Consider the following 72,089-nt stretch of genomic DNA (forward strand, 5'->3'; position numbering starts at 1 on the left):
ATCTCCACCCCACACTACCGTCTAGTGTACCCCCCCCCCACACTACCGTCTAGTGTACCCCCCCCCCACACTACCGTCTAGTGTACCCCCCCACACTACCGTCTAGTGTACCCCCCCACACTACCGTCTAGTGTACCCCCCACACTACCGTCTAGTGTACTCCCCCACACTACCGTCTAGTGTACCTCCCCCACACTACCGTACTCCCCCACACTACCGTAATACCCCACACTACCGTCTCTCTAAGCTCCAGTGTAATATCCACACACTACATACACCTTAACCAAATACATTGAAACTCTCCACAATTCCTGACATTTAATCCTAGTAAAACAATTCCCAAAACAAATAATTTTGCACGCCCAATTTTTCAGTTTTTGATTTGTTAAAAAAGTTTGAAATATCCAATAAATGTCGTTCCACTTCATGATTGTGTCCCACTTGTCGTTGATTCTTCACAAAAAAAATACAGTTTTATATCTTTATGTTTGAAGCCTGAAATGTGGCAAAAGGTCGCAAAGTTCAAGGGGGCCGAATACTTTCGCAAGGCACTGTAACGATGGTAATTTTTGTTTCATCAGACCAGAGGACATTTCTCCAAAAAGTACGATCTTTGTCCCCATGTGCAGTTTGTCCCCGCTTGTGCAGTTGCAAACCGTAGTCTGGCTTTTTTTATGGAGGTTTTGGAGCAGTGGATTCATCCTTGCTGAGCGGCCTTTCAGATTATGTCGATATAGTATTAGTTTTACTGTGGATATCGATACTTTTGCACCGGTTTCCTCCAGCATCTTCACAAGGACCTTTGCTGTTGTTCTGGGATTGATTTGCACTTTTCGCACCAACGTACGTTCATCTCTAGGAGACAGAACGCGTCTCCTTCCTGAGTGGTATGACGGCTGCGTGGTTCCATGGTGTTTATACTTCTGTACTATTGTTTGTACAGATGAACGTGGTACCTTCAGGCGTTTGGAAATTGCTCCCAAGGATGAACCAGACTTGTGGGGGTCTACAATTGTGTTTCTGAAGTCTTGGCTGATTTCTTTTGATTTTCCCATGATGTCAAGCAGAGGCACTGAGTTTGAAGGTAGGCCATCGTTTTAAAAGACCTGTTAACTAATATCATCACTTCTATTTAGTTGGAGAAATGTCTCTGCCTTCTACACTGTGCCTTGAAATCCCGTTACCAAAAACCCACATTCCTTTAAAGACAGACAACATCTCTTTCCATGACAGACTGACCAGGTGAAGGCTGTGATCCGTTAGACGTCTCTTGTTAAATCCACTTCAAAATCAGTGTAGATGAAGAGGAAGAGACCGGTTAAAATCAGTGTATATGAAGAGGAAGAGACCGGTTAAAATCAGTGTAGATGAAGGGGAAGAGACCGGTTAAAGAAGGATTTATAAGCCTTGATACATTTGGATTGTGTATGTGTACCATTCAGAGGGAGACTGTGGAATCACCCTACAGTCCTTTACTGTGGAATCATCCTACAGTCCTTTACTGTGGAATCACCCTACAGTCCTTTACTGTGGAATCACCCTACAGTCTTTTACTGTGGAATCACCCTACAGTCTTTTACTGTGGAATCACCCTACAGTCTTTTACTGTGGAATCACCCTACAGTCCTTTACTGTGGAATTACGCTACAGTCCTTTACTGTGGAATCACCCTACAGTCCTTTACTGTGGAATTACCCTACAGTCCTTTACTGTGGAATTACCCTACAGTCCTTTACTGTGGAATTACCATACAGTCCTCTACAGAACAGCCTTCTGACAAGAGCAGCCCTCAGCTCTTCCTCCAGGATATTACTTCCTAACCCACTTCAAAAAGACCATGGTGCACTTCCTCCTTTAGGGGCTGCTCGGAAGCCTAACTACTACGGCGAAATAGCACAAGAGGATTCTCTTAAAACGAGGAGTGAGAAGGACAGCGCTTGCCAAAAGGAGGGAGAATAGAGGATATTGCATTTCAGTCAGAATATCCTGACAGCTGTACTGGTTGGTACGTGTTCTTCAGCAGGAGCAGATGTAGAGTTGTACTGTGTTATTCTGATGGGGGTTTGGGACAGGTCAACTAGCTAGCCCGTCTCCAGACAGGGTTTCAGAAGCCTCGCAGAATCAAACACTCAGCTCATCTGGACAAGAACGGAAGTCAGCAGAGAGGAGTTTATTCAAACTCCTCACACAGCTTTATTAAGACGATAAACTAGAACCAGCTGGGCACGGGCCTGAGAAAAGGTGCCTGAGAGAGTTGAGGGAGAGAGAGGTCCAACCCATACTGCTCCAGTCTTCTCCCTCAGCTCTAGTCCAACCCAGTCTTCTCCCTCAGCTCTAGTTCTGTGGTCCAACCCATTCTGCTCTCTGCTCTCAGCTCTAGCCCTGTGGTCCAACCCAGTCTGCTCTCAGTTCTAGTCCTGTGGTCCAACCCATTCTGCTCTCAGCTCTAGTCCTGTGGTCCAACCCATTCTGCTCTCAGCTCTAGTCCTGTGGTCCAACCCATTCTGCTCTCAGCTCTAGTCCTGTGGTCCAACCCAGTCTGCTCTCAGCTCTAGTCCTGTGGTCCAACCCAGTCTGCTCTCAACTGTAGTCCTGTGGTCCAACCCAGTCTGCTCTCAACTCTAGTCCAACCCAGTCTGCTCTCAGCTCTAGTCCTGTGGTCCAACCCAGTCTTCTCTCTCAGATCTAGTCCTGTGGTCCAACCCATTCTGCTCTCTCAGCTCTAGTTCTGTGGTCCAACCCATTCTGCTCTCTCAGCTCTAGTTCTGTGGTCCAACCCATTCTGCTCTCAGCTCTAGTTCTGTGGTCCAACCCATTCTGCTCTCAGCTCTAGTTCTGTGGTCCAACCCATTCTGCTCTCTAAGCTCTAGTTCTGTGGTCCAACCCATTCTGCTCTCAGCTCTAGCCCTGTGGTCCAACCCATTCTGCTCTCAGCTCTAGATAACACAGCCACAAGGAGGAACCAGAGCGTGCTGTGTTAAAGGGTTCCCACTAGATAACACAGCCACAAGGAGGAACCAGAGCCTGCTGTGTTAAAGGGTTCCCACTAGATAACACAGCCACAAGGAGGAACCAGAGCCTGCTGTGTTAAAGGGGTTCCCACTAGATAACACAGCCACAAGGAGGAACCAGAGCGTGCTGTGTTAAAGGGTTCCCACTAGATAACACAGCCACAAGGAGGAACCAGAGCCTGCTGTGTTAAAGGGGTTCCCACTAGATAACACAGCCACAAGGAGGAACCAGAGCCTGCTGTGTTAAAGGGGTTCCCACTAGATAACACAGCCACAAGGAGGAACCAGAGCCTGCTGTGTTAAAGGGTTCCCACTAGATAACACAGCCACAAGGAGGAACCAGAGCCTGCTGTGTTAAAGGGGTTCCCACTAGATAACACAGCCACAAGGAGGAACCAGAGCCTGCTGTGTTAAAGGGTTCCCACTAGATAACACAGCCACAAGGAGGAACCAGAGCCTGCTGTGTTAAAGGGGTTCCCACTAGATAACACAGCCACAAGGAGGAACCAGAGCCTGCTGTGTTAAAGGGGTTCCCACTAGATAACACAGCCACAAGGTCGACCCTGCTGCCTACCTGTTCCTGGTTTCCACACACTTCCTGTGAATGGTAGAACTGTCGCTCACCACCGCCAACACTTGGTCTGGAATGCAAATAGTTAGCCAGCGTGAGCTAGCTACCGAGCTAGCATACGAACTCTGTAGCACAGACTAGATCCTCCATATGAAAAAAAAGTGCATTGTGGGTAGTTTAGAAAACTTCCGGATATAAGTTCATGTAATAACCCGAAAACACAACTACGTTTGTACTTCTAGGTAACCAGATGGTGACTACAACTAAGTTACTAAGTCTCACCGGTGAGGAACAACTCCTGCTTCCTGCCGTTACTCTCCAGACGGCTCTGCTGCTGTGTGTTCCTGGAATCCAGTCTTAATCTGCCGCTTAAATAAACACAGGAAAATATGTTCTTCAAAACACGGACGCGTGACGCAGGAACAGCAACTAATAATGAAGCCCAGCGCGCCTCGGGAGAATGATTAGCATACTACTGCAGGACGATAAGATCTAGCATCAACAGCCAAGCGGAGAGCTCATCCCATCCACCTCCCCCCCCAGACCTCCCGTCCATCTCCCCCCCAGACCTCCCGTCCACCTCCTCCCCCAGACCTCCCGTCCACCTCCCCCCCAGACCTCCCGTCCACCTCCCCCCCCAGACCTATCGTCCACCTCCCCCCCCAGACCTATCGTCCACCTCCCCCCCCAGACCTATCGTCCACCTCCCCCCCAGACCTCCCGTCCACCTCCCCCCCCAGACCTCCCGTCCACCTCCCCCCCCAGACCTCCAATCCACCTCCCCCCCCCCAGACCTCCCCCCCAGACCTATCGTCCACCTCCCCCCCAGACCTCCCGTCCACCTCCCGTCCACCTCCTCCCCCAGACCTCCCCCCAGGCCTATCGTCCACCTCCCCCCAGACCTCCCGTCCACCTCCTCCCCCAGACCTCCCCCCAGACCTATCGTCCACCTCCCTTGATTTCTCTCCATAGAGCTCCATAAACACTTGAGAAGTCAAAAGAGCCTTCCCTGTGAAATAATGATGTGAGGGACTGGAGTCCTGACAGAGAGAACATGTCGTTCTGAGTAGGAAGTGAATTTGTTGACAGTGGCCCAAAGACATTGACTCACATTCAAAACCACACAGTGGATTACTGGACATTTAGAACGCCCAGAGAGACATTTCCCAAACCTGTTACCGCTGGTTAAATATTTACTGACCGACCGACCCTCAGATACAACAGGGAGGGTTGTCTCCTGACCGACTGACCCTCAGATACAACAGGGAGGGTTGTCTCCTGACCGACTGACCCTCAGATACAACAGGGAGGGTTGTCTCCTGACCGACTGACCCTCAGATACAACAGGGAGGGTTGTCTTCTGACCGACTGACCCTCAGATACAACAGGGAGGGTTGTCTCCTGACCGACTGATCCTCAGATACAACAGAGAGGGTTGTCTCCTGACCGACTGACCCTCAGATACAACAGGGAGGGTTGTCTCCTGACCGACTGACCCTCAGATACAACAGGGAGGGTTGTCTCCTGACCGACTGACCCTCAGATACAACAGGGAGGGTTGTCTCCTGACCGACTGACCCTCAGATACAACAGGGAGGGTTGTCTCCTGACTGACTGACCCTCAGATACAACAGGGAGGGTTGTCTCCTGACCGACCCTCAGATACAAGGAGGGTTGTCTCCTGACCGACCCTCAGATACAACAAGGAGGGTTGTCTCCTGACTGACCGACCCTCAGATACAACAGGGAGGGTTGTCTCCTGACTGACCCTCAGACACAACAGGGAGGGTTGTCTCCTGACTGACCCTCAGATACAACAGGGAGGGTTGTCTCCTGACTGACCCTCAGATACCACAGGGAGGGTTGTCTCCTGACTGACCCTCAGATACAACAGGGAGGGTTGTCTCCTGACTGACCCTCAGACACAACAGGGAGGGTTGCCTCCTGACCGACCCTCAGATACAACAAGGAGGGTTGTCTCCTGACCGACCGACCCTCAGATACAACAGGGAGGGTTGTCTTCTGACCGACTGACCCTCAGATACAACAGGGAGGGTTGTCTTCTGACCGACTGACCCTCAGATACAACAGGGAGGGTTGTCTCCTGACCGACCCTCAGACACAACAGGGAGGGTTGTCTCCTGACTGACCCTCAGATACAACAGGGAGGGTTGCCCCCTCTCTGGCGGAGGTTAGAGAGCACCTTTGCTCAGTTACCAGACAGGGCAGAGACGGAGCAGTCAGTGGTACTACTCTGTGGGTCTACATCTAGAGCCACCCCAGTGGGCTTCAACTAGACCCACAGACAGGCCCATATGTAGGGTGGTGAGAGAACCCACCACCCACAGCCAGAATGGCATGCCTTCAGCTCAGAGGCCAGTCTCTCTCAATGACATCTCAGCAAATCAAATCAAATGTATTTATATAGCCCTTCGTACATCAGCTGATGTCTCAAAGTGCTGTACAGAAACCCAGCCTAAAACCACAAACAGCAAACAATGCAGGTGTAGAAGCACTAAGATGACCATTTAGTCATCTTCTATGGTTTCTGGCAGCGTGAGACGAGGTCCAGGCTTTGACGAACACAGACCACCTCCACCTTCAGATAAATCCCTTCTAAATGAGGAGCAGGGACACTCCAGCAGCCAGATACATCGATGGACAACATAGTTGGGCCCACTAGCTCCAAACGAGTCACCAAGCTTAGACACTGAAACCAGACTGACAGGCCCACTAGCTCCAAACGAGCCATCAAGCTTAGACACTGAAACTAGACTGACAGGCCCAGTCCAGAACCACAACGATACGGCCAGGGAGACATAATGAAACCAGACTGACAGGCCCAGTCCAGAACCACAACGATACGGCCGGGGAGACATAATGAAACCAGACTGACAGACCCAGTCCAGAACCACAACGATACGGCCAGGGAGACATAATGAAACCAGACTGACAGGCCCAGTCCAGAACCACAACGACGGTGTCATAATGAAACCAGACTGACAGGCCCAGTCCAGAACCACAACGATACGGCCGGGGAGACATAATGAAACCAGACTGACAGGCCCAGTCCAGAAACACAACAACGGTGTCATAATGAAAGCACCAACATAGCCGTATCAAACAGGAGAGATTCCAGTGTAAATTGATGTCGTGTCTGTCACGATAGTCCAGGGTTATGGACCAGCAGCCCCAGCCAGGCTCAGCAACACTAAATCCTCAGAACAAACAGCAGATCACAGTCGTAACCTAACTGGAGAGAGCAAAGTGGCCACATTCTTATCATGCTCTGGTCAATTCAGCCCTTCTGCACATTCCTGTGCTGCTGTGGGGAAAGGAGTGGCACGTGGCCAGGGTATTAGTGGGAAGTGGGGACAGACAGGACAGGCAGGCCAGGGTATTAGGGTTTTAGTGGGGACAGCCAGGCCTGGGCATTAGGGTTTTAGTGGGGACAGACAGGCCATGGCATTAGGGTTTTAGTGGGGACAGACAGGCCATGGCATTAGGGTTTTAGTGGGGACAGACAGGCCATGGCATTTGGGTTTTACTGGGGACAGACATGCCATGGCATTTGGGTTTTAGTGGAGACAGACAGGACAGCCAGGCCTGGGCATTAGGGCTTTAGTGGGGACAGACAGGCCATGGTACCCCCTGTATATAGCCTCCACATTGACTCTGTACCGGTACCCCCTGTATATAGCCTCCACATTGACTCTGTACCGGTACCCCCTGTATATAGCCTCCCCATTGACTCTGTACCGGTACCCCCTGTATATAGCCTCCACATTGACTCTGTACCGTAATACCCTGTATATAGCCTCCACATTGACTCTGTACCGTAATACCCTTTATATATGATGCTTCACCGTAGGGATGGTACCAGGTTTCCTCCAGACTGTAGGAGGCATTCAGGCCAAAGAGTTCAATCTTGGTTTCATCAGACCAGAGAATCTTGTTTCTCATTTTCTCAGAGTCCTTTTGGCAAACTCCAAACAGGCATGCTGTCATGTGCCTTTTACTGAAAAGTGGCTTCCGTCTGGCCTCTCTAACATAAAGGCCTGATTGGTGGAGTGCTGCAGAGATGGTTGTCCTTCTGGAAGGTTCTCCCATCTCCACAGTGGAACTCTGGAGCTCTTCTCCCTCTATTGCTTAGTTTGGCCAGGCGACCAGCTCTAGGAAGAGTCTTGGTGGTTCCAAACACAGAGGCCACTGTGTTCTTGGGGACCTTCAATGCTGCAGAAATATTTTGGTACCCTTCCCCAGATCTCCGAGACAGGATTGTGTCGAGGCACAGCTCTACGGACACTTCCTTCGACCTCATAGCTTGGTTTTTACTCTGACATGCACTGTCAACTGTGGGACCTTATATAGACAGGTGTGTGCCTTTCCAAATCATGTCCAATCGATTGAATTTACCACAGGTGGACTCCAATCAAGTTGTAGAAACATCTCAAGGATGATCAATGGAAAACAGGACGCACCGGAGCTCAATTGAGTCTCATAGCAAAGGGTCTGAAAACGTATCTAAATAAGGTACTTCGGTTTATGTTTTATACGTTAGCAAAAATGTCTTAACCTGTTTTTGCTTTGTCATCATGGGGTATTGTGATGTCATCATGGGGTATTGTGATGTCATCATGGGGTATTGTGATGTAATCATGGGGTATTGTGATGTCATCATGGGGTATTGTGATGTCATCATGGGGTATTGTGTGTAAATTGACTTTTATTTTTATTTTATTTAATCCATTTTAGAAAAACATAACAAAATGTGGAAAAGGGGGAGGGGTCTGATTACTTTCTGAACGGACTGTAATATCAACTGCCAAGTAGCTTGTTACGTGCAGTATAACTCAGATGTACTATCTGACTGTCAGACTGTACAGTATAACTCAGATATACTATCTGACTGTCAGACTGTACAGTATAACTCAGATATACTATCTGACTGTCAGACTGTACAGTATAACTCAGATATACTATCTGACTGTCAGACTGTACAGTATAACTCAGATATACTATCTGACTGTATTATCAGAATTACTGAAGGACGTGGACACCTGCCAAGTAGTCCTCTCCCCTCCCCTCCCTCTCCCCTCCCCGGCTGTAAAGGAGAGGAAATGAGGTAAGCACCCAGGCATCCATGGCCCTGGTCCGCTGGGGAAGAATGTAAGAGGGGGAGAAACAGAGGGATGAGGAGAGGAACGAGGGAGGGAGAGGTAAACTTGACTGATCCCGCAAAGAAACGCGCCTTCCGCAAAGAAACGCTCCTCCCGCAAAGAAACGCGCCTCCCGCAAAGAAACGCTCCTCCCGCAAAGAAACGCTCCTCCCGCAAAGAAACGCTCCTCCCGCAAAGAAACGCACCTTCCGCAAAGAAACGCGCCTTCCGTAAAGTCAGGGACAGCCAGAGACGCAGGATAAACACACAGCTAACAGCTCCTATAAATTGTGTCATGCAGATCAGGCCAGGGGGAACCCCCGAACTACTCAACCCCACCCAAGCTGTTAAAAATAACCCTCAGTAAAAGACAGATAAGTCAATGTGGGAAAAGTAACCCCCCCCCCCCCCCAAAAAAAAAAAATACAGACCAGCAGCTCAAATGCCCACACACTGAGAACTCATGTCACAGACAGTAGGCCTCATCATATCACAGACAGTAGGCCTCATCATATCACAGACAGTAGGCCTCATCATATCACAGACAGTAGGCCTCATCATATCACAGACAGTAGGCCTCATCTTTACACTGAGGCACATTTGAGCAGGCGTACGTTGACGTGCCAAGGCCTTTAGGTTATCCCTTGAAGCTGACACCTGTTCCAGAGGATCTGTAAGGCCGGAGGAAGAGAGCCTTCAGAAGTACCACGAGTTGGACAGCAGAGTGAAGGAAAAGCAGCCAACAAGTGCTCAGCATATGTGGGAACTCCTTCAAGACTGTTGGAAAAGCATTCCAGGTGAAGCTGGTTGAGAGAATGCCAAGAATGTGCAAAGCTGCCATCAAGGCAAAATGTGGCTACTTTGAAGAATATAAAATACATTGATTTGTTACACACTTTTTTGGTTACTACATTATTCCATGTGTTATTTCATAGTTTTGATGTCTTCATTATTATTCTACAATGTAGAAAATAGTAAAAATAAAGAAAAACCCTTGAGTGAGTAGGTGTTCTAGAACCCTGGAATGAGTAGGTGTTCTAGAACCCTGGAATGAGTAGGTGTCCATAACTATAAAAAATAAAAATCCGATTTTTGACCCATATCACCCAGCCCTAGATTAGGTTCTGTTTGGCCCAGACTATATCACCCAGCCCTAGATTAGGTTCTGTTTGGCCCAGACTATACCACCCAGCCCTAGATTAGGTTCTGTTTGGCCCAGACTATATCACCCAGCCCTAGATTAGGTTCTGTTTGGCCCAGACTATATCACCCAGCCCTAGATTAGGTTCTGTTTGGCCCAGACTATATCACCCAGCCCTAGATTAGATTCTGTTTGGCCCAGACTATATCACCCAGCCCTAGATTAAGTTCTGTTTGGCCCAGGCTATATCACCCAGCCCTAGATTAGGTTCTGTTTGGCCCAGACTATATCACCCAGCCCTAGATTAGGTTCTGTTTGGCCCAGACTATATCACCCAGCCCTAGATTAGGTTCTGTTTGGCCCAGACTATATCACCCAGCCCTAGATTAGGTTCTGTTTGGCCCAGACTATATCACCCAGCCCTAGATTAGATTCTGTTTGGCCCAGACTATATCACCCAGCCCTAGATTAAGTTCTGTTTGGCCCAGACTATATCACCCAGCCCTAGATTAGGTTCTGTTTGGCCCAGACTATATCACCCAGCCCTAGATTAGGTTCTGTTTGGCCCAGACTATACCACCCAGCCCTAGATTAGGTTCTGTTTGGCCCAGACTATATCACCCAGCCCTAGATTAGGTTCTGTTCCCCTGTTTGGTCCAGTCCTGGAAAAAGAGACCTTAAACCCTGCCAGAACTATCTTCAACCCTCGTCTCTCTGCCAGTTGTTAAATAGCTCAAAATAGGCTCAATGTTGTTGCTTCTATAGTGAGAGAGCCACAATATGGAGGTAATATGGTCCTCTGTAAACAGCAGTCTGAATCCCCATCATTACCATGCCTGTTCAGGAATATCTCTGCCTTACAGGTCACAACATTTTCAAGGTGGCCCAATGTTACAGATTTAAAAAGGAGAGCACTTCTCGGGCCAACTTGGCCTCTATAATAAGATTTGGTAATATTTCCCAGACACCACCGCTCTCATCCTGCTCTCAGCAGGCCCACAGCTGTACCCAGATAGCTGCTTGGATCGCTCACTTTACAGTTCAGTGGAACACCCACCTTGAAATCCACTACAAACAATCTGTCAACAACGATATATTAGCCTGGGAAACAGAGTACTGCACTGTGAGGTCCACGGTTTAGGTTAGGACGAGACAACGATATATTAGCCTGGGAAACAGAGTACTGCACTGTGAGGTCCACGGTTTAGGTTAGGACAAGACAACGATACATTAGCCTGGGAACCAGAGCACTGAGGTCCACGGTTTAGGTTAGGACGAGACAACGATACATTAGCCTGGGAACCAGAGCACTGAGGTCCACGGTTTAGGTTAGGACGAGACAACGATACATTAGCCTGGGAAACAGAGTACTGCACTGAGGTCCACGGTTTAGGTTAGGACAAGGGCTGGAGTAAATCAAGTAGGGAAATAAAAGTTAACAGGAAATTGAATTTCAAATGATTTCCTCAATTGTATTCAAATGAAATGGGACCAGGGTTGAGAAACAGAGTGGATGAAGCCTGGCTTGTGTCTCAGAGTAACATTGTGTTCTGCGGGGCAGTAATATAGCGGAATCCGAACATGGAAACCTCTAATACACAGATCTCTGCTCAACATAGAACCACAAGGTTATCGGTCTCTCTGGTAGAGCCTCTGGTAGAGCCTCTGGTAGAGCCTCTGGTAGAGCCTCTGGTAGAGCCTCTGGTAGAGCCTCTGGTAGAGCCGAACAGAACAATGTGGACTACAAAATACAAAGTTGTCAGTGTGTCTTTGCCAAGCAACGTATAAAAAGGATGGTTGAAATGAAAACTGAGATGATTATTCGCATTAAAATATAAATCCATGTAGGCTAGAGGCCTCTTTCACAAATCACACTACAACTGATTCCAGAGGTCGACCCAAAACAACACGTCGAGGTCGAAAGAGAGGGTGCCGGAGCGGTCTTCTAGTGAGGCTTTGGAGGCACGCACACCACCCACCGCTTCCCAGTATATTACTCGCTAATGTCCAGTCGCTAGTTTTAAAAAAGTAAACGAAATCAGGACAAGAGTTGCTTAACAAAGTCATATCCTGAATTGTAACATACTCTCTTTCACGGAGACGTGGCTAGCTGGGGACATGCTGTCGGAGTCTGTACAGCCAATGGGGTTTTCAGTGCATCGCGCCGACAGGAACAAACAGCTCTCCGGTAAGAAGAAGGGGGGTGGGGTGTATGTTTTATGATTAACGACTCATGGGGTAAGTGTAACAACATACAATAACTCAAGTCCTTTTTGTTCACCTGACCTAGAATTCCTCACAATAAAATGCAGTGTATCATCTCCGAAGAGAACTCTCCTCGGTTATAGTTACAGCCGTGAATATACTAGACTCTATGCAAACAGGAAACCATATATCCTGAGTATGTATTTATTGTAGCGGATTTTAACAAAGCTAATTTGAGAACAAGGGTACCTAAATTCTATCAGCATATCGATTGCAGTACATGAGCGAGTAACACGCTCGACCACTGTTCCTCTAACGTCCGCGATGCATACAACGCCCTTCTCCCGCCCTCCTTTTGGAAAATCTGACCATGACTCCATCTTGTTGCTCTCCTCCTATAGGCAGAAACTGAAACAGGATGCGCCCGTGCTTAGGTCGACCCAACGATGGTCTGACCAAATCGGATTCCGCGCGTCAAGATTGTTTTGATCACGTGGACTGGGATATGTTCCGGGTAGCCTCAGACAATAACATCAACGTAATCGCTGACTCGGTGAGTGAGTTTATAAGGAAGTGTATAGGAGACATTGTACCCACTGTGACTTAAAACCTTCCCTAACCAGAAACTGTGGATTGATGGCAGCATTCACGCACAACTGGAGAGCACGTACCACCGCATTTAATCATGGCAAGGCGACTGTAAACATGGCCGACTACAAACAGCGTAGTTATTCCCTCCGTAAGGCAATCGAACAAGCAAAACGTCACTCTGGAGAAAGTAAAGTCACAATTACAGACCACATCTCCGTGCCGGGGCGGGGAGGGACCTCTCTACTACAGACCACGTCACCGTGCCCTCTACTACAGACCACGTCACCGTGCCGGGGAGGGGAGGGACCTCTCTACTACAGACCACGTCACCGTGCCGGAGAGGGGAGGGACCCCTCTACTACAGACCACGTCACCGTGCCGGAGAGGGGAGGGACCTCTACCACAGACCACGTCACCGTGCCGGGGAGGGACCCCTCTACTACAGACCACGTCACCGTGCCAGGGAGGGGAGGGACCTCTACTACAGACCACGTCACCGTGCCGGGAAGGGGAGGGACCTCTACTACAGACCACGTCACCGTGCCGGGGAGGGGAGGGACCCCTCTACTACAGACCACGTCACCGTGCCGGGGAGCAGGACCTCGTGCTGAGAGAGTGGACTTAAGCTATGCAATATGAGAAGGGTAGTAATATTTGGGTGAATGTAGTGGCTTCAATTCAATTCAAATCATTTCATTCTCTTTCCTTCATTTGTTCTTTTGACAGGATGCCATCTCTGCCCCCTTGAAAAGCTAGACCAGCTGGCCTTTCAAAACAACAAACATTCATTCTAATTTAGCTCCAGTGCCACCAGCCTAAGTCAGCCAGTCATTCAGCCAGCCAGCCAGCCAGCCAGCCAGTCATTCAGCCAGCCAGCCAGCCAGCCAGTCATTTAGCCAGTCAGCCAGTCATTCAGCCAGCCAACCAGCCAGTCATTCAGCCAGCCAGCCAACCAGTCAGTCAGTCAGTCATTCAGTCAGCCAGCCAGCCAGCCAGTCATTCAGTCAGCCAGCCAGCCAGTCATTCAGTCAGCCAGCCAGCCAGCCAGTCATTCAGTCAGCCAGCCAGCCATTCAGTCAGCCAGCCAGCCAGCCAGTCATTCAGTCAGTCAGCCAGCCAGCCAGCCAGTCATTCAGCCAGCCAGCCAGCCAGCCAGTCATTCAGCCAGCCAGTCAGCCAGCCAGCCAGCCAGTCATTCAGCCAGCCAGTCAGCCAACCAGCCAGTCATTCAGCCAGCCAGCCAACCAGTCAGCCAGCCAGCCAGTCATTCAGTCAGCCAGCCAGCCACTCACAGGACAACTTTTCAGCTGCCAAACTAACACATGGTGGATGTTTTCATCCACAGCCCAAGGGAAGCAGGCAGGGCAGGCCGACCCTGAACCACACTGACAGGCAGGGACAAGGGTCGGGGCAGGCCACGTTATTACCCGGTACTCCCTGTATATAGCCACGTTATTACCTGGTACTCCCTGTATATAGCCACGTTATCACCTGGTACTCCCTGTATATAGCCACGTTATCACCTGGTACTCCCTGTATATAGCCACGTTATTACCTGGTACTCCCTGTATATAGCCACGTTATTACCTGGTACTTCCTGTATATAGCCACGTTATTATCTGGTACTTCCTGTATATAGCCACGTTATTACCTGGTACTTCCTGTATATAGCCACGTTATTTTTATTCGTTATTCACGGTGTCACTATTTCCATTTTCTCTTGATGGAAATGGACCCGTAAGCAAAGAGTGGACCCGTAGAGTTTACACCTGTTGTTTACACCTGTTGTTTACACCTGTTGTTTACAGGTGAAGCATGTGAAAAATACAATGTGAGTTGATTAGAAATAGCAGCCCTGTAACCAGGCAGGCAGTGCTGTGCCTGGACACATTTAGAGCGGTTTAACAGCAGACAGATAAACTAGCAGCAGCTTGGCCCCTAGCAGGCCTATATAAAGAACCTGTTTAATCTCAACACATCCCGGCTAGGATTTTACACACTGGGCCTCTGATGCCCTGCCCTGCCCTCTGACGCCCCGCCCTGCCCTCTGACGCCCACGCCCTGCCCTCTGACGCCCACGCCCTGCCCTCTGACGCCCACGCCCTGCCCTCTGACGCCCACGCCCTGCGACAATTAATTGCCTACCGTCTGTAAGCTGTTAGTGTCTTAATGACCGTTCCACAGGTGCATGTTCATTAATTGTTTATGGTTCATTGAACAAGCATGGTAAAACAGTGTTATAACCCTTTACAATGAAGATCTGTGAAGTTATTTGGATTTTTACGAATTATCTTTGAAAGACAGGGTCCTGAAAAAAGGACGTTTATTTATTTATTTTTTTGCCGAGTTTACTTTTGAAGCTCATCTCCTGAAGAACCTCTCCCTTTCCTTCTGTCACCACACTACCGAGGCTGTGGGACAGCCAAGTCATCATGTAGTGGAACAGGCTCGAACCCTCAGCCTTCTGGTCCCAAGCCCAGCGAGCCAGCAACTGTGCCACAACAACAACAAAAAAAAACACATTTATAAAGAGAGAGTGGATATCCACATTTATAAACCTGGGTTGTTACACAACTCCCTCCTTTCACAAGGACAGTTTTACAGCGCCTCTTAAGGGCTCTCCACAGTGATTTCACAATCTGCGCAAATCGGCACTACGGAGCGCCATTCGCCTCGCGTTACAAAAATTCTGTCACACAAAAGTACATAGGCAGGTGGGCGGCGCCCGTACCGATCGCTTCATAACCACAAAACTGTGGTTATACGCTATACATACAAAAGTGTGTGGACACCCCTTCAAATTAGTAGAGTCGGCTATTTGGCCTTACTGAAGAGTTCAGTGACTTTCAACGTGCCCCCTTCCCAATAAGACACAGGGTGCCCCCTTCCCAATAAGACACAGGGTGCCCCCTTCCCAATAAGACACAGGGTGCCCCCTTCCCAATAAGACACAGGGTGCCCCCTTCCCAATAAGACACAGGGTGCCCCCTTCCCAATAAGACACAGGGTGCCCCCTTCCCAATAAGACACAGGGTGCCCCCTTCCCAATAAGACACAGGGTGCCCCCTTCCCAATAAGACACAGGGTGCCCCCTTCCCAATAAGACACAGGGTGCCACCTTCCCAATAAGACACAGGGTGCCACCTTCCCAATAAGACACAGGGTGCCACCTTCCCAATAAGACAGTTCATCACATTTCTGCGCCGGTCAACTGTAAGTGCTGTTATTCTGAACGTGGAAAAAGTCAACGACTCAACCGCAAAAGTGGAAGGCCACACAAGCTCACAGAACGGGACCGCAGAGTGGTAGGCCACACAAGCTCACAGAACGGGACCGCAGAGTGGTAGGCCACACAAGCTCACAGAACAGGACCGCAGAGTGGTAGGCCACACAAGCTCACAGAACGGGACCGCAGAGTGGTAGGCCACACAAGCTCACAGAACGGGACAGGAGAGTGGTAGGACACACAAGCTCACAGAACGGGACAGGAGAGTGGTAGGCCACACAAGCTCACAGAACGGGACCGCAGAGTGGTAGGCCACACAAGCTCACAGAACGGGACCGCAGAGTGGTAGGCCACACAAGCTCACAGAACGGGACAGGAGAGTGGTAGGCCACACAAGCTCACAGAACGGGACCGCAGGGTGCGGAAGCCTGTAAAGTGTGTCCTCAGTTGCAACATTCCCTACAGAGTTCCAAACTGTCTCTGGAAGCAAAGTCGGGACAATAACTATTTGTCGAGAGCTTCAGTGAAATGGTTTCCATGGCGAAGCAACTTAAGATCATCATGACGCCAAGCGTCGGCTGGATTGGTGTAAAACTCACCGTCATTGGACTCTGGAGAAGTGAAAAAGCGTTCTTTGGAGCGATGAATCACGCTTCACCATCTGGCAGTCCGACGAACAAATCTGGGTTTGACAGATGTCAGTAGAACGCTACCTGCCCCAATGCATAGCGCCAACTGTAAAGTTTGGTGGGGGTGGAATAATGGTCTGGGGCTGTTTTTCATGGTTCAGGCCCCTTAGTTCCAGTGAAGGGAAATCTTAACGCTACAGCATACACTGACATTCTAGACGATTCTGTGCTTCCAACTTTGTGGCAAAAGTTTAGGGAAGGCCCTTTCCTGTTTCAGCATGACAATGTCCCATGAACAAAGCGAGGTCCATACAGAAATGGTTTGTCGAGAACAGTGTGGAAGAACTTGATTGGCCTGCACCGAGCCCTGACCTCAACCCCATCCAACACCTTTGGGATGAATTGTAACGCAGACTGCGAGCCAGGCCTAATTGCCCAACATCAGTGCCCAACCTCACTAATGCTCTTGTGGCTTAATGGAAACAAGTCCCTGCAGCACACAGCAATGTTCCAACATCTAGTGGAAAGCAACTCCAAATTAATGCCCATGATTTTGGAATATGATGTTCGACGAGCAGGTGTCCACATACTTTTGGCTATGTAGTTTACTTAGCATCTATGAATGGGTTAGATCCCACCCACATGAGGGCTAAAGAGAGCATAGCGGAATACAAGTACTAGTTAAAACATAATGTTACAGGGACGCGCTCACCGGCCCAAAAAAAACACACGGTAGTTAGTTGATGCAACCGTCCGTTCACGTCCGACACCGAAGTAATGAAACAGGCAGGTTTGTGAGGCTCGAACCCTCAACCTTCTGGTCCTGAGCCCAGCGCGTCATCAACAGTACCACACAAAAAAACATACCGGCACTTAAAGTCGATACAATTACAACAATTATTACCTGGGCGCTGGACACTGTTTCTCCCAAATAAAAATTCCAGATAGCACAGAAAAATATTTAGGAGCATATGCCCCCTCAAAATGGTAGCACAGTAGAGTCATGTCAATAGCTTGTTGGATAACAATTTAAATCCACCGTCTGACCAAACAAACATGGATATAACTAACCCCAATTAAGATACAAATAGGGTATTGATTGTGTTACATATCTGTAAAATGGAAACAGTGTCGCTACAAGAGGCAGACAGAGGAGAATCGGCCAGATGGATGTTTAGCTAGCTAGCTAACAACTGTATGGACTGTTCAGAAAGGAAAGACAGGAAAAATCACCTTCAAGTGTTGTTAACGTACCGTTTAACAACTGTAATGCCGTCTGTCCTGGTCAAATGTCAACAAAACATTATTTCTCTTCAACATGCCCACCCCCCTCGAGAAATCCTTCTTTAATCTACTTTTCCGTCGCGTCCCACCTTCTTCCGTTCAGAGCTGATCAAAAGACGGGTCGAGTTCTCGTCCAAACAGAAAGTTCACACCTTCTCGCGAGATCTCGACCAAGTCAACGTAAGTCTGGAGTTTGGCTCGACATTATGTTAACTTTGATATGAAAAATAAGTAATACCCTTACATCAATCATGAAAAGTCCCAAACTTTGAAACAGTCATGGTCCTTTTTAAATACATACAGTGATACTTTAATTTACACAGAACGATCATCAAGGACTACTGTAAGTTACTGTTACAGTCCACAAAAGAGTACTTTCATTGCACCTACCATCATGATTTACATTATTCACATGCTTCTCATAACTGTCAAGAGTTGAGAGATGCTTTCGGAAAACTTTCAGGCTTCAAGGAATTTGGTTGTCCATGTTACAGACATAAATCTGACAGGCCTGTCTATCAGAAGGGCCAACATATCCAGGAGTTAAAACTGGAGAGTAGAGAGAGGACTTGACTTGCAGCACAGTCCGTCTTTATAATAACTGACCTGGAATCAACAGAGTTTACTGTTGATGAGTTTTCTAGCTGAAAGTAAAAATGTAGTATTTTATTAGGATCTCCATTCGCTAAAATATCAATACACACTTTTTATACATTTATGCCTTCATGTGTTCCATGTATCAGGTAACTCATTATAACGGCAACACTGCAGACATTCCTTTTTCCCCTTTGCTCTACTGTTACCACTGCTTTGTCTAAACAGGTCCTGATATCCTGGACTCACAGCGCCAGTTGTTCTGTAAACACCAGAAAGAATATCAGTCTCACCTTTGATCCATAAAAACTGGAATACTCACAAAGCAGAGCAGTATATATTTAAGCAATAAGGCCCAAGGAGGTGTGGTAAAGCGGAGTGCTTAGGTACGACGCAACGCCGAGTGCCTGGACACAGGCCTTTAGCCGTGGTATATTGGCCATATATCACAAACCCGCGAGGTGGGCGCCGATGACGTAGATGTCGATTAAGGCAGCCCCCCAGCTCTCCGATTCAGAGGGGTTGGGTTAAATGTGGAAGACACATTTCAGTTGAATGCATTCAGGTGAACAATTGACAAGGTATTCCTTATTCCCTTATTGCTATTGTAAACTGGTTACCGACGTAATTAGAGCAGGAAATATAAATGTTTTGTCATACCCGTGTTATACGGTCTGATATACCACAGCTGTCAGCCAATCAATATTCAGGGCTCGAACCACCCAGTTTATAATTAAGGGCTGTGTCCAGGCACTCGGCGTTGCGTCGTGCGTAAGAACAGCCCTCACCCGTGGTATATTGTCAATATGGAAAACAGAAAGGAAAACACTGCACACTGCTGCTCGCGCTCCCAGGTGATATTTATTTATAACAACGTTTCCACCCCTAGGTCTTCATCAGGCATCCATATCCCATTGGCCTCGTTGCTTAAATATACAGGTATACAAAACATTAGGAACACCTGCTCTTTCCATGACATAGACTGATCAGGTGACTCCAGGTGAAAGCTATGATCCCTTATTGATGTCACTTGTTAAATCAAATCGAATCAAATGTATTTATATAGCCCTTCTTACATCAGCTGATATCTCAAAGTGCTGTACAGAAACCCAGCCTAAAAACCCAAACAGGAAGCAATGCAGGTGTAGAAGCACAGTGGCTAGGAAAAACTCCCTAGAAAGGCCAAAACCTAGGAAGAAACCTAGATAGGAACCAGGCTATGAGGGGTGGGCCAGTCCTCTTCTGGCTGTGCCGGGTGGAGATTATAAACCTAGAGAGGAACCAGGCTATGAGGGGTGGGCCAGTCCTCTTCTGGCTGTGTCGGGTGGAGATTATAACAGAACATGGACAAGATGTTCAAATGTTCATCAATGACCAGCAGGGTCAAATAATAGTAATCACAGTGGTTGTCGAGGGTGCAACAGGTCAGCACGGCCAGGTGGACTGGGGACAGCAAGGAGTCATCATGCCAGGTAGTCCTGAGGCAAGGTCCCAGGGCTCAGGTCCTCCGAGAGAGAGAAACAAAGAAAGAGAGAAAGAGAGAATTAGAGAGAGCATACTTACAGTGCCTTGCGAAAGTATTCGGCCCCCTTGAACTTTGCGACCTTTTGCCACATTTCAGGCTTCAAACATAAAGATATAAAACTGTATTTTTTTGTGAAGAATCAACAACAAGTGGGACACAATCATGTAGTGGAACGACATTTATTGGATATTTCAAACTTTTTTAACAAATCAAAAACTGAAAAATTGGGCGTGCAAAATTATTCAGCCCCTTTACTTTCAGTGCAACAAACTCTCTCCAAAAGTTCAGTGAGGATCTCTGAATGATCCAATGTTGACCTAAATGACTAATGATGATAAATACAATCCACCTGTGTGTAATCAAGTCTCCGTATAAATGCACCTGCACTGTGATAGTCTCAGAGGTCCGTTAAAAGCGCAGAGAGCATCATGAAGAACAAGGAACACACCAGGCAGGTCCGAGATACTGTTGTGAAGAAGTTTAAAGCCGGATTTGGATACAAAAAGATTTCCCAAGCTTTAAACATCCCAAGGAGCACTGTGCAAGCGATAATATTGAAATGGAAGGAGTATCAGACCACTGCAAATCTACCAAGACCTGGCCGTCCCTCTAAACTTTCAGCTCATACAAGGAGAAGACTGATCAGAGATGCAGCCAAGAGGCCCATGATCACTCTGGATGAACTGCAGAGATCTACAGCTGAGGTGGGAGACTCTGTCCATAGGACAACAATCAGTCGTATATTGCACAAATCTGGCCTTTATGGAAGAGTGGCAAGAAGAAAGCCATTTCTTAAAGATATCCATAAAAAGTGTAATTTAAAGTTTGCCACAAGCCACCTGGGAGACACACCAAACATGTGGAAGAAGGTGCTCTGGTCAGATGAAACCAAAATTGAACTTTTTGGCAACAATGCAAAACGTTATGTTTGGCGTAAAAGCAACACAGCTGAACACACCATCCCCACTGTCAAAAATGGTGGTGGCAGCATCATGGTTTGGGCCTGCTTTTCTTCAGCAGGGACAGGGAAGATGGTTAAAATTGATGGGAAGATGGATGGAGCCAAATACAGGACCATTCTGGAAGAAAACCTGATGGAGTCTGCAAAAGACCTGAGACTGGGACGGAGATTTGTCTTCCAACAAGACAATGATCCAAAACATAAAGCAAAATCTACAATGGAATGGTTCAAAAATAAACATATCCAGGTGTTAGAATGGCCAAGTCAAAGTCCAGACCTGAATCCAATCGAGAATCTGTGGAAAGAACTGAAAACTGCTGTTCACAAATGCTCTCCTTCCAACCTCACTGAGCTCGAGCTGTTTTGCAAGGAGGAATGGGAAAAAATGTCAGTCTCTCGATGTGCAAAACTGATAGAGACATACCCCAAGCGACTTACAGCTGTAATCGCAGCAAAAGGTGGCGCTACAAAGTATTAACTTAAGGGGGCTGAATAATTTTGCACGCCCAATTTTTCAGTTTTTGATTTGTTAAAAAAGTTTGAAATATCCAATAAATGTCATTCCACTTCATGATTGTGTCCCACTTGTTGTTGATTCTTCACAAAAAAATACAGTTTTATATCTTGTTTATCTTGTTTTGTCTATGTTTGAAGCCTGAAATGTGGCAAAAGGTCGCAAAGTTCAAGGGGGCCGAATACTTTCGCAAGGCACTGTATATTCACACAGGACACCTGATAAGACAGGAGAAATACTCCAGATATAACAGACTAACCCTAGCCCCCCGGCACATAAACTACTGCAACTAAAATCCACTTCAATCAGTGTAGATGAAGGGGAGGAGACAGGTTAAAAGGTGTTTAAGTCTTGAGACAATTGTGGCATGGATTATATATGTGTGCCATTCAGAGGGCGAATGGGCAAGATAAAATATTTAAGTGCCTTTGTGGCACCGGTTTGTGTCAAGAACTGCAACGCTGCTGGTTTTTTTCACGCTCAACAGTTTCCTGTTTGTTTCAAGAATAGTCCACCACCCAAAGGACGTCCAGCCAACTTGACACAACTGTGGGAAACATTGGAGTCAACATGGGCCAGCATCCCTGTGGAACGCTTTCGACACCTTGTAGAGTCCACGCCCCAATAGTGCTGAATCGAGCCCACTCTCCCTGCCGGTCCTGACAGTGACTCCTCGGGAACCTCCCTAGTTCCTGGTTCATCCTCTCCACCTGCCCATTGGACTGAGGCCGGTACCTGGAAGTGAGGCTGACTGTGACCCTGAGCTTCTCTATAAAGGCTTTCCACACCCGTAATGTGAATTGGGGGCCATGGTCAGAGACAATGTCCTCCGGAATGCCATAATGCCAGAAGACCTGCTGGAACAGTGCCTCAGTGACCTGGAGAAAAGTAGGGAGACCAGAGAGAGGGATTAAACAACAGGATTTAGAACATCTATCCACAACCGTCAAAATGGTGGTGAACCCGTCAGAGGAGGGGAGAACAGTAACAAAGTCAATGGATAGATGAGACCAGGGACACAGAGGCACGGGAAGAGGAAGGAGTTTCCCTGTTGGAGCGTTCCGTGAGGATTTGGTTTGGGCACATACGGGAACAGGAGTTGAAGTAGCGAGTGACATCCTGCACTGTGGGCCACCAGTATTTCTCAGAGATGGATTGTGGGTAGTGACATCCTGCACTGTGGGCAACCAGTATTTCTCAGAGATGGATTGGGTAGTGACATCCTGCACTGTGGGCCACCAGTATTTCTCAGAGATGGATTGTGGGTAGTGACATCCTGCACTGTGGGCAACCAGTATTTCTCAGAGATGGATTGGGTAGTGACATCCTGCACTGTGGGCCACCAGTATTTCTCAGAGATGGATTGTGGGTAGTGACATCCTGCACTGTGGGCCACCAGTATTTTTCAGAGATGGATTGTGGGTACTGACATCCTGCACTGTGGGCCACCAGTATTTCTCAGAGATGGATTGTGGGTAGTGACATCCTGCACTGTGGGCCACCAGTATTTCTCAGAGATGGATTGGGTAGTGTGAGAAATACCTGGATGTCCAGCCACGACAGCTGTGTGTGCCCAGGTAAGCAGCGGGTCCCTTATCCCCGTGGGAACGTAGATCCGCTCGGGAGGACAGTTAGCGGGTGCGGGCTCCCTCTCCAGAGCCTGGCGGATGTTCACATCTACGTCCCAGACTACAGGAGCTACGACTCGGGAGGATGGGATTATAGGTGCATTCTGGGACAGGACCCTCTCCCAAATTGTAGAGACGTGACAGGGCATCGGCCTTGGTGTTCTTAGAACCTGGACGATAGGTCAGCGTGAAGTCAAATCTTGTGAAGAAAAGGGCCCACCTTTTTTTTTAACATCGATGGGGTTGTAGCGGAGCGGGTCGAGAGCTTCAAGTTCCTTGGTGTCCACATCACCAACAAACCATCATGGTCCAAACATACCAAGAAGGTTGTGAAGAGGGCACGACCACGCCTTTTCCCCATCAGGAAACTGAAAAGATTTGGCATGGGTCCCCAAATCCTCAAACAGTTCTACAGCTGCACCATCGAGAGCATCCTCACCGGTTGCATCACCGCCTGGTATGGTAACTGCTCGGCATACGAACATAAGGCGCTACAGAGGGTGGTGCGTATGGCCCAGTACATCACTGGGGCCAACCTTCCTGCCATCCAGGACCTCAATCCAGGCGTTGTCAGAGGAAGGCCCAAAATATTGTCAAAGACTCCAGTCACCCAAGTCAAAGACTGTTCTCTCTACTACCGCCATAAGACTGCAGAACAACTAACAATTGTTTTTACACTGCTGCCACTCGCTGTTTATTATCTATGAATAGTCACTTTAGCCCTACCTACATGTTCAAATTGCTTCCATTAACCTGTACCCCCGCACATCGACTCGGTACCTGTACCCCCGCGCATCGACTCGGTACCTGTACCCCCGCGCATCGACTCGGTACCTACCAGGGTTGGTTAATTAAGGGCTTGTGAGGAAGCATTTCACTGTAAGGTCTGTACACCACCTCTACCTTGTCACAACACAACTGATTGGTTCAAACGCATTCAAACGCATTAAGAAGGACAGAAATTCCACAAATTAACTTTTAACAAGGCACACCTGTCAATAGACAGGCATTCGAGGTGACTACCTCATGAAGCTGGTTGAGAGAATGCCAAGAGTGTGCAAAGCTGTCATCAAGGCAAAGGGTGGCTACTTTGAAGAATCTCAAATATAAAATATTTATTTACAACTTTTTTGTTGTTGGTCACTACATGATTCTATATGTGTTCTTTCATAGTTTTGATGTCATCCATATTATTCTACAATGTAAAAAATAGTAAAAATGAAGAAAACCCCCTGAATGAGTAGGTGTGTTCAAACTTTTGACAGGTACTGTATGTAACCCCACAATTTCAACATTAGTGACAAGGAAGTCATTTTTCTGAAGTATTTGCACAATATTTCATTTGTTGCATTTGTGTGTGGTGGAGGACTGTTATCACGTTTCATCATTGTCTCAACATATTGGTTTTAAGTCTGATGGATCTAGACATTGTGACTGACCTATAAAAGTCTGGTGGAATATCACTAGTAAGTTTGTTTTATTCTCAAGTAGCTGCCTGTACTCCAGCACATCAAGCCTGTGAATATAAAACTAACAGCTTCTTCACCCAAAAAATGTTCACATTGTCAGCTCGGGGGATCCAATCTTGCAATCTTACAGTTAACCTGTCCAATGCAATAACAACCTGCCTCTCTCTCGTTGCACTCCACAAGGAGTTACGCGAATGCAGTAAACCAAGGTAAGTTGCTAGCTAGCATTAAACTTATCTTATAAAAAACAATCAACCATAATCACTAGTTAACTACACATGGTTGATGATATTACTAGATATTATCTAGCGTGTCCTGCATTGCACATAATCTGACTGAGCATACAAGCGTACAAGTATCTAAGTATCTGACTGAGCGGTGGTAGGCAGAGGCCCGTAAACACTCATTCAAACAGCACTTTCGTTCGTTTTGCCAGCAGCTCTTCCTTGTGCGTCAAGCATTGAGCTGTTTATGACTTTAAGCCTATCAACTCCCGAGATGAGTTGATAGGCTTAAACCGAAGTGAAATGGCTAGCTAGATAGCGCACGCTAATTGTCGTTGTGTTGCTGGTTCGAGCCCAGGAAGGAGCGAGGAGCGGGATGGAAGCTATACTGTTACACTGGCAATACTAAAGTGCCTATAAGAATATCCAATAGTCAAAGGTTAATGAAATAGAAATGGTTTAGAAGGAAATAGTCCTATAATTCCTATAATAACTACAACCTAAAACTTCTTACCTGGGAATATTGAAGACTCATGTTAAAAGGAACCACCAGCTTTCATACAGTGCCTTGCGAAAGTATTCGGCCCCCTTGAACTTTGCGACCTTTTGCCACATTTCAGGCTTCAAACATAAAGATATAAAACTGTATTTTTTTGTGAAGAATCAACAACAAGTGGGACACAATCATGAAGTGGAACGACATTTATTGGATATTTCAAACTTTTTTAACAAATCAAAAACTGAAAAATTGGGCGTGCAAAATTATTCAGCCACCTTAAGTTAATACTTTGTAGCGCCACCTTTTGCTGCGATTACAGCTGTAAGTCGCTTGGGGTATGTCTCTATCAGTTTTGCACATTGAGAGACTGACATTTTTTCCCATTCCTCCTTGCAAAACAGCTCGAGCTCAGTGAGGTTGGATGGAGAGCATTTGTGAACAGCAGTTTTCAGTTCTTTCCACAGATTCTCGATTGGATTCAGGTCTGGACTTTGACTTGGCCATTCTAACACCTGGATATGTTTATTTTTGAACCATTCCATTGTAGATGTTGCTTTATGTTTTGGATCATTGTCTTGTTGGAAGACAAATCTCCGTCCCAGTCTCAGGTCTTTTGCAGACTCCATCAGGTTTTTTTCCAGAATGGTCCTGTATTTGGCTCCATCCATCTTCCCATCAATTTTAACCATCTTCCCTGTCCCTGCTGAAGAAAAGCAGGCCCAAACCATGATGCTGCCACCACCATGTTTGACAGTGGGGATGGTGTGTTCAGCTGTGTTGCTTTTACGCCAAACATAAAGTTTTGCATTGTTACCAAAAGTTCAATTTTTGTTTCATCTGACCAGAGCACCTTCTTCCACATGTTTGGTGTGTCTCCCAGGTGGCTTGTGGCAAACTTTAAATTACACTTTTTATGGATATCTTTAAGAAATGGCTTTCTTCTTGCCACTCTTCCATAAAGGCCAGATTTGTGCAATATACGACTGATTGTTGTCCTATGGACAGAGTCTCCCACCTCAGCTGTAGATCTCTGCAGTTCATCCAGAGTGATCATGGGCCACTTGGCTGCATCTCTGATCAGTCTTCTCCTTGTATGAGCTGAAAGTTTAGAGGGACGGCCAGGTCTTGGTAGATTTGCAGTGGTCTGATACTCCTTCCATTTCAATATTATCGCTTGCACAGTGCTCCTTGGGATGTTTAAAGCTTGGGAAATCTTTTTGTATCCAAATTCGGCTTTAAACTTCTTCACAACAGTATCTCGGACCTGCCTGGTGTGTTCCTTGTTCTTCATGATGCTCTCTGCGCTTTTAACGGACCTCTGAGACTATCACAGTGCAGGTGCATTTATACGGAGACTTGATTACACACAGGTGGATTGTATTTATCATCATTAGTCATTAGTCACTGTGAACTTCTGGAGAGAGTTTGCTGCACTGAAAGTAAAGGGGCTGAATAATTTTGCACGCCCAATTTTTCAGTTTTTGATTTGTTAAAAAAGTTTGAAATATCCAATAAATGTCGTTCCACTTCATGATTGTGTCCCACTTGTTGTTGATTCTTCACAAAAAAATACAGTTTTATATCTTTATGTTTGAAGCCTGAAATGTGGCAAAAGGTCGCAAAGTTCAAGGGGGCCGAATACTTTCGCAAGGCACTGTAAATGCGTAAAAAGACGTCACAATGCTGTAGACACCTTGGGGAATACGTGGAAAACGTAAGCTCATTCGTAGCTCATTCACAGCCATATAAGGAGTCATTGGCATGAGGCGGTTTCACTTCCTGATTGGATTTTTATCTGGGTTTCGCCTGTAACATAAGTTCTGTTGCACTCACAGACAATATCTTTGCAGTTTTGGAAACTTCAAAGTGTTTTCTATCTAAAGTTGTTAATTATATGCATAGTCAAGCATCTTTTCGTGACAAAATATCTTGTTTAAAACGGGAACGTTTTTTTATCCAAAAATGAAAATACTGCCCCCTAGTTACAAAAGGTTAATAGTTCAAACAAGGTTAACTAATGCAGGCAGTGTATGTCTCTACGCACCCCAATGGGTCCCTCCTTCCCTCCTAACCCCTAACCCTAACCCTAACCCAACCCTAACCCTAACACCCCAATGGGTCCCTCCTTCCCTCCTAACCCCTAACCCTAACCCCTAACCCTAACCCTAACCCAACCCTAACCCTAACACCCCAATGGGTCCCTCCTTCCCTCCTAACCCCTAACCCTAACCCCTAACCCTAACCCAACCCTAACCCTAACACCCCAATGGGTCCCTCCTTCCCTCCTAACCCCTAACCCTAACCCCTAACCCTAACCCTAACCCAACCCTAACCCTAACACCCCAATGGGTCCCTCCTTCCCTCCTAACCCCTAACCCTAACCCCTAACCCTAACCCTAACCCAACCCTAACCCTAACACCCCAATGGGTCCCTCCTTCCCTCCTAACCCCTAACCCTAACCCCTAACCCTAACCCTAACCCAACCCTAACCCTAACACCCCAATGGGTCCCTCCTTCCCTCCTAACCCCTAACCCTAACCCCTAACCCTAACCCTAACCCAACCCTAACCCTAACACCCCAATGGGTCCCTCCTTCCCTCCTAACCCCTAACCCTAACCCCTAACCCTAACCCTAACCCAACCCTAACCCTAACACCCCAATGGGTCCCTCCTTCCAAGCTGTGAGTGATTTAGTTTTTCTTTTAAATGTTATGGGAGAAATGACTGACTTACAGTTCAGGGGGGTTGAGGCCTAATCACACATAGGAAGTTTTGGACAGATCTGACTTTTTTTTTTAACCCTTCGAAAACAGCCCCTGTGACACCAATTATGGCACTTCCGGTTGGCACAGGAAGCTATAAGTAAACACATATCCTCATTGGGGTATGCTTTTACAGAATCCTGAGTTTTAAGTCTTTACGTTAAGAACTGATTTACACAGGCTTGAATGCACTATGTCTGTCAAACTGCAGGCAACTGGGTATGGATATACATGTTTAGGGTGATTTTAACCACTTCCGGTTGCTACAGGAAGCTTAGAATCGACACATGTAGACCTCACAGTGGCCTGATGGACTGTCATTGAAGACAGGTTCATAAGGCATTCATAACCTACATAGGCTTCAGGTTGACTTTAGAGGAGCAGGCAATGTATTCCTATGGGGAGAGAAGTCATTGTAATCTGTGAGACCAAAAAACCCTGTTTTACTGTTAAGGGTTAATGCCACACGGTCAAGGTTAGGCTTGCACGGATCGGGAGGACCTCAGGAACGTACCTGAGGTCGAATTGTGCTTCTCACCCTAACGGTTCTCTCACTGTCACCCAAAAGCAAATGACATTTAGGGCCAGGCTTCATTTTGGGCCTACTTTTTTCACGGTCGCTGCACTCAGAGCGAGCTACGGTCAAGCGGGGCATCTCATTGAACTCTGCACAGCCTAGAGATTATGGAAATGCCATGTCAGGCTCTGTGTGTCTTTAAGCACCGCACTTTGTCACTCCATCCTTGCTGTGTGTGTGTGTGTGTGTGTGTGTGTGTGTGAGAGAGCTTTTCTTAGACATCTGTTGGGAGAAATGACTGACTTACAGTTCATGGGGGTTGCCTAATCACACATATTAAGTTTTGAAAAGATCTGACCTTCTTAACCCTTCGAAACGGCACCTATGACATCATTTTAAGGCACTTCCGGTTTACACAGGAAGCTGAAAGCGACCTCTAATGCATATTATAAGATGTGTGCATGAAGTGTATTATGTTACAGGTCAGATGTCACATTCCTGTTGTCATTCTGAAATACATCGAAGTAGAAACTTAGTGTGGAATGGATTAGGTCCGGGATCTTTTAACCACTGGTGGTAATGTCACATGATCTCCCTGACCAATCAGCTATCGAAGACAAATGCTACAGTAACACAAATTGTGCAATGACTTTTGACATCCTGGAGTGGTGGACTTCCTGTCTCACAGTATTTAAGGCTCAGACGTACATGCTGTATTGTCACTGGGTGTGCACCGTGAGTATCTGTGAGTATCTGTGCTGTATCTGTATCTGTGAGTATCTGTGCTGTATCTGTATCTGTGAGTATCTGTGAGTATCTGTGCTGTATCTGTGAGTATATGTGAGTATCTGTGAGTATCTGTGCTGTATCTGTGAGTATCTGTGCTGTATCTGTATCTGTGAGTATCTGTGAGTATCAGTGAGTATATGTGCTGTATCTGTGAGTATCTGTGAGTATCTGTGCTGTATCTGTGAGTATCTGTGAGTATCTGTGCTGTATCTGTATCTGTGAGTATCTGTGCTGTATCTGTGAGTATCTGTGCTGTATCTGTGAGTATCTGTGCTGTATCTGTGAGTATCTATGAGTATCTGTGAGTATCTGAGAGTATCTGTGCTGTATCTGTATCTGTGCTGTAAAAAAGAATGGCATGTTTCTAACTTGCATTTCCACTTCCTGATAATTAGTTGATTTGATAGGCGCTACAAGACGAACGCCAGTTAATCTAATTGAACCACCAGGTAAGACAATACTGTAGATTCCACATGGTTGAAATGGCTATTTCAACTGTTCTTGTGCTTCACGTGATGACTTAGTTTTTCTTAGTTTTTTTCTATTATATGATATTCATTAAAACACGTAGTAATGGCTCAATTGATTAGTTAATTGCATAAAAAGAGACGTTTTAAGGTATCCTAACATTTACACAATGTAAGAAGGTTCATGTCTATAGACATTGCACTTTGACAGGTCTATTTTGTATTACATGTTCAGTTTTACTAAAAATATGCAGAACGTAGAAGTATATTGAGCATACTTCCTGTTTCTTTAGAAGGGAAATGCTTTTAGATTTAGAGTAAAGATGCATCATTGAGGTCAAAACTAGACCTGTTTTAAAGAATCATGACTGGAATCTTAGATGTTATAGAGTAAAACAGCAGCTATTTCACTTTGTTTTCTCTGAGTGTAGGAGCACAACAGGAAAATATTAAGGCCCTTGAACTCGGGAATCTGAAGAACCCTGCCATCAACCAGTTCCTGCAACAACAAGCACCACCAAGGATGGCTGGAGAAAACCTCTACAATGTCACGGACGACGTCCCATCCACTTGGAGCATCGTTGAAACCGTCGTACAGTGGACAACGTTCTCCATCGGCTTTCCTCTGATCTGTCTGTCCATTTATGCCATGTACTTCCTGATCCGAGCTGATCACATCGCTCCGGTCTACGTTATCAACCTTCTTATTGCAGATCTCGTTCAGATCTGCATGAGGCCGTTCAACCCGTCTGGTGCCTGGAAAATGATTGTACTTTTTATTGATTTCTTCGGTATCAGTGCGAGCATTAGTTTCATGGTATGTGTTGCTCTGGAGAGATATCTTGTGATTGCATTTCCTCTCTGGTACCGTTTTCGTCGTAACATCAAATACTCGCTCATAATGTCCTCCGTTATCTGGGTTATCCCTTTCATCCAAATCTGCGTGTTCTACCTCACACCGACTCTCGAGAGGAAACTGATTCTGTTTGCAGTTAACCTCCTCATACCCTTTCCGTTGCTCGTATTCTTCCTCGTGGGCACGTTGAAAGCTCTGTCCGTCTCCATCTCTGTGCCAGCTGTCGAACAGAGACGGATTATTGGTACCCTGGCCCTTGTGCTGGGCAATTACACAGTCCTGTTCCTACCCCTCATCATACAATATCTGATATCAGGGGTAACAGGCCGAACAAATGTAAAGATCGGGACCCTCTTTGAGAGATTCAGCCCCCTTGTGGATCCCCTACTCTATGTGTTCATGAGAAAGGGAGCTAAGGACACTCTGGCCTTCCCCTGCTTCGGCAAGCTCATGGGTGACGAGGAGCAGAGTCAGGTCACCAACACTATGACCATGACTGATAGTGTAGTAGAAGGCTCCAGGTAGGACAGATGCAGGGTAATGGACTGTATCTGTACGATTCACTATGTATAACTCCTATCAACTCTAACCACTAGGCTACCCTGCCGCCTCTACACTCTAACCACTAGGGTAATGGACTGTATCTGTACGATTCACTATGTATAACTCCTATCAACTCTAACCACTAGGCTACCCTGCCTCCTCTACACTCTAACCACTAGGCTACCCTGCCTCCTCTACACTCTAACCACTAGGCTACCCTGCCTCCTCTACACTCTAACCACTAGGCTACCCTGCCGCCCCTACACTCTAACCACTAGGGTAATGGACTGTATCTGTACGATTCACTATGTATAACTCCTCTACACTCTAACCACTAGGCTACCCTGCCTCCTCTACACTCTAACCACTAGGCTACCCTGCCTCCTCTACACTCTAACCACTAGGGTAATGGACTGTATCTGTACGATTCACTATGTATAACTCCTATCAACTCTAACCACTAGGCTACCCTGCCTCCTCTACACTCTAACCACTAGGCTACCCTGCCTCCTCTACACTCTAACCACTAGGGTAATGGACTGTATCTGTACGATTCACTATGTATAACTCCTATCAACTCTAACCACTAGGCTACCCTGCCTCCTCTACACTCTAACCACTAGGCTACCCTGCCTCCTCTACACTCTAACCACTAGGCTACCCTGCCGCCTCTACACTCTAACCACTAGGCTACCCTGCCTCCTCTACACTCTAACCACTAGGGTAATGGACTGTATCTGTACGATTCACTATGTATAACTCCTATCAACTCTAACCACTAGGCTACCCTGCCTCCTCTACACTCTAACCACTAGGCTACCCTGCCTCCTCTACACTCTAACCACTAGGCTACCCTGCCTCCTCTACACTCTAACCACTAGGCTACCCTGCCCCCTCTACACTATAACCACTAGGCTACCCTGCCGCCTCTACACTCTAACCACTAGGCTACCCTGCCTCCTCTACACTATAACCACTAGGCTACCCTGCCGCCTCTACACTCTAACCACTAGGCTACCCTGCCTCCTCTACACTCTAACCACTAGGCTACCCTGCCCCCTCTACACTATAACCACTAGGCTACCCTGCCGCCTCTACACTCTAACCACTAGGCTACCCTGCCTCCTCTACACTCTAACCACTAGGCTACCCTGCCTCCTCTACACTCTAACCACTAGGCTACCCTGCCTCCTCTACACTCTAACCACTAGGCTACCCTGCCGCCTCTACACTCTAACCACTAGGCTACCCTGCCTCCTCTACACTCTAACCACTAGGCTACCCTGCCGCCTCTACACTCTAACCACTAGGCTACCCTGCCCCCTCTACACTATAACCACTAGGCTACCCTGCCGCCTCTACACTCTAACCACTAGGCTACCCTGCCTCCTCTACACTCTAACCACTAGGCTACCCTGCCGCCTCTACACTCTAACCACTAGGCTACCCTGCCTCCTCTACACTATAACCACTAGGCTACCCTGCCCCCTCTACACTCTAACCACTAGGCTACCATGCCTCCTCTACACTCTAACCACTAATGGACTGTATCTGTACGATTCACTATGTATAACTCCTATCAACTCTAACCACTAGGCTACCCTGCCGCCTCTACACTCTAACCACTAGGCTACCCTGCCGTCTCTACACTCTAACCACTAGGGTACCCTGCCTCCTCTACACTCTAACCACTAGGCTACCCTGCCTCCTCTACACTCTAACCACTAGGCTACCCTGCCTCCTCTACACTCTAACCACTAGGCTACCCTGCCTCCTCTACACTCTAACCACTAGGCTACCCTGCCGCCTCTACACTCTAACCACTAATGGACTGTATCTGTACGATTCACTATGTATAACTCCTATCAACTCTAACCACTAGGCTACCCTGCCGCCTCTACACTCTAACCACTAGGCTACCCTGCCGTCTCTACACTCTAACCACTAGGCTACCCTGCCGCCTCTACACTCTAACCACTAGGCTACCCTGCCGTCTCTACACTCTAACCACTAGGCTACCCTGCCTCCTCTACACTCTAACCACTAGGCTACCCTGCCTCCTCTACACTCTAACCACTAGGCTACCCTGCCGCCTCTACACTCTAACCACTAATGGACTGTATCTGTACGATTCACTATGTATAACTCCTATCAACTATAACCACTAGGCTACCCTGCCGCCTCTACACTCTAACCACTAGGCTACCCTGCCTCCTCTACACTCTAACCACTAGGCTACCCTGCCGCCTCTACACTATAACCACTAGGCTACCCTGCCGCCTCTACACTCTAACCACTAATGGACTGTATCTGTACGATTCACTATGTATAACTGCTATCAACTATAACCACTAGGCTACCCTGCCGCCTCTACACTATAACCACTAGGCTACCCTGCCGCCTCTACACTCTAACCACTAATGGACTGTATCTGTACGATTCACTATGTATAACTCCTATCAACTATAACCACTAGGCTACCCTGCCTCCTCTACACTCTAACCACTAGGCTACCCTGCCGCCTCTACACTCTAACCACTAGGCTACCCTGCCTCCTCTACACTCTAACCACTAGGCTACCCTGCCTCCTCTACACTCTAACCACTAGGCTACCCTGCCTCCTCTACACTCTAACCACTAGGCTACCCTGCCTCCTCTACACTCTAACCACTAGGCTACCCTGCCGCCTCTACACTCTAACCACTAATGGACTGTATCTGTACGATTCACTATGTATAACTCCTATCAACTATAACCACTAGGCTACCCTGCCGCCTCTACACTCTAACCACTAGGCTACCCTGCCTCCTCTACACTCTAACCACTAGGCTACCCTGCCGCCTCTACACTCGAACCACTAGGCTACCCTGCCGCCTCTACACTCTAACCACTAATGGACTGTATCTGTACGATTCACTATGTATAACTCCTATCAACTCTAACCACTAGGCTACCCTACCTCCTCTACACTCTAACCACTAGGCTACCCTGCCTCCTCTACACTATAACCACTAGGCTACCCTGCCTCCTCTACACTATAACCACTAGGCTACCCTGCCGCCTCTACACTATAACCACTAGGCTACCCTGCCGCCTCTACACTCTAACCACTAATGGACTGTATCTGTACGATTCACTATGTATAACTCCTATCAACTATAACCACTAGGCTACCCTGCCTCCTCTACACTCTAACCACTAGGCTACCCTGCCGCCTCTACACTCTAACCACTAGGCTACCCTGCCTCCTCTACACTCTAACCACTAGGCTACCCTGCCTCCTCTACACTCTAACCACTAGGCTACCCTGCCTCCTCTACACTCTAACCACTAGGCTACCCTGCCTCCTCTACACTCTAACCACTAGGCTACCCTGCCGCCTCTACACTCTAACCACTAATGGACTGTATCTGTACGATTCACTATGTATAACTCCTATCAACTATAACCACTAGGCTACCCTGCCGCCTCTACACTCTAACCACTAGGCTACCCTGCCTCCTCTACACTCTAACCACTAGGCTACCCTGCCGCCTCTACACTCGAACCACTAGGCTACCCTGCCGCCTCTACACTCTAACCACTAGGGTAATGGACTGTATCTGTACGATTCACTATGTATAACTCCTATCAACTCCTTGTTCAAATTATCGGATCGAAACGAAGCTTTAACAGTGTTCTCTTCTTTGTTAAAATTATACCTTTACGGGCCTCCCGAGTGGCGCAGTGGTCTAAGGCGTCACTACAGACCCGGGTTTGATTCCAGGCTGTGCCATAACCGGCCGCGACCGGGAGTCCCAAGTTACCGGCACACAATTTTCCCAGCATTGTCCGGGTTAGGGGAGGGTTTGGCCAGGGGGGGATTTACTTGGCTCATCGCGCTCTAGCGACTCCTTGTGGCGGCCCGGGCGCCTGCAGGCTGACTTCGGTTGCCAGTGGACGGTGTTTCCTCCGACACGTTGGTGCAGCTGGCTTCCGGGTTAAGCGTGCGGGTGTTAAGGTGTGCGGTTTGGCTGGTCATGTTTCGGAGGATGCAACCTTAGCTGCAACTCCCCAACGGGCTCGGGGGAGGCAATGAGACAAGATCGCAATTGGATAGCACGAAATTGGGGAGGAAAAAGGGGGTTAAAAAATGTATTGTTTTATTGTTGTAGTTAAAATGTGAAGAGTACATGCCTTGCTTTTTTATATAAAATACATGACATACTGTATTGTACACAGCCCTATTCTGCATTGCGCTATCTGTGTTGGGCTTGTATTGCAGCTTTTCAGAAAAATATGGACTTGTTTCCTTCAATAAACTGATAATGTGGATATTTGAGATCACTCTTTCTCCTCTTTTGTTCCCATTCTCTCCCGGAGTCCCTTTAAAAAAAGAGGACACTGAAAGTGGTCAGAGTTAGAGCCAGTTTGTTCATTGTACCTTGGTGACGCAGTGGCCAGGGCAGATAGGGGTTTGAATGACTAGGCATGTTGGGTAGCCTTCCTTCTCCAGAGACACAGTCTGGTTGATGGGCTGACAGGGCTGCGTGAGAGACCCCTCAACGGGTTCCAGGAGAACGAACAGGGAGATCAGGAGAACGCACAGGAACAGGGAGATCAGGAGAACGCACAGGAACAGGGAGATCAGGAGAACGCACAGGAACAGGGAGATCAGGAGAACGCACAGGAACAGGGAGATCAGGAGAACGCACAGGAACAGGGAGATCAGGAGAACGCACAGGAACAGGGAGATCAGGAGACCGCACAGGAACAGGGAGATCAGGAGAACGCACAGGAACAGGGAGATCAGGAGAACGCACAGGAACAGGGAGATCAAGGTGCCTACACACGAAGACCTAACATCCTGAAAGAGAGCCTAAGTGAAAACAAATGATTTTCTCTGGCATTAGAAATTGTACAGTGGAAATGTCTTGTTATTTGTGAATAGTTGTAATAACTATATATAACAGTAAGAGAAGTCAGATCAATAGAGACGGGTTTACCTGAAAGACTCAGTCTGATCAATAGAGATGGGTTTACCTGAAGGACTCAGTCTGATCAATAGAGACGGGTTTACCTGAAGGACTCAGTCTGATCAATAGAGACGGGTTTACCTGAAGGACTCAGTCTGATCAATAGAGACGGGTTTACCTGAAGGACTCAGTCTGATCAATAGAGACGGGTTTCCCTGAAGGACTCAGTCTGATCAATAGAGACGGGTTTACCTGAAGGACTCAGTCTGATCAATAGAGATGGGTTTACCTGAAGGACTCAGTCTGATCACTAGAGATGGGTTTACCTGAAGGACTCAGTCTGATCAATAGAGACGGGTTTACCTGAAGGACTCAGTCTGATCACTAGAGATGGGTTTACCTGAAGGACTCAGTCTGATCAATAGAGACGGGTTTACCTGAAGGACTCAGTCTGATCAATAGAGATGGGTTTACCTGAAGGACTCAGTCTGATCAATAGAGACGGGTTTACCTGGACTCAGTCTGATCAATAGAGACGGGTTTACCTGAAGGACTCAGTCTGATCAATAGAGACGGGTTTCCCTGAAGGACTCAGTCTGATCAATAGAGACGGGTTTACCTGAAGGACTCAGTCTGATCAATAGAGACGGGTTTACCTGAAGGACTCAGTCTGATCAATAGAGACGGGTTTACCTGAAGGACTCAGTCTGATCACTAGAGACGGGTTTACCTGAAGGACTCAGTCTGATCAATAGAGATGGGTTTACCTGAAGGACTCAGTCAGATCAATAGAGACGGGTTTACCTGAAGGACTCAGTCTGATCAATAGAGATGGGTTTACCTGAAGGACTCAAAGGGGTCAGCAGGCAGTCGTCACGTTCTGACCTTTATTTTCCTTTGTCTTTATTTAGTGTTGGTCAGGGTGTGAGTTGGGATGGGCAGTCTATGTTTAGTCTTTATTTAGTATGGTCAGGGTGTGAGTTGGGGTGGGCAGTCTATGTTTAGTCTTTATTTAGTATGGTCAGGGTGTGAGTTGGGATGGGCAGTCTATTTTTAGTCTTTATTTAGTATGGTCAGGGTGTGAGTTGGGGTGGGCAGTCTATGTTTAGTCTTTATTTAGTATGGTCAGGGTGTGAGTTGGGGTGGGCAGTCTATGTTTAGTCTTTATTTAGTATGGTCAGGGTGTGAGTTGGGGTGGGCAGTCTATGTTTAGTCTTTATTTAGTATGGTCAGGGCGTGAGTTGAGGTGGGCAGTCTATGTTTAGTCTTTATTTAGTGTTGGTCAGGGCGTGAGTTGGGGTGGGCAGTCTATGTTTAGTCTTTATTTAGTATGGTCAGGGTGTGAGTTGGGGTGGGCAGTCTATGTTGTCTTTATTTAGTATGGTCAGGGTGTGAGTTGGGGTGGGCAGTCTATGTTGTCTTTATTTAGTATGGTCAGGGTGTGAGTTGGGATGGGCAGGTTATGTTTAGTCTTTATTTAGTATGGTCAGGGTGTGAGTTGGGGTGGGCAGTCTATGTTTAGTCTTTATTTAGTGTTGGTCAGGGCGTGAGTTGGGGTGGGCAGTCTATGTTTAGTCTTTATTTAGTATGGTCAGGGTGTGAGTTGGGGTGGGCAGTCTATGTTGTCTTTATTTAGTATGGTCAGGGTGTGAGTTGGGGTGGGCAGTCTATGTTGTCTTTATTTAGTATGGTCAGGGTGTGAGTTGGGGTGGGCAGTCTATGTTTTGTGTTTCTATGATTGACTCGGTACCTGTACCCCCGCACATTCACTCGGTACCTGTACCCCCACACATCGATTTGGTACCTGTGCCCCCGCGCATCGACTCGGTACCTGTACCCCCACACATTGACTCGGTACCTGTACCCCCACACATTGACTCGGTACCTGTACCCCCACACATTGACTCGGTACCTGTACCCCCACACATTGACTCGATACCTGTACCCCCACACATTGACTCGGTACCTGTACCCCCACACATTGACTCGATACCTGTACCCCCACACATTGACTCGATACCTATACCCCCACACATTAACTCGATACCTATACCCCCACACATTGACTCGGTACCTATACCCCCACACATTAACTCGGTACCTGTACCCCCACACATTGACTCGGTACCTGTACCCCCACACATTGACTCGGTACCTGTACCCCCACACATTGACTCGGTACCTGTACCCCCACACATTAACTCGGTACCTGTACCCCCACACATTAACTCGGTACCTGTACCCCCACACATTAACTCGGTACCTATACCCCCACACATTAACTCAGTACCTGTACCCCCACACATTAACTCGGTACCTATACCCCCACACATTAACTCAGTACCTGTACCCCCACACATTAACTCGGTACCTGTACCCCGCGCATCGACTCGGTACCTGTACCCCCACACATTGACTCGGTACCTGTACCCCAACACATTGACTCGGTACCTATACCCCCACACATCAACTCGGTACCTGTACCCCCACACATTAACTCGGTACCTGTACCCCCACACATTGACTCGGTACCTGTACCCCCACACATTGACTCGATACCTGTACCCCCACACATTGACTCGGTACCTGTACCCCCACACATTGACTCGATACCTGTACCCCCACACATTGACTCGATACCTATACCCCCACACATTAACTCGATACCTATACCCCCACACATTGACTCGGTACCTATACCCCCACACATTGACTCGGTACCTGTACCCCCACACATTGACTCGGTACCTGTACCCCCACACATTGACTCGATACCTGTACCCCCACACATTGACTCGGTACCTGTACCCCCACACATTGACTCGATACCTGTACCCCCACACATTGACTCGATACCTATACCCCCACACATTAACTCGATACCTATACCCCCACACATTGACTCGGTACCTATACCCCCACACATTAACTCGGTACCTGTACCCCCACACATTGACTCGGTACCTGTACCCCCACACATTGACTCGGTACCTGTACCCCCACACATTGACTCGGTACCTGTACCCCCACACATTGACTCGGTACCTGTACCCCCACACATTAACTCGGTACCTGTACCCCCACACATTAACTCGGTACCTATACCCCCACACATTAACTCAGTACCTGTACCCCCACACATTAACTCGGTACCTATACCCCCACACATTAACTCAGTACCTGTACCCCCACACATTAACTCGGTACCTGTACCCCGCGCATCGACTCGGTACCTGTACCCCCACACATTGACTCGGTACCTGTACCCCAACACATTGACTCGGTACCTATACCCCCACACATCAACTCGGTACCTGTACCCCCACACATTAACTCGGTACCTGTACCCCCACACATTGACTCGGTACCTGTACCCCGCGCATCGACTCGGTACCTGTACCCCCACACATTGACTCAGTACCTGTACCCCCACACATTAACTCGGTACCTATACCCCCACACATTAACTCAGTACCTGTACCCCCACACATTAACTCGGTACCTGTACCCCGCGCATCGACTCGGTACCTGTACCCCCACACATTGACTCGGTACCTGTACCCCAACACATTGACTCGGTACCTATACCCCCACACATCAACTCGGTACCTGTACCCCCACACATTAACTCGGTACCTGTACCCCCACACATTGACTCGGTACCTGTACCCCGCGCATCGACTCGGTACCTGTACCCCCACACATTGACTCAGTACCTGTACCCCCACACATTGACTCGGTACCTGTACCCCCACACATTAACTCGGTACCTGTACCCCCACACATTGACTCGGTACCTGTACCCCGCGCATCGACTCGGTACCTGTACCCCCACACATTGACTCGGTACCTGTACCCCCACACATTAACTCGGTACCTGTACCCCCACACATTGACTCGGTACCTGTACCCCCACACATTAACTCGGTACCTGTACCCCCACACATTAACTCGGTACCTGTACCCCGCGCAGCGACTCGGTACCTGTACCCCCACACATTGACTCGGTACCTGTACCCCCACACATTGACTCGGTACCTGTACCCCGCGCATCGACTCGGTATCTGTACCCCCACACATTGACTAACCTGTACCCCCACACATTGACTCGGTACCTATACCCCTTGTATGTTGCCTCATTATTGTGTTACTTTTCTAAACTTTAGTTTATTCAGTAAATATTTGCTTCACTATTTTCTTAACTGCAGGGTTGGTTAAGGGCTTGTGAGGAAGCATTTCACTGTAAGGTCTGTATACCACCTCTACCAGGGTTGGTTAAGGGCTTGTGAGGAAGCATTTCACTGTAAGGTCTGTATACCACCTCTAAGAGGGTTGGTTAAGGGCTTGTGAGGAAGCATTTCACTGTAAGGTTGTTGTATTTGGCTCATGTGACAACTATGGATAGTGTTGTCAACAATTAAACAACAATTCTATATCAGTTCTGCCCGTCACTCAACTGTTCCTTAGCAACTAGCTGATGAAAACAGAGAGGGAGACAGAGACAAAGAGATGGAAATAGACAAGAGGAGGACTTTGGGTGCTTTGTTGTTTATCCACTGTATTTGTGTAATTCAGATGTGCTGTCGGACAGGGACTGGAGATGACTTGCAGACGATTTGGTGCATCATGTATTATTCTGACGTTGGTCGTGTGTTTCAGATGTCCCTGGTTGGAATCCTATTACCACGTGGGATCATGTTCTCCCTCAGGATTCATCTGAAGGTCAGACATGTTCTCCCTCAGGATTCATCTGAAGGTCAGACATGTTCTCCTTCAGGATTCATCTGAAGGTCAGACATGTTCTCCCTCAGGATTCATCTGAAGGTCAGACATGTTCTCCTTCAGGATTCATCTGAAGGTCAGACATGTTCTCCCTCAGGATTCCTCTGAAGATCAGACATGTTCTCCTTCAGGATTCCTCTGAAGGTCAGACATGTTCTCCTTCAGGATTCATCTGAAGGTCAGACATGTTCTCCCTCAGGATTCATCTGAAGGTCAGACATGTTCTCCTTCAGGATTCATCTGAAGGTCAGACATGTTCTCCTTCAGGATTCATCTGAAGGTCAGACATGTTCTCCCTCAGGATTCCTCTGAAGGTCAGACATGTTCTCCCTCAGGATTCATCTGAAGGTCAGACATGTTCTCCCTCAGGATTCCTCTGAAGGTCAGACATGTTGTCCCTCAGGATTCATCTGAAGGTCAGACATGTTCTCCTTCAGGATTCATCTGAAGGTCAGACATGTTCTCCCTCAGGATTCATCTGAAGGTCAGACATGTTCTCCTTCAGGATTCATCTGAAGGTCAGACATGTTCTCCCTCAGGATTCCTCTGAAGGTCAGACATTGATTTGTGGGACACACAATGCAGAGTTGTATACCTGCATCTGATGATGTTGTGAGCTTCATTTTTTACAGTTTGACAATGTGTCGACACAGCATCACAGCATCACATCAGTGTGTCGACACAGCATCACATCAGTGTGTCTACACATCAGCGTGTCTACACAGCATCACAGCATGTATAAGTGTGGCTACACAGCATCACAGCATCACAGCATGTATCAGTGTGTCTACACATCATGTATCAGTGTGTCTACACAGCATCACAGCATGTATCAGTGTGTCATCACAGCATGTATCAATGTGTCTACACAGCATCACAGCATGTATCAGTGTGTCTACACAGCATCACAGCATGTATCAATGTGTCTACACAGCATCACAGCATGTATCAATGTGTCTACACAGCATCACGGCATCACAGCATCTATCAGTGTGTCTACACAGCATCACAGCATGTATCAATGTGTCTACACAGCATCACATCAGTGTGTCTACACAGCATCACAGCATGTATCAGTGTGTCTACACAGCATCACAGGATGTATCAGTGTGTCTACACAGCATCACAGCATGTATCAGTGTGTCTACACAGCATCACAGCATGTATCAATGTGTCTACACAGTATCACAGCATGTATCAGTGTGTCTACACAGCATCACAGCATGTATCAGTGTGTCTACACAGCATCACATCAGTGTGTCTACACAGCATCACAGCATGTATCAGTGTGTCTACACAGCATCACATCAGTGTGTCTACACAGCATCACAGGATGTATCAGTGTGTCTACACAGCATCACAGCATGTATCAGTGTGTCTACACAGCATCACAGCATGTATCAATGTGTCTACACAGTATCACAGCATGTATCAGTGTGTCTACACAGCATCACGGCATCACAGCATGTATCAGTGTGTCTACACAGCATCACAGCATGTATCAGTGTGTCTACACAGCATCACATCAGTGTGTCTACACAGCATCACAGCATGTATCAGTGTGTCTACACAGCATCACATCAGTGTGTCTACACAGCATCACAGCATGTATCAGTGTGTCTACACAGCATCACAGGATGTATCAGTGTGTCTACACAGCATCACAGCATGTATCAGTGTGTCTACACAGCATCACAGCATGTATCAGTGTGTCTACACAGCATCACAGCATGTATCAGTGTGTCTACACAGCATCACAGCATGTATCAGTGTGTCTACACAGCATCACAGCATGTATCACTGTCTACACAGCATCACAGCATGTATCAGTGTGTCTACACAGCATCACAGCATGTATCAGTGTGTCTACACAGCATCACAGCATGTATCCGTGTCTACACAGCATCACAGCATGTATCAGTGTGTCTACACAGCATTACAGCATGTATCGGTGTGTCTACACAGCATCACAGCATGTATCAGTGTGTCTACACAGCATCACATCAGTGTGTCTACACAGCATCACAGCATGTATCAGTGTGTCTACACAGCATCACATCAGTGTGTCTACACAGCATCACATCAGTGTGTCTACACAGCATCACAGCATCACAGCATGTATCAGTGTGTCTACACAGCATCACAGCATGTATCAGTGTTTCTTCACAGCATCACAGCATGTATCAGTGTGTCTACACAGCATCACAGCATGTATCAGTGTGTCTACACAGCATCACAGCATGTATCAGTGTGTCTACACAGCATCACAGCATGTATCAGTGTGTCTACACAGCATCACAGCATGTATCCGTGTCTACACAGCATCACAGCATGCATCAGTGTGTCTACACAGCATTACAGCATGTATCGGTGTGTCTACACAGCATCACAGCATGTATCAGTGTGTCTACACAGCATCACATCAGTGTGTCTACACAGCATCACAGCATGTATCAGTGTGTCTACACAGCATCACATCAGTGTGTCTACACAGCATCACATCAGTGTGTCTACACAGCATCACAGCATGTATCAGTGTGTCTACACAGCATCACAGCATGTATCAGTGTGTCTACACAGCATCACAGCATGTATCATTGTGTCTACACAGCATCACGGCATCACAGCATGTATCAGTGTGTCTACACGGCATCACAGCATGTATCAGTGTGTCTACACGGCATCACAGCATGTATCAGTGTGTCTACACAGCATCACAGCATGTATCAGTGTGTCTACACAGCATCACAGCATGTATCAGTGTGTCTACACAGCATCACAGCATGTATCAGTGTGTCTACACAGCATCACAGCATGTATCAGTGTGTCTACACAGCATCACAGCATGTATCAGTGTGTCTACACAGCATCACAGCATGTATCAGTGTGTCTACACAGCATCACAGCATGTATCAGTGTGTCTACACAGCATCAAAGCATGTATCAGTGTGTCTACACAGCATCACAGCATGTATCAATGTGTCTACACAGTATCACAGCATGTATCAGTGTGTCTACACAGCATCACGGCATCACAGCATGTATCAGTGTGTCTACACAGCATCACAGCATGTATCACTGTCTACACAGCATCACAGCATGTATCAGTGTGCATATGGAAGGTTTTTCTCTATGTCTGCTGCATGGTAAATCTCCTGCATGGTAACTCTCCTGCATGGTAACTCTCCTGCAGGGTAACTCTCCTGCATGGTAACTCTCCTGCATGGTAAATCTCCTGCATGGTAAATCTCCTGCAAGGTAAATCTCCTGCAAGGTAAATCTCCTGCATGGTAACTCTCCTGCATGGTAACTCTCCTGCATGGTAAGTCTCCTGCATGGTAACTCTCCTGCATGGTAAATCTCCTGCAAGGTAAATCTCCTGCAAGGTAAATCTCCTGCATGGTAACTCTCCTGCAAGGTAAATCTCCTGCATGGTAACTCTCCTGCATGGTAACTCTCCTGCATGGTAACTCTCCTGCATGGTAACTCTCCTGCATGGTAAATCTCCTGCATGGTAACTCTCCTGCAAGGTAAATCTCCTGCAAGGTAAATCTCCTGCAAGGTAAATCTCCTGCAAGGTAAATCTCCTGCATGGTAACTCTCCTGCAAGGTAACTGTCCTGCAAGGTAACTCTCCTGCAAAGTAACTCTCCTGCAAGGTAACTCTCCTGCATGGTAACTCTCCTGCAAGGTTACTCTCCTGCATGGTAACTCTCATGCAAGGTTACTCTCCTGCATGGTAACTCTCCTGCAAGGTAAATCTCCTGCATGGTAACTCTCCTGCAAGGTAACTCTCCTACATGGTAACTCTCCTGAAAGATAAACCTCCTGCAAGGTAACTCTCCTGCATGGTAAATCTCCTGCATGGTAAATCTCCTGCAAGGTATATCTCCTGTCGGCTAGTTGTCTAGTGATATTGGTGTCTAGCTGTTGGCTAGTTGTCTAGTGATATTGATGTCCATCTGTTGGCTAGTTGTCTAGTGATATTGGCGTCTAGCTGTAGGCTAGTTGTCTAGTGATATTGGTGTCTAGCTGTTGGCTAGTTGTCTAGTGATATTGATGTCCATCTGTTGGCTAGTTGTCTAGTGATATTGATGTCCATCTGTTGGCTAGTTGTCTAGTGATATTGGCGTCTAGCTGTAGGCTAGTTGTCTAGTGATATTGGTGTCTAGCTGTTGGCTAGTTGTCTAGTGATATTGATGTCCATCTGTTGGCTAGTTGTCTAGTGATATTGATGTCCATCTGTTGGCTAGTTGTCTAGTGATATTGGCGTCTAGCTGTTGGCTAGTTGTCTAGTGATATTGATGTCCATCTGTTGGCTAGTTGTCTAGTGATATTGGCGTCTAGCTGTAGGCTAGTTGTCTAGTGATATTGGTGTCTAGCTGTTGGCTAGTTGTCTAGTGATATTGATGTCCATCTGTTGGCTAGTTGTCTAGTGATATTGGCGTCTAGCTGTAGGCTAGTTGTCTAGTGATATTGGTGTCTAGCTGTTGGCTAGTTGTCTAGTGATATTGATGTCCATCTGTTGGCTAGTTGTCTAGTGATATTGGCGTCTAGCTGTAGGCTAGTTGTCTAGTGATATTGGCGTCTAGCTGTTGGCTAGTTGTCTAGTGATATTGATGTCCATCTGTTGGCTAGTTGTCTAGTGATATTGATGTCCATCTGTTGGCTAGTTGTCTAGTGATATTGGCGTCTAGCTGTAGGCTAGTTGTCTAGTGATATTGGCGTCTAGCTGTAGGCTAGTTGTCTAGTGATATTGGCGTCTAGCTGTAGGCTAGTTGTCTAGTGATATTGGTGTCTAGCTGTTGGCTAGTTGTCTAGTGATATTGGTGTCTAGTGATATTGGTGTCTAGCTGTTGGCTAGTTGTCTAGTGATATTGGTGTCTAGTGATATAGTCACAGATGTCAGATCACTGGTTGACCAGTCATTCAGAGTACTGGAGTGGAGGGTCACAGATGTTAGATCACTGGCTGACCAGTCATTCAGAGTACTGGAGGGTCACAGGTGTCAGATCACTGGCTGACCAGTCATTCAGAGTACTGGAGTGGAGGGTCACAGATGTTAGATCACTGGCTGACCAGTCATTCAGGGTACTGGAGGGTCACAGATGTTAGATCACTGGCTGACCAGTCATTCAGAGTACTGGAGGGTCACAGGTGTTAGATCACTGGCTGACAAAGACAACTGGTGATCAGCTGGAGCTGCACATCACACATTCACGAGTCACTTCCATTATCACTAAACTACAGCGCCACCTAGTGGCAGACCACAGCTCCTGCTACTCCACACCAGTGCTCTGCAGTACCCATCATCTCAAAAGTACAGGTCAGCGTTTCCATTAGCAACTACAGTGCACTAAAAAGTGTGGGGGAAAAACCTATTGCTCATCATGGTAATAGTTCTGCCTTTTGGACCGACTATAATGTGAACGCCATCTACAAAGAGGTCAGGATGAACCTTCGTGCACCGGCTCAAAGGAACAGACGGCCATTTTAAAGTGTTTGATATCTTTATTTAGCAGTTTTCAATCCAAATGACAAAGTCCTCAGCTATCTGATCTCTGAACACAACAGCTGATATTCTGAGGACTGATACTGGAAGAGGAAATAAAACTATGGAATGTTTTTTATTTTATGGTCACATTTTGTCAAACATTTTTCAATAATTAAGATCGTTTTTGCTATTTTTTTGTTGTTGTTTTTGTCCACTTTTGTAACTTTTAATAACAAGGACTAGCTTAAATCTTCTCTAGACCCGGCAGATGATGTTGTATTCATTTTTTGTAAAGAAATAACTTTATTCATTTTTTGCAATGTTTTCAGAGTTTTCAGGGGTTTTTTCCATGTTTAAATTTTTTCTACCATTTTCTTCGGTGAAGCAAAGTTAAAGGATTACCGTCTCTGAAACCAACAAACAAACAAACGTTAACATTAGTAGCGTGCCAACATCGATGTAACACTTTTAAAAAGAAAACAGATGAAATAATAAATGTACAGTCTAAATATAGTTCTTACCGGTTCTTAGCTGGGGACTCCGGCGGGGTTGGTGGGCTTCTGGGCGGACTCCTTGGCCTGGTGAGCCTGCAGCACAGCAACAGCCTCGTCCACCTTGGAGCGGAGAGACTCGGGAGACTCCAGCATGTGGAGCAACTCGGAGTTGTCTATCTCCAACAGCATGCCGGTGATCTTTCCAGCCAGGCTGGGGTGCATGTTTTGGATGAGAGGGAACAGACGCTCGCCTGGAGAATGAGGAGGGGGGAGAGAGAGGAGAATTCAGCATCAGTAAAGGACCCAGAAAAAGGCTCAGCAGGGCCAGCAGTCAGGACAACAGATGCTACTTCTTCAGTGGCTCGTGACGGATAGGTTGGGCTCTTTGTCTCAGTTAAAAAATAAATAAGAATCACTGAAATTCATAAGTTCAGACATTTTTATAGAATACATCATTGACAAAGAGCACATAAAAATGTTGATCGTCGTTTAGAAAAGAAGAAGTTGCAAACGGTGTGTAACTCTTTGGGCGACCAGACCAGATTCACATAGAAATGGGCGTTATAGATCTGGCATTCTCATCGAAAGCAAGTCTAAGAAGAGGTAGATATGATCTATGTCGCTATTTCTATACTTCCTGTTCTTAAGTTGTTTTTTTGTGTGTTTTACTTTAGTCTTTTTGTGCACCAGCTTCAAATAACTGAAAAGACAATATTTTATTATTGAAAAGATATTTCACAGCGGTTTTAGACGGAACAATGATTCTCTACACAATGACCGATTATTTTATCACATAAAACCGAAGTTAACCAAAATATTGGAATTTTAGCAACCGGGAAATGGCCGGGAGAAATCAACAGGCGAAAATCAGCCAATCCACAACGCCGCCCGGTTAAGCAACATTATGAAACTCTCATTCCACTATTACTACAGATATATTACGGACATCTTCCTGACCTTCCAATGCAGAGAAAGCACCTTTAACTGAAGGAGACGGGAAGGTCAGTAAAAAGAGACTCACCCAACATCTGCTTCTGTTCCTGAGGAGGAGCAGCCGCCAGCATGGAGGCCGTCAGAGGCTCCTGTCCCTGGACGTGGACAGCCGGCTGCTGCATGGGCACCTGGGGCTGGCTGGCCATGTGCTGCTGGGGGTTCCTTACGCCTGCTGCATACTTGTACTGAGGCATCCTCACCGGGGCTGCAGCAGCCGCCGCACCGGTAGGACGCTGGCCCAGTGCCTGGGTGGCTGGAGAGGGAGAGGAGGAGGGGGAGAGGAGGAGGAAGAGGAGAGAGAGGAGGGAAGAGGAAGAGGAGAGGAGGGGAAGAGGAGAATGAGGAGGGAGAGGGGGGAAGAGGAGGAAGTCGGTCAACATCCAAGAGACAGATTCATATACTTCGAGACATGGTGAGCGTACAAAACATTAAGAACACCCTAATATTGAGTTGTACCCCCCCTTCTGCCCTCAGAACAGACTCAATTCGTCAGGTCATGGACACACACACACACCCCATGTCTCAAGGCCTAAATCCTTCAACCGACGGTATAAATCGAGTAAATAGTAGCTGAAAGGTGGTTGTGAAAACCATAACGGTATATACAGGGCTGGGTTAACCAGGTAAACTCACCCATTCTCTGGGTTAACCAGGTAAACTCACCCATTCTCTGGGTTAACCAGGTAAACTCACCCATTCTCTGGCCGGCCATCATACGTGGCACCTGGGAGGACGAGGGCCTCATGGCACCGAAGGTCTGCGGCCTGGGGGCGGACGGACGCATGGCGTTGGGCATGTTCTGGAAGTCTGGAAGCAGAACGGACAATTAAAACATCAAACCACTTCCTGGATGGAGCTGTTGGGTTCTAGTCTGGAGTGAAACGGTTGACTAAAATAAAAAACAATGTAGATCATTACGTTGTGGTCTGACGCCCTGGGTGGCCCAGCGTGGGCCTGGTCTCAGCTGAGCCAGCTGATTGGTGGAGTAGTAGGCAGCGCGGTTCTGAGTCTGGGGGATGGCAGCCATGAAGTACCCGGAGGGAGGGGCAGGCTGGTAGGGGTTGAGGACTGGGTTGGGTACGGGCCGGACGGTGGCCATCCTCTGCATGTACTGGTTGGTGAGGTGAGCCTGGCGCTCCTCTTTCCTCTGAGCCAGCGCCACGTACAGCGGCTTGGTGGCCACGATGCGCCCGTTCATCTCCGTCACGGCCTTGGTGGCCTCCTCCGGGGAGGAGAAGCACACGAAGCCGAAGCCCTTGCTGCGACCACCTTCCATCATCACCTAGAGAGAGGCACATTAAATAAAAGGGGTTTCTGAACCAGAAAGACAGGGGCCTATAGACCACACCACTATATAGAGACAGGCAACAGGCGTACCACCACACTACAGTAAGGGCTCAATCAGAGGGTGATGTTGACTTAGGAAGGTGTAGGATGTAGTAGGTTTAGGAAGGTGTAGGTTTAGAAGGTTGTAGGAAGGGTGTAGAAGGTTTTGGGAAGGTGTAGAAGGTTTTGGGAAGGTGTAGAAGGGTGTAGGAAGGTGTAGAAGGTTTTGGGAAGGTGTAGGAATGTGTAGAAGGGTGTAGGAAGGTTGTAGGAAGGTTGTGGGAAGGTTGTGGGAAGGTTACCTTGGCGCTGGTGATGGTACCGAAAGGAGAGAACTCCTTCCTCAGACGCTCGTCGTCGAGGCCATCGTCCAGATTCTTGACGTACAGGTTGACCCCCTGGTAGCGGGTCATGCGGTCCTGCTTCATCTGTTCGAACTTGCGTTTCAACTCCGTCTGGCGCTCTCCCTTCTTCTGGGCTCGACCCACGTAGACCTGACGGCCGTTAAAATCCTTCCCGTTCATCTCGTCTACAGCCTGAGAATGTAACGGATACATGAGGTCAAAAATCCCCGTCTTTTACAGGACACGTAGCTCTATTCAACCGCCAGATAAGCGATAATCAGGAAATGTACGGTACAACTCACCCTCTGAGCATCCTCGTGCCTCTCAAAGCTGACGAAGCCGAACCCCCGGGACTTCCCGCTGTCGTCCGTCATCACCCTGATGCTCAGGGCCGGTCCTGGAACAGTAGAGCCCAACACAAAAAAACGGCATCAAATTCTAACTCTACGGAACCGACATTAACTACACGAGGAACAAATCGACAATCTGGGCTAGATTCCATTATAGTGCCGTGACAAAACATTTACTTATTGGGACATTAATCAGGTAGGTCCCTCCCCCCTCGCTTGGTGCCGTTTGCTTCCTAATGAACACACCCCCCCCCCGGGTGTGGAACAACGACACGTGGAAGACACTTACCATATTTCCCGAACAGCTCCCTCAGCTTCTCGTCGTCCATGTCCTCTCCGAAGTTCTTGATGTACACGTTGGTGAACTCTCTGGCTCTGGCTCCGAGCTCAGCCTCGCGCTCTTTACGGGATTTGAAGCGCCCGACGAACCTATTGTACGTTAATAAAATAATATTGTGAGTTGAATAGTGTGTTGACAGGGCTACCTGTTCTGTAGTGTGGGGGGGGTGAGCTTGGTAGTGTTTGTTACCACCATTTTGACTAAACCCCCCAGGGAAGAGGATTGAGTTTGATAAGGCTGTGAGTAGAGAAGCACAGCGCTACAGAGCAACAGTTTTATATTAGTTGACACTTGAAACAACAACAAAAAAACCTTGAGTTAGTAAGATTAAAGTTAGAACTCACACGAAAACAAAATTCTGCTTTAAAAATCAAACCATTCTTTTGAATCCAGTCGAAATTGATAACCAGTTCGCGTTTACTAACTAAGTTACATTTCTGTACGGTTTGAGTTATAGTTGCATTTTAACTCCGTGGACAGCTGACTAGCCCCCCCCCGCCCCCTTTCCACCCCCATCTATTATTGATTACGTCTCTAAGTTCACGGGGACTGATCACACTTACACTTTTCTGTCATTGAGCAGCATGCCGTTCATTTTCTCAATGGCTCTTTCAGCCGCCTCCTGGGTCTCAAAATGCACAAAGCCATATCCCTTTGAGCCATTCTCATCACAAACCACCTTGGAGAAAGGACATTGGAGAGGCAGTGGTTTTTAAAAACATCATGCCTACCAAAACAGACTCAAAATTCACACATTTCAACCAACACTGGGGGGGGGGGGGGGGGGGTGGAACAACACAGCACATGGCAGCCACACACAGCCAGAAAGCGTCTCACTCAGCCTACCTTGCAAGAGAGGATGTTTCCGAACGCCGAGAAGGTGTCATAGAGGGCCTTGTTGTCAATGGACTTGTCCAGGTTCTTGATGAAGATGTTGCCCACCCCACTCTTCCTCAGGGATGGGTCACGCTGAGACCACATGATACGCAGAGGTCTCCCTTTGATGACGTCGAAGTTCATGGTGTCCAGGGCACGTTCAGCTAGAAACACATATCGGGAGCCGTACCATTAGAATGCGGTTGAAGGAAACCGCTCCATTGTAGACCATCTGCGGCCGATACTCCCAATTTAATTATTGAACCTAACACTACAGCAAATTAGGACAGTGAAAGACTCGTTGGCCTACATAGCTTGCTGAACTGAAACCATGTTAATCAAATGATGCGTGATTATGTACTAGTCCTAATGTTATTCATCACACCGGATTGACATTTTTTGGTGCAACGTGAACGTGTGAGCCACGTCATGCTATATATTTTTTTACTGGTGATTCCATTACCATGACGATTAAATACGATTTTTATTTTTTAAATAAAATAATCAATAGTTACCATCGGCTGGTTGTTGGAAGTTAACGTAGGCATATCCGAGGGATCGACGAGTGATCATGTCCCTGCAGACTCGAATGGAGAGGATAGGCCCGGCGGGGCTGAACTTCTCGTACAGCATGGCCTCGGTGATATCCTGGTGCAGGTCGCCCACGTAGAGGGAGGCCATCGGGTAACTGGGGGCGCTTGGATTCATGTCTACCGGATCGGGGTTTTAGGTTTTTTTAAATAATACGGGAGGGTAATAAACACGTTACGTTGTCAGGTTAACGTCTGTGAAATGGTGTGGAGACACCGAAGATTTGTTGCTTGCTAAAAAATAAAATAAAAAAAATGTTTTGGACGTTAACTACTTCGCACTTAGGCCCCAAAAAAAGCAATGCGGGCCGGCTGGCTAATTCTGCTACCTGGTGTCTAGCGAGCTAACGTTACCTTCTGGAGGAAATAATTTACAACAAAAGTTACTAGTAGCTACAATATGTCTTAAACTACGACTAGTTAACGTTACAATAATAACAGATGCGATATCGACAACAAAAAAAACCCTGCTACGTTAGCTTCTAGCTAATAAAAAAATAATAATAAAATGTCTCGGTTAACTATTAATATGAAATCACCCCACGCCTTTCCAACGATGTTATCAAATGGAACAAAATGACCTTCTCTTCCGAAATCTCGTCCTATTTTCGACGGGTTACTTGTTAGTCCTGCTTCACCGAGTTTTTCTTTTTCTTACAAAAAAATAATCTTCCCTTGTGTTTATTTATTTTATATATTTTTTTTGTGTTTTTTTTTTGATAATAAAATGTGTGCCGAGGCTCCGGAACACACTCTAGCGTAGCTACGCAGAAGGGAATGAACATGTGGTCATGTGCCGTTGAACCCCCTTAAAACACAGATCTCGCAGATTCTCTCGTTGGTTTGCGTCATCTGATCCTATCAACGCGAGATCTTATTAATCAAGACCTCTTTGATCAATACACGTATTGTTTTGTTTTCTTCTTCAATTCTACCAAATAATATTCCTTGATTTGACCGCTATTGCTGCTCTCAAATTTCTGGTATTAGCAAATGCAACACAGCCATTGGTCTTTGAGGTTAAACAAGTTCACGCATGGTTGTATATCTATAACAGGAGGAAGCAGCATTCACTGGTTCCTGTCTTCAGGTTCAAGACACAGACAGTAACTCATGAGCAGGGTGGCTGGTGGATGCCCACATTTTCTTCCCGAAAATAATAACGATAATACATTAAAAAAAGCATGTAATGTTATAACACACAAATACGTTGTTTTGCATGTGGGTTTTGGATTGAACTGAGTGGCAACCCGCCAACGTGCCTGGTGATAATATACATTCTATCAGTCAATGCCAAACTCTACCAGCATTCGGCTGGTGTTCATTTCCTTCCCCGCTGATGAGGGTGTCAGTCTGGTAAATGTGCAGATGCTGTACTTTTGAGTCATAAAGACATTCGCAGTATGCGTACAGTAGCTGTTTTAGCTAATATATTTTTTAATAACTAACCCAAGATAGACCAAAGCTTATCGTTCCAAATGGGAGCAAAATTAATCATAGTGGGGCAGAACAAGCAAGGAGGTGGGCAGAGCCAAGCAAGAGCTATTGAGATTCTATTGGTGCGTTCAAGCATTTATTTGCATGTTTCCGTTAGGGAACGCCTACTCTGTGAAGTGCGCATGTGTAAAAACTCATTTCTCGTTTGCATTCCTAAACAACACCATTCAACAACACCAAAAACGTTGGCAACCGTTAAAGTCTACAAAACGCAGTCCACTCTGTTTGATATTGATTCTAGTTTTGGAAACAGAAAACTGTATGGAGTTCAAATGTTTCATAGATGAAAAAATAAGCAGAATGTTGGCATAAATTCATTTTGTTCCATCTTCTCCCACTGCTGACCACTGGACTTCCTCTCATTACCATATTTGGTAGTGAGTGGAAACGCCAACCAGATGCTTCACATTTATGCTTCTGGCAAAATATATGGCTCATTGTTCTGTGGTTTTAGTTGTAATGTTTTTTACACCTTCAGCCTGCTCTTTCCTCTCGCAACCACCAGGGGAAGCAGTCAGTAGGAGAACATAATCTAAAACATTAACCACACCTGTCTGAGCCCAAACCTGGGCCTGCTTCAGTGTATTTCTGTGGCGGTGAAAACTGTGATTTGAACCTCAAAATGAGTCCGTAGCCTGGTGTATTTAGGACAAAACTCTGTCTAGAATACCTGTTCCCCCCCCCCCCTAAATCCTCATCCTGAATATATCAGACCACAAACCCAGGTGTGTGTGCTAACCACATGTACGACTCCTGCTGTGGTGCATTGGGGTACCCATTGTTTTCAGTCTCTCCTGATAGACGGGTTTCGGTTTCGGGTGTTGACATGACTATTGTTTTTCCCCAGTGGGAGGTGTGGCTGGGTTCAGGATCTATACAATATGTTAATTAAACCCCAGAGCTTCTCTCACATGTCTCCAGTCTCACTGATAAGGAGTGGTTATGTCAACGATAGTCTGTTTCACTCTCGGTATGCATGAGCGGAATGTAACAAGGTTTCTGACGTCCTGGCTGTCAATATCGTGCATTCCACCGAGGACCAATGGGAGGGGTTCTAACGAGACACTGAGGAGGAAATGGGAGGGGTTCTAATGAGACACTGAGGAGCCAATGGGAGGGGTTCTAATGAGACACTGAGGAGCCAATGGGAGGGGTTCTAATGAGACACTGAGGAGCCAATGGGAGGGGTTCTAATGAGACACTGAGGAGGCAATGGGAGGGTTCTAATGAGACACTATGGAGCCAATGGGAGGGTTCTAATGAGACACTGAGGAGACAATGGGAGGGGTTCTAAAGCTATGGGTTTAATGACCAACACTGAGTAATGACCCTCAAGCTGTGGGTTTAATGACAAAAACTGAATAATGGCCCTCAAGCTATGGGTTTAATGACCAACACTGAGTAATTGCCCTCAAGCTGTGGGTTTAATGACCAACACTGAGTAATGGCCCTCAAGCTGTGAGTTTAATGACAAAAACTGAATAATGGCCCTCAAACTATGGGTTTAATGACCAACACTGAGTAATTGCCCTCAAGCTGTGGGTTTAATGACCAACACTGAGTAATGGCCCTCAAGCTGTGAGTTTAATGACCAACACTGAGTAATGGCCCTCAAGCTATGGGTTTAATGACCAACACTGAGTAATGGCCCTCAAGCTGTGGGTTTAATGACCAACACTGAGTAATGGCCCTCAAGCTGTGGGTTTAATGACCAACACTGAGTAATGGCCCTCAAGCTGTGGGTTTAATGACCAACACTGAGTAATGGCCCTCAAGCTGTGGGTTTAATGACCAACACTGAGTAATGGCCCTCAAGCTATGGGTTTAATGACCAACACTGAGTAATGGCCCTGAAGCTGTGGGTTTAATGACCAACACTGAGTAATGGCCCTCAAGCTGTGGGTTTAATGACCAACACTGAGTAATGGCCCTCAAGCTGTGGGTTTAATGACCAACACTGAGTAATGGCCCTCAAGCTGTGGGTTTAATGACCAACACTGAGTAATGGCCCTCAAGCTGTGGGTTTAATGACCAACACTGAGTAATGGCCCTCAAGCTGTGGGTTTAATGACCAACACAATGGCCCTCAAGCTGTGGGTTTAATGACCAACACTGAGTAATGAACCTCAAGCTGTGAGTTTAATGACCAACACTGAGTAATGGCCCTCAAGCTGTGGGTTTAATGACCAACACGGAGTAATGGCCCTCAAGCTGTGGGTTTAATGACCAACACGGAGTAATGGCCCTCAAGCTCTGGGTTTAATGACCAACACTGAGTAATGGCCCTCAAGCTATGGGTTTAATGACCAACACTGAGTAATGGCCCTCAAGCTGTGGGTTTAATGACCAACACTGAGTAATGGCCCTCAAGCTGTGGGTTTAATGACCAACACTGAGTAATGGCCCTCAAGCTGTAGGTTTAATGACCAACACTGAGTAATGGCCCTCAAGCTCAAGCTCAAATCAAATCACATTTTATTTGTCACATACACATGGTTAGCAGATGTTAATGCGAGTGTAGCGAAATGCTTGTGCTTCTAGTTCCGACAATGCAGTAATAACCAACAAGTAATCTAGCTAACAATTCCAAAACTACTACCTTATAGACACAAGTGTAAGGGGATAAAGAATATGTACATAAAGATATATGAATGAGTGATGGTACAGAGCGGCATAGGCAAGATACAGTAGATGGTATTGAGTACAGTATATACATATGAGATGAGTATGTAAACAAAGTGGCATAGTTAAAGTGGCTAGTGATACATGTATTACATAAGGATACAGTCGATGATATAGAGTACAGTATATACGTATACATATGAGATGAATAATGTAGGGTATGTAAACATTATATTAAGTAGCATTGTTTAAAGTGGCTAGTGATATATTTTACATAATTTCCCATCAATTCCCATTATTAAAGTGGCTGGAGTTGAGTCAGTGTGTTGGCAGCAGCCACTCAATGTTAGTGGTGGCTGTTTAACAGTCTGATGGCCTTGAGATAGAAGCTGTTTTTCAGTCTCTCGGTCCCAGCTTTGATGCACCTGTACTGACCTCGCCTTCTGGATGATAGTGGGGTGAACAGGCAGTGGCTCGGGTGGTTGTTGTCCTTGATGATCTTTATGGCCTTCCTGTGACATCGGGTGGTGTAGGTGTCCTGGAGGGCAGGTAGTTTGCCCCCGGTGATGCGTTGTGCAGACCTCACTACCCTCTGGAGAGCCTTACGGTTGTGGGCGGAGCAGTTGCCGTACCAGGCGGTGATACAGCCCGACAGGATGCTCTCGATTGTGCATCTGTAGAAGTTTGTGAGTGCTTTTGGTGACAAGCCAAATTTCTTCAGCCTCCTGAGGTTGAAGAGGCGCTGCTGCGCCTTCTTCACAATGCTGTCTGTGTGAGTGGACCAATTCAGTTTGTCTGTGATGTGTATGCAGAGGAACTTAAAACTTACTACCCTCTCCACTACTGTTCCATCGACGTGGATAGGGGGGTGTTCCCTCTGCTGTTTCCTGAAGTCCACAATCATCTCCTTAGTTTTGTTGACGTTGAGTGTGAGGTTATTTTCCTGACACCACACTCCGAGGGCCCTCACCTCCTCCCTGTAGGCCGTCTCGTCGTTGTTGGTAATCAAGCCTACCACTGTTGTGTCGTCCGCAAACTTGATGATTGAGTTGGAGGCGTGCGTGGCCACACAGTCGTGGGTGAACAGGGAGTACAGGAGAGGGCTCAGAACGCACCCTTGTGGGGCCCCAGTGTTGAGGATCAGCGGGGTGGAGATGTTGTTGCCTACCATCACCACCTGGGGGCGGCCCGTCAGGAAGTCCAGTACCCAGTTGCACAGGGCGGAGCTTGATGACGAGCTTGGAGGGCACTATGGTGTTCAGGGGAACAGTGGGTTAACTGGTCTTGGAACAGTGGGTTAACTGGTCTAGGAACAGTGGGTTAACTGGTCTAGGAACAGTGGGTTAACTGGTCTAGGAACAGTGGGTTATCTGGTCTAGGAACCCTTGGGTTATCTAGTCTAGGAAAAGTGGGTTAACTAAATCAAATCAAATTTTATTTGTCACATACACATGGTTAGCAGATGTTAATGCGAGTGTAGCGAAATGCTTGTGCTTCTAGTTCCGACAATGCAGTAATAACAAGTAATCTAACTAACAATTCCAAAACTACTGTCTTGTACACAGTGTAAGGGGATAAAGAATATGTACATAAGGATATATGAATGAGTGATGGTACAGAGCAGCATAGGCAAGATACAGTAGATGGTATCGAGTACAGTATGTACAAATGAGATGAGTATGTAAACAAAGTGGCTAGTGATACATGTATTACATAAGGATACAGTCGATGATATAGAGTACAGTATATACGTATGCATATGAGATGAATAATGTAGGGTAAGTAACATTATATAAGGTAGCATTGTTTAAAGTGGCTAGTGATATATTTACATCATTTCCCATCAATTCCCATTATTAAAGTGGCTGGAGTTGAGTCAGTGTCAGTGTGTTGGCAGCAGCCACTCAGTGTTAGTGGTGGCTGTTTAACAGTCTGATGGCCTTGAGATAGAAGCTGTTTTTCAGTCTCTCGGTCCCAGCTTTGATGCACCTGTACTGACCTCGCCTTCTGGATGATAGCGGGGTGAACAGGCAGTGGCTCGGGTGGTTGATGTCCTTGATGATCTTTATGGCCTTCCTGTGACATCGGTGGTGTAGGTGTCCTGGAGGGCAGGTAGTTTGCCCCCGGTGATGCGTTGTGCAGACCTCACTACCCTCTGGAGAGCCTTACGGTTGAGGGCGGTGCAGTTGCCATACCAGGCGGTGATACAGCCCGCCAGGATGCTCTCGATTGTGCATCTGTAGAAGTTTGTGAGTGCTTTTGGTGACAAGCCAAATTTCTTCAGCCTCCTGAGGTTGAAGAGGCGCTGCTGCGCCTTCTTCACGATGCTGTCTGTGTGAGTGGACCAATTCAGTTTGTCTGTAATGTGTATGCCGAGGAACTTAAAACTTGCTACCCTCTCCACTACTGTTCCATCGATGTGGATAGGGGGGTGTTCCCTCTGCTGTTTCCTGAAGTCCACAATCATCTCCTTAGTTTTGTTGACGTTGAGGGTCTAGTCTAGGAACAGTGGGTTAACTGGTCTAGGAACAGTGGGTTAACTGGTCTAGGAACAGTGGGTTAACTGCCTTGTTCAGGGGAGGAACGACAGATTTTTTACCTTGTCAGCTCGGGGATTCGGTTACTGGCCCAACGGTCTAACCACTAGACTACCTGCCCCCCCCCCCCCTAACCTCTAGACTACCTGCCTCCCCCCCTAACCTCTAGACTACCTGCCTCCCCCTCTCTAACCACAAGGCTACCTGCCTCCCCCCTCTAACCACTAGACTACCTGCCTCCCCCTCTAACCACTAGGCTACCCGCCTCCCCCCTCTAACCACTAGACTACCTGCCTCCCCCCCTCTAACCACTAGGCTACCTGCCTCCCCCCCTCTAACCACTAGACTACCTGCCTCCCCCCTCTAACCACTAGGCTACCTGCCTCCCCCCTCTAACCACTAGGCTACCTGCCTCCCCACCTCTAACCACTAGGTAAATAGTCCGGGTGGCCATTTGAGTAATTGTTCAGCAGTTTTATGGCTTAAAAACAAATGGGGGGGGGGTAAATAGTCCGGGTGGCCATTTGAGTAATTGTTCAGCAGTCTTATGGCTTGGGGGAAGGGCAATTAATCAAATGGCCATCGGACTATTTACATTGACCCCCCCACCCCCACCCCCCCCCCATTTGTTTTTAAACTGCTGCTACTCACATTTGAGTAATTGTTCAGCAGTCTTATGGCTTGGGGGAAGAACGATTAATCAAATGGCCACCGCCCCCCTCCCCTGCCCCTCATGAACATTCCCATGACATTCTGATTCAGAATCTAGTGCTCAGCAACATTCTAATGACAAACAGCATAGTGCTCAGCAACATTCTAATGACAAACAGAATAGTGCTCAGCAACATTCTAATGACAAACAACATAGTGCTCAGCAACATTCTAATGACAAACAGCATAGTGCTCAGCAACATTCTAATGACAAACAGCATAGTGCTCAGCAACATTCTAATGACAAACAGAATAGTGCTCAGCAACATTCTAATGACAAACAGCATAGTGCTCAGCAACATTCTAATGACAAACAGCATACGAGAGCTTTTATACCGTGGCCCTACTTTCAGCGTTCTACACCGTCCAATGGGAGCAGCCAGATCATGTTGGATACTTTTATACCGTGGCCCTACTTTCAGCGTTCTACGCCGTCCAATGGGAGCAGCCAGATCATGTTGGATACTTTTATACCGTGGCCCTACTTTCAGCGTTCTACGCCGTCCAATGGGAAGCCAGATCATGTTGGATACTTTTATACCGTGGCCCTACTTTCAGCGTTCTACGCCGTCCAATGGGAGCAGCCAGATCATGTTGGATACTTTTATACCGTGGCCCTACTTTCAGCGTTCTACGCCGTCCAATGGGAAGCCAGATCATGTTGGATACTTTTATACCGTGGCCCTACTTTCAGCGTTCTACGCCGTCCAATGGGAAGCCAGATCATGTTGGATACTTTTATACCGTGGCCCTAGTTTCAGCGTTCTACGCCGTCCAATGGGAGCAGCCAGATCATGTTGGATACTTTTATACCGTGGCCCTACTTTCAGCGTTCTACGCCGTCCAATGGGAAGCCAGATCATGTTGGATACTTTTATACCGTGGTCCTACTTTCAGCGTTCTACGCCGTCCAATGGGAAGCCAGATCATGTTGGATACTTTTATACCGTGGCCCTACTTTCAGCGTTCTACGCCGTCCAATGGGAAGCCAGATCATGTTGGATACTTTTATACCGTGGCCCTACTTTCAGCGTTCTACACCGTCCAATGGGAAGCCAGATCATGTTGGATACTTTTATACCGTGGACCTAGTTTCAGCGTTCTACGCCGTCCAATGGGAGCAGCCAGATCATGTTGGATACTTTTATACCGTGGCCCTAGTTTCAGCGTTCTACGCCGTCCAATGGGAGCAGCCAGATCATGTTGGATACTTTTATACCGTGGCCCTAGTTTCAGCGTTCTACGCCGTCCAATGGGAGCAGCCAGATCATGTTGGATACTGGTGTTGAAAATATGTCTAAAAATGTAACCGTTTCCAGACTGAGATTGACTAAAACAACAACAGATATAACTCATTGGTATTGTATTATTATGGAGCCCCATTAGTTCCTGCCAAGGCAGCAGCTACTCTTCCTGGGGTTTAATATGGATCCCCATTAGTTTCTGTCAAGGCAGCAGCTACTCTTCCTGGGGTTTATTATGGATCCCCATTAGTTTCTGCCAAGACAGCAGCTACTCTTCCTGGGGTTTATTATGGATCCCCATTAGTTCCTGCCAAGGCAGCAGCTACTCTTCCTGGGGTTTATTATGGATCCCCATTAGTTCCTGCCAAGGCAGCAGCTACTCTTCCTGGGGTTTATTATGGATCCCCATTAGTTCCTGCCAAGGCAGCAGCTACTCTTCCTGGGGTTTATTATGGATCCCCATTAGTTCCTGTCAAGGCAGCAGCTACTCTTCCTGGGGTTTATTATGGATCCCCATTAGTTCCTGCCAAGGCAGCAGCTACTCTTCCTGGGGTTTATTATGGATCCCCATTAGTTCCTGCCAAGGCAGCAGCTACTCTTCCTGGGGTTAATTATGGATCCCCATTAGTTCCTGCCAAGGCAGCAGCTACTCTTCCTGGGGTTTATTATGGATCCCCATTAGTTCCTGCCAAGGCTGCAGCTACTCTTCCTGGGGTTTATTATGGATCCCCATTAGTTCCTGCCAAGGCAGCAGCTACTCTTCCTGGGGTTTATTATGGATCCCCATTAGTTCCTGCCAAGGCAGCAGCTACTCTTCCTGGGGTTTATTATGGATCCCCATTAGTTCCTGTCAGGGCAGCAGCTACTCTTCCTGGGGTTTATTATGGATCTCCATTAGTTCCTGCCAAGGCAACAGCTACTCTTCCTGAGGTTTATTATGGATCCCCATTAGTTCCTGCCAAGGCAGCAGCTACTCTTCCTGGGGTTTATTATGGATCCCCATTAGTTCCTGTTAATACAGCAGCTACTCTTCCTGGGGTTTATTATGTATCCCATTAGTTCCTGCCAAGGCAGCAGCAACTCTTCCTGGGGTTTATTATGGATCCCCATTAGTTCCTGTCAAGGCAGCAGCTACTCTTCCTGGGGTTTATTATGGAACCCCATTAGTTTCTGCCAAGGCAGCAGCTACTCTTCCTGGAGTTTATTATGGATCCCCATTAGTTCCTGCCAATGCAGCAGCTACTCTTCCTGGGGTTTATTATAGATCCCCATTAGTTCCTGCCAAGGCAGCAGCTACTCTTCCTGGGGTTTATTATGGATACCCATTAGTTCCTGTCAAGGCAGCAGCTACTCTTCCTAGGGTTTATTATGGATCCCCATTAGTTCCTGCCAAGGCAGCAGCTACTCTTCCTGGGGTTTATTATGGATCCCCATTAGTTCCTGCCAAGGCAGCAGCTACTCTTCCTGGGGTTTATTATGGATCCCCATTAGTTTCTGCCAAGGCAGCAGCTACTCTTCCTGGGGTTTATTATGGATCCCCATTAGTTCCTGCCAAGGCAGCAGCTACTCTTCCTGGGGTTTATTATGGATCCCCATTAGTTCCTGTCAAGGCAGCAGCTACTCTTCCTGGGGTTTATTATGGATCTCCATTAGTTCCTGCCAAGGCAGCAGCTACTCTTCCTGAGGTTTATTATGGATCCCCATTAGTTCCTGCCAAGGCAGCAGCTACTCTTCCTGGGGTTTATTATGGATACCCATTAGTTCCTGTCAAGGCAGCAGCTACTCTTCCTAGGGTTTATTATGGATCCCCATTAGTTCCTGCCGAGGCAGCAGCTACTCTTCCTGGGGTTTATTATGGATCCCCATTAGTTCCTGCGAAGGCAGCAGCTAGTCTTCCTGTGGTTTATTATGGATCCCCATTAGTTCCTGCCAAGGCAGCAGCTACTCTTCCTGGGGTTTATTATGGATCCCCATTAGTTCCTGCCAAGGCAGCAGCTACTTTTCCTGTGGTTTATTATGGATCCCCATTAGTTCCTGCCAAGGCAGCAGCTACTCTTCCTGGGGTCTATTATGGATCCCCATTAGTTCCTGCCAAGGCAGCAGCTAGTCTTCCTGGGGTTTATTATGGATCCCCATTAGTTCCTGCCAAGGCAGCAGTTATTCTTCCTGAGGTTTATTATGGAACCCCATTAGTTCCTGCCAAGGCAGCAGCAACTCTTCCTGGGGTTTATTATGGATCCCCATTAGTTCCTGTCAAGGCAGCAGCTACTCTTCCTGGGGTTTATTATGGAACCCCATTAGTTTCTGCCAAGGCAGCAGCTACTCTTCCTGGAGTTTATTATGGATCCCCATTAGTTCCTGCCAATGCAGCAGCTACTCTTCCTGGGGTTTATTATAGATCCCCATTAGTTCCTGCCAAGGCAGCAGCTACTCTTCCTGGGGTTTATTATGGATACCCATTAGTTCCTGTCAAGGCAGCAGCTACTCTTCCTAGGGTTTATTATGGATCCCCATTAGTTCCTGCCAAGGCAGCAGCTACTCTTCCTGGGGTTTATTATGGATCCCCATTAGTTCCTGCCAAGGCAGCAGCTACTCTTCCTGGGGTTTATTATGGATCCCCATTAGTTTCTGCCAAGGCAGCAGCTACTCTTCCTGGGGTTTATTATGGATCCCCATTAGTTCCTGCCAAGGCAGCAGCTACTCTTCCTGGGGTTTATTATGGATCCCCATTAGTTCCTGTCAAGGCAGCAGCTACTCTTCCTGGGGTTTATTATGGATCTCCATTAGTTCCTGCCAAGGCAGCAGCTACTCTTCCTGAGGTTTATTATGGATCCCCATTAGTTCCTGCCAAGGCAGCAGCTACTCTTCCTGGGGTTTATTATGGATACCCATTAGTTCCTGTCAAGGCAGCAGCTACTCTTCCTAGGGTTTATTATGGATCCCCATTAGTTCCTGCCGAGGCAGCAGCTACTCTTCCTGGGGTTTATTATGGATCCCCATTAGTTCCTGCGAAGGCAGCAGCTAGTCTTCCTGTGGTTTATTATGGATCCCCATTAGTTCCTGCCAAGGCAGCAGCTACTCTTCCTGGGGTTTATTATGGATCCCCATTAGTTCCTGCCAAGGCAGCAGCTACTTTTCCTGTGGTTTATTATGGATCCCCATTAGTTCCTGCCAAGGCAGCAGCTACTCTTCCTGGGGTTTATTATGGATCCCCATTAGTTCCTGCCAAGGCAGCAGCTAGTCTTCCTGGGGTTTATTATGGATCCCCATTAGTTCCTGCCAAGGCAGCAGTTATTCTTCCTGAGGTTTATTATGGAACCCCATTAGTTCCTGCCAAGGCAGCAGCTAGTCTTCCTGTGGTTTATTATGGATCTCCATTAGTTCCTGCCAAGGCAGCAGCTGGTCTTCCTGGGGTTTATTATGGATCCCCATTAGTTCCTGCCAAGGCAGCAGCTACTCTTCCTGGGGTTTATTATGGATCCCCATTAGTTCCTGCCAAGGCAGCAGCTACTCTTCCTGGGGTTTATTATGGATCCCCATTAGTTCCTGCCAAGGCAGCAGCGTGTCTTCCTGGGGTTTATTATGGATCCCCATTAGTTCCTGCCAAGGCAGCAGCTAGTCTTCCTGGGGTTTATTATGGATCCCCATTAGTTCCTGCCAAGGCAGCAGCTACTCTTCCTTAGTTTTATTATGGAACCCCATTGCTTCCTGATAAGGCAGCAGCTAGTCTTCCTGGGGTTTATTATGGATCCCCATTAGTTTCTGCCAAGGCTGCAGCTACTCTTCTTGGGGTTTATTATGGATCCCCATTAGTTCCTGCCAAGGCAGCAGCTACTTTTCCTGTGGTTTATTATGGATCCCCATTAGTTCCTGCCAAGGCAGCAGCTACTCTTCCTGGGGTTTATTATGGATCCCCATTAGTTCCTGCAAAGGCAGCAGCTAGTCTTCCTGGGGTTTATTATGGATCCCCATTAGTTCCTGCCAAGGCAGCAGCTACTCTTCCTGAGGTTTATTATGGAACCCCATTAGTTCCTGCCAAGGCAGCAGCTACTCTTCCTGGGGTTTATTATGGATCCCCATTAGTTCCTGCCAAGGCAGCAGCTACTCTTCCTGGGGTTTATTATGGACCCCCATTAGTTCCTGCCAAGGCAGCAGCTACTCTTCTTGGGGTTTATTATGGATCCCCATTAGTTCCTGCCAAGGCAGCAGCTAGTCTTCCTTGGGTTTATTATGGATCCCCATTAGTTCCTGCCAAGGCAGCAGCTAGTCTTCCTGGGGTTTATTATGGATCCCCATTAGTTCCTGCCAAGACAGCAGCTACTGTTCCTGTGGTTTATTATGGATCCCCATTAGTTCCTGCCAAGGCAGCAGCTAGTCTTCCTGGGGTTTATTATGGATCCCCATTAGTGTCTGCCAAGACAGCAGCTACTCTTCCTGTGGTTTAGTATGGATCCCCATTAGTTCCTGCCAAGGCAGCAGCTACTCTTCCTGGAGTTTATTATGGATCCCCATTAGTTCCTGCCAAGGCAGCAGCTACTCTTCCTGGGGTTTATTATGGACCCCCATTAGTTCCTGCCAAGACAGCAGCTACTTTTCCTGTGGTTTATTATGGATCCCCATTCGTTCCTGCCAAGGCAGCAGCTACTCTTCCTGGGGTTTATTATGGATCCCCATTAGTTCCTGCCAAGGCAGCAGCTACTCTTCCTGGGGTTTATTATGGTCCCCATTAGTTCCTGCCAAGGCAGCAGCTAGTCTTCCTGGGGTTTATTATGGATCCCCATTAGTTCCTGCCAAGGCAGCAGCTACTTTTCCTGAGGTTTATTATGGAACCCCATTAGTTCCTGCCAAGGCAGCAGCTAGTCTTCCTGGGGTTTATTATGGATCCCCATTAGTTCCTGCCAAGGCAGCAGCTACTCTTCCTGGGGTTTATTATGGATCCCCATTAGTTCCTGCCAAGTCAGCAGCTACTCTTCCTGGGGCTTATTATGGAACCCCATTAGTTCCTGCCAAGGCAGCAGCTAGTCTTCCTGGGGTTTATTATGGATCCCCATTAGTTCCTGCCAAGGCAGCAGCTAGTCTTCCTGGGGTTTATTATGGATCCCCATTAGTTCCTGCCAAGGCAGCAGCTACTCTTCCTGGGGTTTATTATGGATCCCCATTAGTTCCTGCCAAGACAGCAGCTACTCTTCCTGTGGTTTAGTATAGATCCCCATTAGTTCTTGCCAAGGCAGCAGCTACTCTTCCTGGAGTTTATTATGGATCCCCATTAGTTCCTGCCAAGGCAGCAGCTACTCTTCCTGGGGTTTATTATGGACCGCCATTAGTTCCTGCCAAGACAGCAGCTACTTTTCCTGTGGTTTATTATGGATCCCCATTAGTTCCTGCCAAGGCAGCAGCTACTCTTCCTGGGGTTTATTATGGATCCCCATTAGTTCCTGCCAAGGCAGCAGCTACTCTTCCTGGAGTTTATTATGGAAACCCATTAGTTCCTGCCAAGGCAGCAGCTACTCTTCCTGGGGTTTATTATGGATCCCCATTAGTTCCTGCCAAGGCAGCAGCTACTCTTCCTGGGGTTAATTATGGATCCCCATTAGTTCCTGCCAAGGCAGCAGCTACTCTTCCTGGGGTTTATTATGGATCCCCATTAGTTCCTGCCAAGGCTGCAGCTACTCTTCCTGGGGTTTATTATGGATCCCCATTAGTTCCTGCCAAGGCAGCAGCTACTCTTCCTGGGGTTTATTATGGATCCCCATTAGTTCCTGCCAAGGCAGCAGCTACTCTTCCTGGGGTTTATTATGGATCCCCATTAGTTCCTGTCAGGGCAGCAGCTACTCTTCCTGGGGTTTATTATGGATCTCCATTAGTTCCTGCCAAGGCAACAGCTACTCTTCCTGGAGTTTATTATGGAAACCCATTAGTTCCTGCCAAGGCAGCAGCTACTCTTCCTGGGGTTTATTATGGATCCCCATTAGTTCCTGCCAAGGCAGCAGCTAGTCTTCATTGGGTTTATTATGGATCCCCATTAGTTCCTGCCAAGGCAGCAGCTAGTCTTCCTGGGGTTTATTATGGATCCCCATTAGTTCCTGCCAAGGCAGCAGCTACTCTTCCTGGGGTTTATTATGGATCCCCATTAGTTCCTGCCAAGGCAGCAGCTACTCTTCCTGGGGTTTATTATGGATCCCCATTAGTTCCTGCCAAGGCAGCAGCTAGTCTTCCTGGGGTTTATTATGGATAACCATTAGTTCCTGCCAAGGCAGCAGCTACTCTTCCTGGGGTTTATTATGGATCCCCATTAGTTCCTGCCAAGGCAGCAGCTACTTTTCCTGTGGTTTATTATGGATCCCCATTAGTTCCTGCCAAGGCAGCAGCTACTCTTCCTGGGGTTTATTATGGATCCCCATTAGTTCCTGCCAAGGCAGCAGCTAGTCTTCCTGGGGTTTATTATGGATCCCCATTAGTTCCTGCCAAGGCAGCAGCTACTCTTCCTGAGGTTTATTATGGAACCCCATTAATTCCTGCCAAGGCAGCAGCTACTCTTCCTGGGGTTTATTATGGATCCCCATTAGTTCCTGCCAAGGCAGCAGCTACTTTTCCTGGGGTTTATTATGGATCCCCATTAGTTCCTGCCAAGGCAGCAGCTACTCTTCCTGGGGTTTATTATGGATCCCCATTAGTTCCTGCCAAGGCAGCAGCTAGTCTTCCTGGGGTTTATTATGGATCCCCATTAGTTCCTGCCAAGACAGCAGCTACTCTTCCTGAGGTTTATTATGGAACCCCATTAGTTCCTGCCAAGGCAGCAGCTACTCTTCCTGGGGTTTATTATGGACCCCCATTAGTTCCTGCCAAGACAGCAGCTACTCTTCCTGTGGTTTATTATGGATCCCCATTAGTTCCTGCCAAGGCAGCAGCTACTCTTCCTGGGGTTTATTATGGACCCCCATTAGTTCCTGCCAAGACAGCAGCTACTTTTGATGTGGTTTATTATGGATCCCCATTAGTTCCTGCCAAGGCAGCAGCTACTCTTCCTGGGGTTTATTATGGATCCCCATTAGTTCCTGCCAAGGCAGCAGCTAGTCTTCCTGGGGTTTATTATGGATCCCCATTAGTTCCTGCCAAGGCAGCAGCTACTCTTCCTGAGGTTTATTATGGAACCCCATTAGTTCCTGCCAAGGCTGCAGCTAGTCTTCCTGGGGTTTATTATGGATTTCCATTAGTTCCTGCCAAGGCAGCAGCTACTCTTCCTGTGGTTTATTATGGATCCCCATTAGTTCCTGCCAAGGCAGCAGCTACTCTTCCTGGGGTTTATTATTGAACCCCATTAGTTCCTGCCAAGGCAGCAGCTACTCTTCCTGGGGTTTATTATGGATCCCCATTAGTTCCTGCCAAGGCAACAGCTACTCTTCCTGGGGTTTATTATGGATCCCCATTAGTTCCTGCCAAGGCAGCAGCTAGTCTTCCTGGGGTTTATTATGGATCCCCATTAGTTCCTGCTAAGGCAGCAGCTACTCTTCCTGGGGTTTATTATGGATCCCCATTAGTTCCTGCCAAGTCAGCAGCTACTCTTCCTGGGGCTTATTATGGAACCCCATTAGTTCCTGCCAAGGCAGCAGCTACTCTTCCTGGGGTTTATTATGGTCCCCATTAGTTCCTGCCAAGGCAGCAGCTAGTCTTCCTGGGGTTTATTATGGATCCCCATTAGTTCCTGCCAAGGCAGCAGCTACTCTTCCTGGGGTTTATTATGGATCCCCATTAGTTCCTGCCAAGACAGCAGCTACTCTTCCTGTGGTTTAGTATAGATCCCCATTAGTTCTTGCCAAGGCAGCAGCTACTCTTCCTGAAGTTTATTATGGATCCCCATTAGTTCCTGCCAAGGCAGCAGCTACTCTTCCTGGGGTTTATTATGGACCGCCATTAGTTCCTGCCAAGACAGCAGCTACTTTTCCTGTGGTTTATTATGGATCCCCATTAGTTCCTGCCAAGGCAGCAGCTACTCTTCCTGGGGTTTATTATGGATCCCCATTAGTTCCTGCCAAGGCAGCAGCTACTCTTCCTGGAGTTTATTATGGAAACCCATTAGTTCCTGCCAAGGCAGCAGCTACTCTTCCTGGGGTTTATTATGGATCCCCATTAGTTCCTGCCAAGGCAGCAGCTAGTCTTCATTGGGTTTATTATGGATCCCCATTAGTTCCTGCCAAGGCAGCAGCTAGTCTTCCTGGGGTTTATTATGGATCTCCATTAGTTCCTGCCAAGGCAGCAGCTACTCTTCCTGGGGTTTATTATGGATCCCCATTAGTTCCTACCAAGGCAGCAGCTACTCTTCCTGGGGTTTATTATGGATCCCCATTAGTTCCTGCCAAGGCAGCAGCTAGTCTTCCTGGGGTTTATTATGGATAACCATTAGTTCCTGCCAAGGCAGCAGCTACTCTTCCTGGGGTTTATTATGGATCCCCATTAGTTCCTGCCAAGGCAGCAGCTACTTTTCCTGTGGTTTATTATGGATCCCCATTAGTTCCTGCCAAGGCAGCAGCTACTCTTCCTGGGGTTTATTATGGATCCCCATTAGTTCCTGCCAAGGCAGCAGCTAGTCTTCCTGGGGTTTATTATGGATCCCCATTAGTTCCTGCCAAGGCAGCAGCTACTCTTCCTGAGGTTTATTATGGAACCCCATTAATTCCTGCCAAGGCAGCAGCTACTCTTCCTGGGGTTTATTATGGATCCCCATTAGTTCCTGCCAAGGCAGCAGCTACTTTTCCTGGGGTTTATTATGGATCCCCATTAGTTCCTGCCAAGGCAGCAGCTACTCTTCCTGGGGTTTATTATGGATCCCCATTAGTTCCTGCCAAGGCAGCAGCTAGTCTTCCTGGGGTTTATTATGGATCCCCATTAGTTCCTGCCAAGACAGCAGCTACTCTTCCTGAGGTTTATTATGGAACCCCATTAGTTCCTGCCAAGGCAGCAGCTACTCTTCCTGGGGTTTATTATGGACCCCCATTAGTTCCTGCCAAGACAGCAGCTACTCTTCCTGTGGTTTATTATGGATCCCCATTAGTTCCTGCCAAGGCAGCAGCTACTCTTCCTGGGGTTTATTATGGACCCCCATTAGTTCCTGCCAAGACAGCAGCTACTTTTGATGTGGTTTATTATGGATCCCCATTAGTTCCTGCCAAGGCAGCAGCTACTCTTCCTGGGGTTTATTATGGATCCCCATTAGTTCCTGCCAAGGCAGCAGCTAGTCTTCCTGTGGTTTATTATGGATCCCCATTAGTTCCTGCCAAGGCAGCAGCTACTCTTCCTGAGGTTTATTATGGAACCCCATTAGTTCCTGCCAAGGCTGCAGCTAGTCTTCCTGGGGTTTATTATGGATTTCCATTAGTTCCTGCCAAGGCAGCAGCTACTCTTCCTGTGGTTTATTATGGATCCCCATTAGTTCCTGCCAAGGCAGCAGCTACTCTTCCTGGGGTTTATTATGGACCCCCATTAGTTCCTGCCAAGACAGCAGCTACTTTTCCTGTGGTTTATTATGGATCCCCATTCGTTCCTGCCAAGGCAGCAGCTACTCTTCCTGGGGTTTATTATGGATCCCCATTAGTTCCTGCCAAGGCAGCAGCTACTCTTCCTGGGGTTTATTATGGTCCCCATTAGTTCCTGCCAAGGCAGCAGCTAGTCTTCCTGGGGTTTATTATGGATCCCCATTAGTTCCTGCCAAGGCAGCAGCTACTTTTCCTGAGGTTTATTATGGAACCCCATTAGTTCCTGCCAAGGCAGCAGCTAGTCTTCCTGGGGTTTATTATGGATCCCCATTAGTTCCTGCCAAGGCAGCAGCTACTCTTCCTGGGGTTTATTATGGATCCCCATTAGTTCCTGCCAAGTCAGCAGCTACTCTTCCTGGGGCTTATTATGGAACCCCATTAGTTCCTGCCAAGGCAGCAGCTACTCTTCCTGGGGTTTATTATGGTCCCCATTAGTTCCTGCCAAGGCAGCAGCTAGTCTTCCTGGGGTTTATTATGGATCCCCATTAGTTCCTGCCAAGGCAGCAGCTACTCTTCCTGGGGTTTATTATGGATCCCCATTAGTTCCTGCCAAGACAGCAGCTACTCTTCCTGTGGTTTAGTATAGATCCCCATTAGTTCTTGCCAAGGCAGCAGCTACTCTTCCTGGAGTTTATTATGGATCCCCATTAGTTCCTGCCAAGGCAGCAGCTACTCTTCCTGGGGTTTATTATGGACCGCCATTAGTTCCTGCCAAGACAGCAGCTACTTTTCCTGTGGTTTATTATGGATCCCCATTAGTTCCTGCCAAGGCAGCAGCTACTCTTCCTGGGGTTTATTATGGATCCCCATTAGTTCCTGCCAAGGCAGCAGCTACTCTTCCTGGAGTTTATTATGGAAACCCATTAGTTCCTGCCAAGGCAGCAGCTACTCTTCCTGGGGTTTATTATGGATCCCCATTAGTTCCTGCCAAGGCAGCAGCTACTCTTCCTGGGGTTAATTATGGATCCCCATTAGTTCCTGCCAAGGCAGCAGCTACTCTTCCTGGGGTTTATTATGGATCCCCATTAGTTCCTGCCAAGGCTGCAGCTACTCTTCCTGGGGTTTATTATGGATCCCCATTAGTTCCTGCCAAGGCAGCAGCTACTCTTCCTGGGGTTTATTATGGATCCCCATTAGTTCCTGCCAAGGCAGCAGCTACTCTTCCTGGGGTTTATTATGGATCCCCATTAGTTCCTGTCAGGGCAGCAGCTACTCTTCCTGGGGTTTATTATGGATCTCCATTAGTTCCTGCCAAGGCAACAGCTACTCTTCCTGGAGTTTATTATGGAAACCCATTAGTTCCTGCCAAGGCAGCAGCTACTCTTCCTGGGGTTTATTATGGATCCCCATTAGTTCCTGCCAAGGCAGCAGCTAGTCTTCATTGGGTTTATTATGGATCCCCATTAGTTCCTGCCAAGGCAGCAGCTAGTCTTCCTGGGGTTTATTATGGATCCCCATTAGTTCCTGCCAAGGCAGCAGCTACTCTTCCTGGGGTTTATTATGGATCCCCATTAGTTCCTGCCAAGGCAGCAGCTACTCTTCCTGGGGTTTATTATGGATCCCCATTAGTTCCTGCCAAGGCAGCAGCTAGTCTTCCTGGGGTTTATTATGGATAACCATTAGTTCCTGCCAAGGCAGCAGCTACTCTTCCTGGGGTTTATTATGGATCCCCATTAGTTCCTGCCAAGGCAGCAGCTACTTTTCCTGTGGTTTATTATGGATCCCCATTAGTTCCTGCCAAGGCAGCAGCTACTCTTCCTGGGGTTTATTATGGATCCCCATTAGTTCCTGCCAAGGCAGCAGCTAGTCTTCCTGGGGTTTATTATGGATCCCCATTAGTTCCTGCCAAGGCAGCAGCTACTCTTCCTGAGGTTTATTATGGAACCCCATTAATTCCTGCCAAGGCAGCAGCTACTCTTCCTGGGGTTTATTATGGATCCCCATTAGTTCCTGCCAAGGCAGCAGCTACTTTTCCTGGGGTTTATTATGGATCCCCATTAGTTCCTGCCAAGGCAGCAGCTACTCTTCCTGGGGTTTATTATGGATCCCCATTAGTTCCTGCCAAGGCAGCAGCTAGTCTTCCTGGGGTTTATTATGGATCCCCATTAGTTCCTGCCAAGACAGCAGCTACTCTTCCTGAGGTTTATTATGGAACCCCATTAGTTCCTGCCAAGGCAGCAGCTACTCTTCCTGGGGTTTATTATGGACCCCCATTAGTTCCTGCCAAGACAGCAGCTAC

The 72,089-nt window shown here is 47.3% G+C and overlaps 3 protein-coding genes and 1 non-coding gene across 5 annotated transcripts in view; 1 reads left to right on the forward strand and 3 right to left on the reverse strand.

Annotated features, from left to right (window-relative positions):
- LOC139386563 (E3 ubiquitin-protein ligase RNF19A-like) overlaps positions 1-17,922 on the reverse strand; it is a 72,965-nt gene extending 55,043 nt beyond the window's left edge. Inside the window, exon 1 of the mRNA XM_071132226.1 lies at positions 17,788-17,922. The gene's annotated coding sequence lies outside the window, so the exon portion shown is untranslated. The remainder of the gene's footprint in view (positions 1-17,787) is intronic.
- An 11,307-nt stretch (positions 17,923-29,229) lies between these two features.
- On the forward strand, positions 29,230-31,207 carry LOC139405639 (G-protein coupled receptor 4-like). The gene is made up of 3 exons (XM_071148055.1): positions 29,230-29,256; positions 29,696-29,749; positions 30,199-31,207. Exon 3 carries the CDS (start codon positions 30,291-30,293, stop codon positions 31,146-31,148), a length of 858 nt encoding a protein of 285 aa, XP_071004156.1. The 5' UTR covers positions 29,230-29,256; positions 29,696-29,749; positions 30,199-30,290; the 3' UTR covers positions 31,149-31,207.
- Positions 31,208-46,393: 15,186 nt separating this feature from the next.
- LOC139386578 (polyadenylate-binding protein 1A) lies at positions 46,394-52,504 on the reverse strand. 2 transcript variants are annotated; one of them, XM_071132245.1, is made up of 11 exons: positions 51,635-52,504; positions 51,090-51,283; positions 50,807-50,922; positions 50,193-50,332; positions 49,856-49,950; positions 49,512-49,745; positions 48,802-49,165; positions 48,577-48,690; positions 47,912-48,136; positions 46,918-47,141; positions 46,394-46,803 (listed from the first exon to the last, which is right to left on the reverse strand). In XM_071132245.1, the coding sequence occupies exons 1-10, from the start codon at positions 51,825-51,827 to the stop codon at positions 46,924-46,926; spliced, it is 1,893 nt and encodes a 630-aa protein (XP_070988346.1). In that variant the 5' UTR covers positions 51,828-52,504; the 3' UTR covers positions 46,394-46,803; positions 46,918-46,923. The 2 variants fall into 2 exon arrangements, with proteins under 2 accessions (XP_070988346.1, XP_070988339.1); XM_071132238.1 differs by having other exon boundaries at positions 49,856-49,956; positions 51,635-52,488.
- On the reverse strand, positions 47,273-47,355 carry LOC139406238 (small nucleolar RNA SNORD72). Its single transcript, XR_011633959.1, has one exon. It is a non-coding gene; the product is annotated as a small nucleolar RNA SNORD72 (small nucleolar RNA).
- Positions 52,505-72,089: the final 19,585 nt, after the last annotated feature.

This window comes from Oncorhynchus clarkii, chromosome 3 (assembly GCF_045791955.1).
Source record: "Oncorhynchus clarkii lewisi isolate Uvic-CL-2024 chromosome 3, UVic_Ocla_1.0, whole genome shotgun sequence".
Classification (NCBI taxonomy): Eukaryota; Metazoa; Chordata; class Actinopteri; order Salmoniformes; family Salmonidae; genus Oncorhynchus; species Oncorhynchus clarkii.

Excerpts from the sequence above, each read along its gene's own strand:
- LOC139386578 (XM_071132238.1), bottom strand. The coding sequence starts at position 51,827 with ATGAATCCAAGCGCCCCCAGTTACCCGATGGCCTCCCTCTACGTGGGC. Across the intron at positions 49,166-49,511 it reads GTACCATCACCAGCGCCAAG|GTGATGATGGAAGGTGGTCG; the intron begins GTAACCTTCCCA and ends GCCTCTCTCTAG. Across the intron at positions 47,142-47,911 it reads GGAACAGAAGCAGATGTTGG|GCGAGCGTCTGTTCCCTCTC; the intron begins GTGAGTCTCTTT and ends CTCATTCTCCAG.
- LOC139405639 (XM_071148055.1), top strand. The coding sequence starts at position 30,291 with ATGGCTGGAGAAAACCTCTACAATGTCACGGACGACGTCCCATCCACT.